General features: G+C 36.6%; 3 protein-coding genes, 2 long non-coding RNA genes and 1 other non-coding gene across 6 annotated transcripts in view; 4 read left to right on the forward strand and 2 right to left on the reverse strand.

Moving 5' to 3' along the window:
• Positions 1-9591: 9591 nt before the first annotated feature.
• Positions 9592-11359, forward strand: LOC149686137 (uncharacterized). Its single transcript, XM_089870889.1, has 4 exons — positions 9592-9626; positions 9679-9784; positions 10768-11060; positions 11134-11359. Exons 1-4 carry the CDS (start codon positions 9592-9594, stop codon positions 11357-11359), a joined length of 660 nt encoding a protein of 219 aa, XP_089727015.1.
• Positions 11360-21581: 10222 nt separating this feature from the next.
• On the forward strand, positions 21582-21654 carry TRNAT-UGU (transfer RNA threonine (anticodon UGU)). Its single transcript has one exon. It is a non-coding gene; the product is annotated as a tRNA-Thr (tRNA).
• A 10751-nt stretch (positions 21655-32405) lies between these two features.
• LOC149686139 (uncharacterized) lies at positions 32406-33219 on the reverse strand. The gene is made up of 3 exons (XR_016384117.1): positions 33129-33219; positions 32768-32958; positions 32406-32424 (listed from the first exon to the last, which is right to left on the reverse strand). It is a non-coding gene; the product is annotated as an uncharacterized LOC149686139 (long non-coding RNA).
• A 56-nt stretch (positions 33220-33275) lies between these two features.
• On the reverse strand, positions 33276-33692 carry LOC149686140 (transcription factor Adf-1-like). The gene is made up of 2 exons (XM_089871082.1): positions 33518-33692; positions 33276-33454 (listed from the first exon to the last, which is right to left on the reverse strand). Exons 1-2 carry the CDS (start codon positions 33690-33692, stop codon positions 33276-33278), a joined length of 354 nt encoding a protein of 117 aa, XP_089727208.1.
• A 21788-nt stretch (positions 33693-55480) lies between these two features.
• LOC149686141 (uncharacterized) lies at positions 55481-70418 on the forward strand. Its single transcript, XM_089871083.1, has 11 exons — positions 55481-55615; positions 57404-57553; positions 57657-57664; positions 58320-58526; positions 58578-58693; positions 64815-64891; positions 65122-65241; positions 68063-68201; positions 69294-69422; positions 69601-69690; positions 69836-70418. The coding sequence occupies exons 1-11, from the start codon at positions 55481-55483 to the stop codon at positions 70261-70263; spliced, it is 1599 nt and encodes a 532-aa protein (XP_089727209.1). The 3' UTR covers positions 70264-70418.
• A 1014-nt stretch (positions 70419-71432) lies between these two features.
• LOC149686142 (uncharacterized) overlaps positions 71433-72089 on the forward strand; it is a 719-nt gene continuing 62 nt past the window's right edge. Inside the window, exons 1-3 of the long non-coding RNA XR_016384118.1 lie at positions 71433-71516; positions 71585-71598; positions 71716-72089. The exon at positions 71716-72089 is cut by the window's right edge and continues 62 nt beyond it. This is a non-coding gene — a long non-coding RNA (uncharacterized LOC149686142). The remainder of the gene's footprint in view (positions 71517-71584; positions 71599-71715) is intronic.

Genomic DNA, 72089 nt, shown 5'->3' on the forward strand with positions numbered 1-72089 from the left:
CGTCCCAATCAATTAAAATTGGAGGTGAAGATATTACAGCTTTTTTCCGGTTTTCTTATTAACCATAGTCGGGAGTTTCTTCTTCTTTCCCAATAACTCCGTTTGGCTTCTAGTTATAATCGGTTCTTGACCGGTATTTATGTTCACTTTACCCGAGACGTTATATTTCCGTGATTTTTACCTCTCCGAGTGACGTATGTCACGGAGAGGTTCTGTAACGATCGTGTGTGTGTCTGTTGTTACACCCACGTGACCGCGTTCGCAGTTTCCAAATCGGAGCAAACGTGTTCGCCATTTCCGAACTGCTTTCACAGTTACGGAAATGGCAACTCTACTTGAGTTCTCACACCACCATCTTCTGGTTTTGTCCATCCCACACGGACACCAGTCTGTACTTACTGGCTTCTAATCACCACCATCTTTTTTTCTTCGTCCATCCCACATGGACACCAGTCTGTATCTACTGGCTTCTAATCACCACCATCTTTTTGTCTTCGTCCATCCCACATGGACACCAGTCTGTATATACTGGCTTCTAATCACCACCATTTTTTTGTCTTCGTCCATCCCACATGGACACCAGTCTGGTCTTCGTCGATTCCACTTGGACACCAGTTTGTACATACTGGCTTCTAATCACCACCATCTTCTGGTCTTTGTCCATCCCACTTGGACACCAGTCTGTACTAACTGGCTTCTAAACACCACCATCTAAACATAGACCCACCAATCTGTCTCATTGGCTTCTAACTCCATCGTAATCGTTTGGTTTAAGACATCCGCGGCGATCAGCTAGGGTTACGAGAAACGTCTAGCCTCCCTAGGATGGGTTGTCCACCAAAGGTTTTCGCAATTGCGGTTGTTCTTGCTTTAAAGTGTAGTTCGACACCCTTATATACTACTTATTTGAGTAAGGCGAAGCAACCGGCGTATGCTTCATTTCAAACGCCAATATTAGTCAAGTCTCTCAACAATGTTTAATTGTTCTTTATCAAAACGATGTAACGCTCAATAAGGCAAACAACTGACGAAGAAAATATTTAATATTAATTATATTTATTTTAATATTTAAGATAATCTTGTCTTTTGTTAAAATAATTTTATACGAAATTTGGTTATACGCGCGTGCAACTTGCGTGATCGACTGGGCTGTGAATAAATTAGCCGTCACTCCCACGCAAGGGCCAAAGGGTGACGGAGTAACTCGTGGTGGATCACCGAGAACTTTCCCTTCGACCGGGAATCGACACTTAAAAGCTTTGGACAATACATACTATGCCGCTGCATGATGCCAAATTCAGTAGTGCGGAATTTAGAGTACGCCATGTTTGACCCTTAGCCCGGTGCACCACTTTGATTCTAAGGTCAGTTAGGTCATGTGTTTCTTATTATCTCGGCCCTTAATCACTTTTCCTGGCCCACTCGATCCACAATGGGCACCAGCAGCTTCCGTTAGAGTGGATCGAGTGGGCCATTATCGCAGAGTCAGTTACTCAGTTTCATTGTTCATGCCTCGCTGCTATGAGTACCGCGTGTTTAACGGTTTTCCGTTTAAAGAATAAATTACATTTAGAACGCGATTAATTGTGATTAAAAATAAATCAGTTTTATTTCAGTAGTGTTTCTTAAAACTAATCAAATTGAAATTACATTAGTTTGGATATATTTGACCAGATTCATTTGAAATTTGGTCTACGCCTTTGCTTAAATCAAATATGGCGTTTCCCTTTCCCGATTGTAAAGGTAAGGCATTGTTCACTGGGTTTCGTGCTTCAAAGATAATTTATTCATTTTAGAATTACAGTTAAATACATTTTAGCGTGAATTTATATTTTTGTTTTTATTAATTGCTAAGTTGATTTTACTTTGAATGAAGCCACGTTGAGTAGCGGCAAATATTTCTCTGCTACAAACGCTGTGGCAGACTATAGTTATGATGTTCGCTATTTATTTGCGTAAAACAAATATCTTCCATTTAGGATTATTGTAATAAGAACACATTCTTGTTAAAAATTATATTTCATTTTTGAGCATGAATACTGCTCATTTAATCTGAAGCAGACTTTACTAGATGAAAATCTAAAATTCCAAATATTTCGTGTGAGCTTCATGTTATGTTCTTGAAACACATTAGTTTTGAATTCTAAGAGTGTCAGATATGCTAGTGCAATAAATAGAAAAAAGTAGTCGAGGCTTCGCAAATGGCGGCAACTGTTGCAATCGAAATTCCGCTAAAGTAGACGATGAAGGCCCGTAACAGAAAGTCCACTGACAAGGGCGAAAAATCTTGTATCTGTGATGACTCAGGCAGCATATAGGCTGCAGTTTTCTTAGTGTACATCCGTTCGTTAGGTGTAGCTTGTCGCGTCTCCACAAATCGCAAACACCTGTACAAATATAAGGCGTTAGCTGCTATTATAAATGATAATCATAAAATATTTGAGGTTTTTAGTATCTTACAAATAGTTAATTTGGTCGAGAATGCTTCTTGGCAGTCTCTTGTTGAACTTGTAGTGTATAGAGAGAGTTTCGTAATTTTTATTCCCAATGTAATACTTAGTATCATATTTCTTGAGTGCAAATCGGAATAAATACAAAATGTATGGTGAAATGTCCCTCTCGTAAAAAAATGCACCCGCACCACTGGCAAAGTAGTCATAGGGGAAAGATTTTAAATTATTAATTTTGTTCAAGTTTTGACTATCAGATCGGACACGCTTCTGAAGACAAGAGTACTCCCCATTTTCAGTTTTCTGTAAAAAATAATGTTCACAAACGTAACATTACCAACGTATTTTATTCTCTACACTAAATTTGAACGCCTTAGTTTTTCGTGTTTTTTTACTTGGGTCAATATAATTCGATGATAAAACTTAAACGTGAAACGGAAAATAACTATCCTCGTTAATAATCAAAATGTTTACTATCGTCCTATGATATATTAAGAACCAACGTCTCTCTTATTTCGAGCGCGTCGTTTTCATTCCCTATACTATTACAGTTGCAAATTGACAGCTATTTCTGTCATATTATTACTCCGTGTGTTATTATGTAATAAATTTCGGTGTATGTCAACATAATTGGTGTAAATCCAGGATGCCCTAGGAGATCCTCAATACTGTCGACGTGTTGATCCTTGGAAATTAGTAGTTCGCCGCACAATAATCCCGAATAACATTTGACGAAAAACATTGCGCCAAGTAACCAGCCCAACAAGAGAATTCTCGCCGCAGTTCCATCAACAGAATCATCTGAATGTGAATTCAAATTAGAAAACATGTTTACGCTAGGGGAAAAATATGAGTGCTTAAACATTTTCCAATCTGGAAATTCTTGTGCTCAAAGTAAACAAATGGAAATGAACTTATCAGTTTCGAGAAGACCCGATACGTATTTCCAAACATTTTCAGAGATGAGGTGGAGTAGAGACTGCGTCCTAGTTGATATGATATATTTGAGAAAGGACATTGCTAGCGTCATTTCGTCAACCAGATTGTTCCGTTGAAGCCTTTTATCGACAGACGACTTTAAGCTTGATTTCCTTTATCTTTGACACTCGTTAAGATACAATAGGACACAGTTTGCAAAGCCGGTGACACGTGATAACTCTTCATTACGGATGTGATTGGAATATAGGTTAAAGAAGCCGCGTCTGTAATCTATTCAAAGAAAATTACTGTGAAGTATCCTATATTTTATCTCGGGTTTGAATTTCAATCTGCAACGTTCAGTATTCATACCCCAAGTTGTATGGCTCTCTGCCATAAATGGAGTTCGTGTCTAAAAATGTTTCATTAAGTTGAGTCAGGTCGTTACGTGCCTTGTCAGTTTCCACCCATTTCAGCCTGTGTAAATGATAAACCATTACGAGGATTCATTATTCATTAGGATTGTCACCGAATCATCTTTCCCGCGAATCGTGTGTTTCTCATTTTGAAGACAGAATATAATGGAAAGTAATTTACAAAGCTTAGATTATGGGAAATTGTTGAAACGCTGTTTACTTCTGATAAATAACGACTTTCAACTTATCTCTAAAAGTATACAAAAACTTAAATATAAAACTTGACGTACGTTACGTTTCGCAAGTTACATAGAGTGTAATGAAATCGGAATGTGGTCAATATCGGATGCTGAACAGAGATATCTCTTTTCGTCATTAAAGTCGCGGAGAAATTGTCAGGCTGAGCCAAAACAAATAAAAAAAATTATTGAAAAAGCGTTAATTGACCCCTTGGTCAAAGAATAATCCATGATTTTATCTTTCTAGAGCTTGACGCATTACCCAGGAATTCCTTGTCTTTTTCCCTAACTCCCTAAAATATTTGGTCCATATTTCGTTAATCTCTCTGATTATAAACGCCCATTAGTTTTTCCCTGAAATATTTTAAAATCAGATATATTATTATAAAAAAACGTCTTGGTTTGGACCAAGGCCGAAAAAACAAACGATATGTGTGAGGTTTATCAATTGGCTGAAGTTTCAGATATTGCATTTTTTTTAGTTATTTTTATCCATTTAATCCTTAATCAATATTAAATTCAATCAACTGATTTTACTGTTAATCGATCTATTCCCTCTAAATTAACTGAAAAAATTACATATCTACGCTTTTTCAAGAACAATTACATTTTCCGAAAACATTTTATCATGAAATTAATTATTTTGAAGGGAGTACGTGTTTAGAGCTCAGTATTGAATATTTAAAACACTCTGTCTAAAAAGACCAAGCGAACTTTGACATAATTCGAAAGGAAAATGTAAATATTTAATAGTGGATGCCAAACCAGGGTGTTGCACGAATTCATACATTTAATTTCGTTTATCGAAATGCTACATTTCTAATGTCGCGACTATGAAACAAAGGTTGCACTGCAATTTCCCTCTTCGCACTCTAGACTTTCTTGGGGGGGGGGGGGTTAAGTTAAGTGTGACCTTCTTCGTTTAACTGGTAATGAATGGAAATGATTATAACAAGCCATTGGTACTGAAACGTATTTCTTTTTATGTAATCTTTACCTATACCTTTGGTTATATTTATACCGATATCATATTTTTCCAGTGCTACAACCTACCTACTAACAAAAACCACACAGGATAAACGATGTTGCTTTGTCTTAAGTATACGGCATTCGTTTATTAACTAGTCTGAACAAAATAAATTTCAATTATCATATTTTTTTTAACATCAGTCTTCTTAGCAACTTACCGATCTAAGTTTTTTTTGATGCAAACTTGAAAATTTGTCAAGCCAGCAACAATTAAAACTATGTCCGTCAAGGTGCTTACACGAAATCCCTTCAAAATAATTAATTTCATGATAAAATGTTTTCGGAAAATGTAATTGTTCTTGAAAAAGCGTAGATATGTAATTTTTTCAATTAATTTAGAGGGAATAGATCGATTAACAGTAAAATCAGTTGATTGAATTTAATATTGATTAAGGATTAAATGGATAAAAATAACTAAAAAAAATGCAATATCTGAAACTTCAGCCAATTGATAAACCTCACACATATCGTTTGTTTTTTCGGCCTTGGTCCAAACCAAGACGTTTTTTATAATATCTGTTACTTCAGTCTTAATGTAATAAAATTTTGAATAATTATTTTTGCTTTACCGTCATACATTTGGGGTTGATCTATTTCTAATTGCTTAAAGAAGTACTTAAGTATCGTTAATTATATTTAACTTATATCCAATAACATTGATTTCGATAAGCATATAATGTTGCACTTTATTTATGAAAGAAGCTTAAAAACGACGGTATTTGAAATATGGAAGAAAAATACAGTGGTGTCGAGAGCAGACCAACAGCTTCCTTTATGTACAACCCCCAATACTGCCAACGGGTGATGTCATACTAAATTATACAGGGTGTAAATAAATGTTTAGAATTCATGTTTAATTGTATGCAAGTGACAACGAGTGACAAGGTACAAAAAGAATACTGGAGAATGCAACAAAATATTTTAAAGCACTGTCCTACGATTAGTCTTAGAACGCGGGCCTCAAATTGCAACCTCTTAACTGTTCGGTAAACACCTCAACGTAAATATTCGACGTTTCTACCATTGTGGTCTAGGCACTATTCCAGACGAATGTCCATGTCTTGCAAAACATTTGCAAGCAGTAAAGTCATGACGCATGGTAAGACTAATGGTATTGCCGTCTTAGGAAATCCTCGTCCGTTAAGGCTTGATTTAGGGGGGTATGATAATGCCGGTAGTGATGCCCTTGTAAACTGGCACAAACAGTAGACTGGCTTAGTGCAACTTCTTGTTCCACCGCTCTACTATTAGCATGAATTGGCTTCAAAACGTGCTACGATGTCAAAATCTCTATCCTCATTACAGACTATACAGTCTCTTCTACGTTCACGATCTTGCACTACCGAAATCACGAAGGTGCTCGCCAATGTCGGAAAAGGTGCTTCGCACCGGATGTTGTCGGTGTGGAAACCGTTCGGCATAAAGCACTGTCTTTAGTTGAACGTTACTGCGACCTTCACCCAAAATAAACATGCTGTCCAATTTGTCCTGGTTGGAATAGGTTGGCATTTTGCTAGGAAACGAGACTAACTACTGTAATTCTACTACTTAGCTCCTACACTGAAGACCCTGTATATCAAAAGGGACCGGAAGTACCTCAAAGTTGAGTTTTCAAAGATTGCCAGATTGAGCAGGTCATGGGATTTAAAGTGATGAAGAACGCTTTAACGTTCAACAAGTGACACCGCGGTATGTTTTTGGTGCTCCAATGTCCTCACCCGATAGGTCCAAACAATTACCATCCTGGTTTTTCGGCTCAGCGTTGCGGTATTGCCGGTTCCATTAGAAATACAAGGTCTGTAGTGTTACAATTGTAACAATACTCCTGTTAAAAAGGCACACATACTGTACCCCCTCCCCCCCTCCAAAAAAAAACTTTTAAATTTCGCGCCTTTCAATAACTCTCTTTTCAATATGGGAAAAATGATTTTAAATGACAATTTTTTAAGTGTAAGAATTAAACAGGAAAATGGAGGCTTAGTGAAAGATAAGTGTAGTTTTAATTATAATTTGTTAGTTTAATTATTAGGTATCCATGAATTTACCAAAAACATTCGTGTTTTGGGTTAATTTCACATTAATTATACTTGATTAAGTTTAATTTAACGGTTTATCTAGTGTGGATTTAGTTTATAATACAAGTTTCAATGAAATATTAACTTTAATTGCAATTACTCTAAAATATGTGTGCGCTTTTGATGTATTTTAATGATGAATTAAATTAATTCAAAAGTGAAATAGGAAACATCTGTGGCTGTGCGAAAAACTTGTGTTGTTTTAATCTTAATTTGAGCGCAGTTCGGGAGAGTCGATTAAGCTTAAAAGTATAATTTATTGGAATTTTTTACCCTAATTGGAACGTTTTGTGCAGTTTAACATTTTTGCCACAGTCATTATTTTACCCTCAACTTTTGAATTTCGCGCCAATTAATGTACTTTAAACATAGTTGAAATTAACTGAAGTGTGAAATAGAAAACATTGGGATTTATCAACGGCTTGGGTAGTTTTAATCTTAATTAAACAGTTTATTTAAAAGTTATTTGAGCTTTTAATCCAAAAAATTAATATTTTTGGTTTAATTTCACGTTAATTGTATTTAATTGATTTAAAATTAGCGTAGGATTGTGTTTCGGCAGTGTACATTTAGGTTATAAATGACTTTTAATATATACTTAACCTTAATTGCAATTTTTAGTGGGTTTTAAATCTTATTTTACCTTAAACTTTCGAATTTCGCGCCTATTAATGTAGTTTAAAGATAATTTAAATTAACTAAGTGTGAGATAGAAAACATGGGGCTATACTAACAGCTTGTGCAGTTTTAATCATAATTAAAATGTATGACGGTATAGCAAACATAATTATTCAAAATTTAAATACATTAAGACTGAAGTAACAGATATTATAAAAAAACGTCTTGGTTTGGACCAAGGCCGAAAAAAAAAAGATATGTGTGAGGTTTATCAATTGGCTGAAGTTTCAGATATTGCATTTTTTTTTAGTTATTTTTATCCATTTAATGCTTAATCAATATTAAATTCAATCAACTGATTTTACTGTTATTCGATCTATTCCCTCTAAATTAATTGAAAAAATTACATATCTACGCTTTTTCAAGAACAATTACATTTTCCGAAAACATTTTATCATGAAATTAATTATTTTGAAGGGATTTCGTGTAAGCACCTTGACGGACATAGTTTTAATTGTTGCTGGCTTGACAAATTTTCAAGTTTGCATCAAAAAAAAAAACTTAAATCGGTAAGTTGCTAAGAAGACTGATGTTAAAAAAAAATATGATAATTGAAATTTATTTTGTTCAGACTAGTTAATAAACGAATGCCGTATACTTAAGACAAAGCAACACCGTTTATCCTGTGTGGTTTTTGTTAGTAGGTAGGTTGTAGCACTGGAAAAATATGATATCGGTATAAATATAACCAAAGGTATAGGTAAAGATTACATAAAAAGAAATACGTTTCAGTACCAATGGCTTGTTATATTCATTTCCATTCATTACCAGTCAAACGAAGAAGGTCACACTTAACTTAACCCCCCCCCCAAGAAAGTCTAAAGTGCGAAGAGGGAAATTGCAGTGCAACCTTTGTTTCATAGTCGCGACATTAGAAATGTAGCATTTCGATAAACGAAATTAAATGTATGAATTCGTGCAACACCCTGGTTTAGCATCCACTATTAAATATTTACATTTTCCTTTCGAATTATGTCAAAGTTCGCTTGGTCTTTTTAGACAGAGTGTTTCAAATATTCAATACTGAGCTCTAAACACGTACTCCCTTCAAAATAATTAATTTCATGATAAAATGTTTTCGGAAAATGTAATTGTTCTTGAAAAAGCGTAGATATGTAATTTTTTCAGTTAATTTAGAGGGAATAGATCGATTAACAGTAAAATCAGTTGATTGAATTTAATATTGATTAAGGATTAAATGGATAAAAATAACTAAAAAAAATGCAATATCTGAAACTTCAGCCAATTGATAAACCTCACACATATCGTTTGTTTTTTCCGCCTTGGTCCAAACCATGACGTTTTTTTATAATAATATATCTGAATTTAAAATATTTCAGGGAAAAACTAATGGGCGTTTATAATCAGAGAGATTAACGAAATATGGACCAAATATTTTTAGGGAGTTAGGGAAAAAGACAAGGAATTCCTGGGTAATGCGTCAAGCTCTAGAAAGATAAAATCATGGATTATTCTTTGACCAAGGGGTCAATTAACGCTTTTTCAATAATTTTTTTTATTTGTTTTGGCTCAGCCTGACAATTTCTCCGCGACTTTAATGACGAAAAGAGATATCTCTGTTCAGCATCCGATATTGACCACATTCCGGTTTCATTACACTCTATGTAACTTGCGAAACGTAACGTACGTCAAGTTTTATATTTAAGTTTTTGTATACTTTTAGAGATAAGTTGAAAGTCGTTATTTATCAGAAGTAAACAGCGTTTCAACAATTTCCCATAATCTAAGCTTTGTAAATTACTTTCCATTATATTCTGTCTTCAAAATGAGAAACACACGATTCGCGGGAAAGATGATTCGGTGACCATCCTAATGAATAATGAATCCTCGTAATGGTTTATCATTTACACAGGCTGAAATGGGTGGAAACTGACAAGGCACGTAACGACCTGACTCAACTTAATGAAACATTTTTTAGACACGAACTCCATTTATGGCAGAGAGCCATACAACTTGGGGTATGAATACTGAACGTTGCAGATTGAAATTCAAACCCGAGATAAAATATAGGATACTTCACAGTAATTTTCTTTGAATAGATTACAGACGCGGCTTCTTAAACCTATATTCCAATCACATCCGTAATGAAGAGTTATCACGTGTCACCGGCTTTGCAAACTGTGTCCTATTGTATCTTAACGTGTGTCAAAGATAAAGGAAATCAAGCTTAAAGTCGTCTGTCGATAAAAGGCTTCAACGGAACAATCTGGTTGACGAAATGACGCTAGCAACGTCCTTTCTCAAATATATCAAATCAACTAGGACAAAGTCTCTACTCCACCTCATCTCTGAAAATGTTTGGAAATACGTATCGGGTCTTCTCGAAACTGATAAGTTCATTTCCATTTGTTTACTTTGAGCACAAGAATTTCCAGATTGGAAAATGTTTTAGCACTCATATTTTTCCCCTAGCGTAAACATGTTTTCTAATTTGAATTCAGATTCAGATGATTCTGTTGATGGAACTGCGGCGAGAATTCTCTTGTTGGGCTGGTTACTTGGCGCAATGTTTTTCGTCAAATGTTATTCGGGATTATTGTGCGGCGACTAATTTCCAAGGATCAACACGTCGACAGTATTGAGGATCTCCTAGGGCATCCTGGATTAACACCAATTATGTTGACATACACCGAAATTTATTACATAATAACACACCGAGTAATAATATGACAGAAATAGCTGTCAATTTGCAACTGTAATAGTATAGGGAATGAAAACGACGCGCTCGAAATAAGAGAGACGTTGGTCCTTAATATATCATAGGACGATAGTAAACATTTTGATTATTAACGAGGATAGTTATTTTCCGTTTCACGTTTAAGTTTTATCATCGAATTATATTGACCCAAGTAAAAAAACACGAAAAACTAAGGCGTTCAAATTTAGTGTAGAGAATAAAATACGTTGGTAATGTTACGTTTGTGAACATTATTTTTTACAGAAAACTGAAAATGGGGAGTACTCTCGTCTTCAGAAGCGTGTCCGATCTGATAGTCGATACTTGAACAAAATTAATAATTTAAAATCTTTCCCCTATGACTACTTTGCCAGTGGTGCGGGTGCATTTTTTTACGAGAGGGACATTTCACCATACATTTTGTATTTATTCCGATTTGCACTCAAGAAATATGATACTAAGTATTACATTGGGAATAAAAATTACGAAACTCTCTCTATACACTACAAGTTCAACAAGAGACTGCCAAGAAGCATTCTCGACCAAATTGACTATTTGTAAGATACTAAAAACCTCAAATATTTCATGATTATCATTTATAATAACAGCTAACGCCTTGTATTTGTACAGGTGTTTGCGATTTGTGGAGACGCGACAAGCTACACCTAACGAACGGATGTACACTAAGAAAACTGCAGCCTATATGCTGCCTGAGTCATCACAGATACAAGATTTTTCGCCCTTGTCAGTGGACTTTCTGTTACGGGCCTTCATCGTCTACTTTAGCGGCATTTCGATTGCAACAGTGTCCGCCATTTGCGAAGCGTCGACCACTTTTTTCTATTTATTGCACTAGCATATCTGACACTCTTAGAATTCAAAATTAATGTGTTTCAAGAACATAACATGAAGCTCACACGAAATATTTGGAATTTTAGATTTTCATCTAGTAAAGTCTGCTTCAGATTAAATGAGCAGTATTCATGCTCAAAAATGAAATATAATTTTTAACAAGAATGTGTTCTTATTACAATAATCCTAAATGGAAGATATTTGTTTTACGCAAATAAATAGCGAACATCATAACTATAGTCTGCCACAGCGTTTGTAGCTGAGAAATATTTGCCGCTACTCAACGTGGCTTCATTCAAAGTAAAATCAACTTAGCAATTAATAAAAACAAAAATATAAATTCACGCTAAAATGTATTTAACTGTAATTCTAAAATGAATAAATTATCTTTGAAGCACGAAACCCAGTGAACAATGCCTTACCTTTACAAACGGGAAAGGGAAACGCCATATTTGATTTAAGCAAAAGCGTAGACCAAATTTCAAATGAATCTGGTCAAATATATCAAAAGTAATGTAATTTCAATTTGATTAGTTTTAAGAAACACTACTGAAATAAAACTGATTTATTTTTAATCACAATTAATCGCGTTCTAAATGTAATTTATTCTTTAAACGGAAAACCGTTAAACACGCGGTACTCATAGCAGCGAGGCATGAACAATGAAACTGAGTAACTGACTCTGCGATAATGGCCCACTCGATCCACTCTAACGGAAGCTGCTGGTGCCCATTGTGGATCGAGTGGGCCAGGAAAAGTGATTAAGGGCCGAGATAAGAAGAAACACATGACCTAACTGACCTTAGAATCAAAGTGGTGCACCGGGCTAAGGGTCAAACATGGCGTACTCTAAATTCCGCACTACTGAATTTGGCATCATGCAGCGGCATAGTATGTATTGTCCAAAGCTTTTAAGTGTCGATTCCCGGTCGAAGGGAAAGTTCTCGGTGATCCACCACGAGTTACTCCGTCACCCTTTGGCCCTTGCGTGGGAGTGACGGCTAATTTATTCACAGCCCAGTCGATCACGCAAGTTGCACGCGCGTATAACCAAATTTCGTATAAAATTATTTTAACAAAAGACAAGATTATCTTAAATATTAAAATAAATATAATTAATATTAAATATTTTCTTCGTCAGTTGTTTGCCTTATTGAGCGTTACATCGTTTTGATAAATAACAATTAAACATTGTTGAGAGACTTGACTAATATTGGCGTTTGAAATGAAGCATACGCCGGTTGCTTTTCCTTACTCAAATAAGTAGTATATAAGGGTGTCGAACTACACTTTAAAGCAAGAACAACCGCAATTGCGAAAACCTTTGGTGGACAACCCATCCTAGGGAGGCTAGACGTTTCTCGTAACCCTAGCTGATCGCCGCGAATGTCTTAAACCAAACGATTACGATGGAGTTAGAAGCCAATGAGACAGATTGGAGGGTCTATGTTTAGATGGTGGTGTTTAGAAGCCAGTTTGTACAGACTGGTGTCCAAGTGGGATGGACAAAGACCAGAAGATGGTGGTGATTAGAAGCCAGTATGTACAAACTGGTGTCCAAGTGGAATCGACGAAGACCAGACTGGTGTCCATGTGGGATGGACGAAGACAAAAAAATGGTGGTGATTAGAAGCCAGTATATACAGACTGGTGTCCATGTGGGATGGACGAAGACAAAAAGATGGTGGTGATTAGAAGCCAGTAGATACAGACTGGTGTCCATGTGGGATGGACGAAGAAAAAAAGATGGTGGTGATTAGAAGCCAGTAAGTACAGACTGGTGTCCGTGTGGGATGGACAAAACCAGAAGATGGTGGTGTGAGAACTCAAGTAGAGTTGCCATTTCCGTAACTGTGAAAGCAGTTCGGAAATGGCGAACACGTTTGCTCCGATTTGGAGACTGCGAACGCGGTCACGTGGGTGTAACAACAGACACACACGATCGTTACAGAACCTCTCCGTTACATACGTCACTCGGAGAGGTAAAAATCACGGAAATATAACGTCTCGGGTAAAGTGAACATAAATACCGGTCAAGAACCGATTATAACTAGAAGCCAAACGGAGTTATTGGGAAAGAAGAAGAAACCCCCGACTATGGTTAATAAGAAAACCGGAAAAAAGCTGTAATATCTTCACCTCCAATTTTAATTGATTGGGACGATGAAGATTTTTAAAAATAAAATGTTGTAAAAAAATAGAGACTTTTTGCTTGTTTAATATTTAATTTACTTTGGAACTTCAGGTAATTATTTCTACAATTACATTTCGCTGCTCTGACTCTCAAAAAAGTCTTTAAAAATTAGAGACCTGGACCGTTCATGCTCTAGAATGAAGGTTTCCAGCTTCCTCACCTAGTGAAGAAATAAAGGAAACATGGAACACTGATGTAATTAAGCAAGAGAGAGAGAGAGAGAGAGAGAGAGAGAGAGAGAGAGAGAGAGAGAGAGAGAGAGAGAGAGAGAGAAAAAAAACATACCTGTACCATGCTTTTTTCCCCTCCTATTTTTCTAAGGAGCCGGTCCATATTGGGGTAGTATGACACAGAGACATCGATGGATGAAATCTCTAGTCTAAGATCGAATCGGATGACGAAGCCGATATGGATGGAACGCACCAAAACCTTAAACAAATGAATAAAAACGTCGTCGTGATATTTAACTTTTAATATAAAAATTAATCAATTCGTTAAATAAATTCTTACCTACAAATCTCGGAAGGTGAATGTCGGGAAGTCACCTCCCCCACCCACGACAATACCTATAATCCTTATTGATGTATTTTAGTTCGATGGAAAGCGGTAACTTTTTTATCACTAGTTAATCCCACCTTGAACTAGTTTCGTATGTGGTCAAATAGGATATTTAATGACGTGTATTAAAATGAAAAAAGTTCGTTTCGACAATATACCCGTAATATATTATATGAACGTGAAAATAGAATAAACTATTTCTTATACGATGTCGTAAGATTTAAGCAGATTATTTCCACCATGAATTCGAAGTTGGGTACGATTTTTTTTTAAAAAAATAGTTTGATCGTACTCGAGCCAAGAAAAGAGAGTCTTGGAAATAGGAACTAAAATCACATAAGAGGAAAGGTTGAGGTTAGATGCTTTTCATTTTACCGAATATTCTGTTATATTTATATAGTGTTAATGATTTGCTTCCAATTACAGCCCGGATCTTTGCAACATGGACTCATCCGATCCTTCGTTACACGACAACAAACGTGGGTTTGGGACGACAACCAGCAAGTTATAACAGACAATAAAGAAATTGCCAAGGAGTTTCGTGACTTATTGGTATCACTAGGCGAACAAGGCAATCAGTGCAAATACCCCTCAGATATCAACAAAATTAGTACTGAAAACTGGGCGTACATGGGAAACGTACTACCTTTTACAACCTTAAGCCTATCTGAGGCAGATGTCCATCAAGCGATCAAAAAACTCCCACCTAAAAAGTCTGCAGGTATTGACGAGATTCCAGGATACATAATCAAGGGATGCTCCGAGGTCTTTGCACCAGTTTTACAACACATCTTTAACTTATCACTATGTAGCGGGATTCCCTGATATGTGGAAAACATCAGTCATCATACCTATATTTAAGAAAGGAAATAAAACGAAGATTAATAGTTACAGACCAATCTCACTAATATCGGTTTTCTCCAAAGTCTTCTAAATTACAGTTCACAAATATATTAGCAACTGGTTCAAGCCTTTACTCGCACCAGATCAGCATGGTTTCACTAATAAGAGGTCAACAATAACCAACTTGGTATCATTCTTAAATTACGTGGCGCCAAGAATTGAGAATAAAAAGCTAGTCGACACAATTTTTATGGACTTAAGTAAAGCCTTCGACCGAATGAAACATGACATCCTAGAAATCAAATTAACTAAGTACGGCATGGACGGAAACCTCCTTAACTGGATTAAGAGTTACCTGGAACAAAGAAAAAATATTATCAAAATAAACAACACACTTACAAACATTACGTTCGACTCCACAAGAGGTGTCCCTCAAGGATCTGCACTCGGTCCGCTTCTCTTCGTAATCTATATTAACGATCTCTTACAACCAAAAATAGATGCAATACCCCAAGGAAACATCAAAGCGTATGCGGATGACAATAAATTATATAATGAAGTTAACTCGGTAGAAAATTGCATCTCTATGAACAACGAATTACAACGGATATCCGACTGGGGAAGACGTAACGGCATGCCTCTCAATGCTAAGAAAACTTACGATGTTTCATTTCACCGTACAACCAATCCGATAAACTACAGCTACGTCATTGATGGAGATAAAGTGCAGAGAGTGGACCATATTACGGACCTAGGATTAACCTGGGACTAAAAATGTATCTATTAAATCACATTGATAAGACAGTCTCAGATTGTCTTCGCAGATTATATGGCATACTCAGAATATCACGAAACCTGAGAAGTTCCAAAGTGTTCTATCATCTATATCAGTCAATTGTAAGGTCAAAGTTAGAATATGTAATGCTTATTTGGGGTGGCGCAGCAAGTTATGGTCAAGAAAAGATGGAAAGAATCCAAAGAAAATTTATTCAGCTGTACCGCACTTACTTCTTGCCCTACATCCCAAACGACTATAGTACCATCCTCAAAAAGAGACTAAAACTAGTAACATTAAATGAACGCCTAAAAACCAATGAGATATTATTTATCCACGGAAAAATTCACAACACAATTGACGCCAATGAACTTGTAGAAAACCTTGATTTTAAGATAAATTCGACCAGATCCAAAGACACATTTAGAACTAAGATTAAACCTAAGTTAAATGCCATTGATAGGGCCCAAAAAACGTGCAATGACATTAGTGAGTTTATAGATATTTTTGATAAAAAGAAACAAAGATTAAAACTAAACTTAAAAGAATATTTTCTATCTAAATAGTACTCGCATCTAAACCAATGTTTACTTAACATCTTTTCTCTCGCTGTGTCATTTATTGTCATTTACCACCTTTTTTTCCAGTATTTTATTATCTATTTTTATTATTTTACTTTATTGTACATAAATTAAAATTATATAGTTTACCCTTAATATAAGACCATACTCTGTAATACTATGAAAAGTGCTATAAGCATGTTGCATTATAGAGTTAATAAAAGGTATTTGAATTGAATTGAATAGAATAGAATAGAATAGAAGTTTAATGTGTATAAAAAGAATCACGGGGGATTCACGGGTTTATACACAGGGAAGGGGTATATACATATATTAGAAACTATTTACAGCAAGTTAAGGAAACAATTAAAAAAATGCCAGGTTTCTATAATAAATGGAATATTCACAAAATTAACAGAATGATGAACTATTACCAGTAAATTGAGAAAACATAAATATTAACAATTCAGAGCGAAATACACAAAATCTAAGAGAAAAACCGTGAAAATTTTAAGAAAGGGAATCAAAATACAGCAAGTTGAAATAATATTTAAAGATTAAACAAATCAAATTTAAGTTCACAAAATTTAATAGAAAAAATATCAAAATGTTCAGTAAATTTGTTACACGTGGCTTGCATTCTAATTAAGGGCTTTAAGGTAATTTTCGATAAATAGAAGGTGGAGCGGTTTCGCGAAGTCTGATGGACTTGAAAGTTCAATTTTTCTAGAAGGGCGGGGAAAGTTACAAAGTGGTGGATAAGTTTATATACAAATTTAATTTCATTAAGATTTAAAAGACAGCGCAATGTAGGAAGAGCGAGAATTTCAAGTAGGGTTATGTAATCATAATGAGCTTTGGGTATAAAATACGTATGACAATATTCTACGAATTTTCTCTGAATGCGTTCTATTCTGTCAAAGAGGTGAGCGCTAACGCCACCCCAAGCAACCCATCCATATACGGCACGCGAACGTACAAGGCTTAGGTATAAAAGTCGCAAATGTACCAGAGAGCCAAGTTTCCGGGTAAGTTTTAGGGCTACACCGAGGGTGCGCCTACATCTATTTACAACTCCATGGACATGGTCAGTAAAAAGGAGATGAGAATCAAAGATAACACCAAGATCTTTGGTCTTATCTTTGATAGGTATGACAGAATTATCAATAACGTAACAAGTGGGTATTGCTCTACTTATGCGTCGAGTGTAGGTAACATGAACTGATTTTAATGGATTGATCGGTATATTATTATGATCACACCATTGGGCCACAGCGTCGATATCCCTTTGCAAAAGCAATCTATCATGGTCTGAATCGACTTTTTTAAAAATTTTGTTATCATCTGCAAATTGAAGCAGGTTGGAGTGGATAACTTTGAACTGAAGATCATACAAATATATATTAAAAAGTAGAGGCCCCAGGGACGAACCCTGTGGGACTCCACAATTTACGGGATATGATACCGAAGTCATAGAACCATTGCACTTGATAAAATTCGTACGACTGTGTAAATAATTACAGATCCAATCCAAAAGTACACCGCTTATGCCATAAGTAAATAACTTATCCCGTAAAAATCTATGAGGAACTCTGTCAAACGCTTTGGCAAGGTCTAGGTAAATCACGTCGACTTGACCGCGAGTCTCAACCACAGGGGCGACGAGGTTCATGAAAGCAGCGTGATTTGTGTCCACGCATTTGCTAGGGACAAAACCATGCTGGCAATCATTTGGGAACATGGTAAACCAACGCTGGACGTGTGTATGCATCACCTTATCAAAAACCTTAGCTAGAGCACACAATAATGAGATCGGGCGGTAATTCTTGGAGTCACAAGCGGCACCAGATTTAAATACGGGTACCACAACAGCCTGCTTCCAAAGGGAAGGGAAAATGCCAGTTGAAAGTGATAAATTAAAAACATGTTCCAACAGAGGTAGGAGGATATCCCCGCAACCCTTGATGACAAAAGGGGGAACACCATCGACCCCTGTTGAGAACTTAGCTGGAAGTTTAATGATTGCCTGGTGTATGTCAGCGAGTGATATGGTCTGATTAGAGTAAGGGCGTGTAACTAAGTGAGAGGCATCAAATGTGTAAGTGTCGGCAGGGTTCGTATTATCAACAGCAATTGCTGAAAAATGGGTCCTGAAAAGTTCCGCAAGCGTGTGAGGATCAGAGACCAATTCCTTACCCCGTTTTAAAGCAAGGGAATTGGTCCTATCCCGAAGGTTTCCCTTGACAAATCTCCAAAATTTCTTTGGATGCGAATGAGCATCCTGGCACGTCGACTTGAGCATAACGGCACGATCACGAGCGAGAAGTCGTCGAGCAGTAGCACGAAGTCTACGAAATTCAATACCATCAGTGATCGCACCAGTACGCTTCATTTTTCTAAAGAAGTACCGTTTTCTCCTGAGATTCAGTCGAAGATCAGAAGAGTACCAAGGGGGATATTGCGATTTGCCGTGCTTAAGTTTTTTAGGGATTGCCAGATTCATGGTGTCAACGAGACGATTGGTAATAGTATCGACACAATAATCAACATTTGTGGAAGTAAGAACGTCTGTCCAATCATAATCGCGAAGGGTGGTATAAAGGAGATGGTAGTCCCCTTTAGCGTAAGCGAAGGCAGAGCCCCGAGGTGGAGACTCAGGGCCAAGGTCAACGGTAAGTGTAAGAGAGAAAGGCGGGTGAAACTTATCAATCTTAACAAATGGGTCATCGAGGGGTTCAACTAGTAATCCATTAATATTAGTTAGGCACAGATCTAAGAGATTAACTGTGCTAGAAGGAATGTTAACTTGGGTCAAATTAAGAGTAAAGCATAAATCAATAATTGTTGCAGCTTTAGATCTAATGAGGGAAGAGCAGCCCTGACTGCTACATAGCGTCCAATCGACGCCCGGTAAATTAAAGTCGCCAAAAAAGATAAAATTGGTCTCGGAAGAGTCAATGTCCGTTAATAATCGGTTAGTGTACTGTTTATACTCTAGGTCGGATAGGCTGGGGGGAAAATATGTTGTACCAAGAAGTAACGAACGACGGGAAGCTAGTTGAATTTCGACAAAGACGCTTTCGGAAGTGGACTCAAGATCATGCCTCCGATGGCAAACAATAAAACTCTTTACAGCAATCAGGGAACCCCCACCCCAAACATTATGATAGTGAGGGTCAAGACGATCAGCGCGGTAAACAGTGTAATGGGACGGAAAATAATCACAAGAAAAACGTTAATTGTTCAACCACGTTTCCGTTATACAGATAATGTCCAAGTCCAGGGTAGCAATGTTATGTAAAAATGTCGCAGATTTAGTACGGAGTCCGCGAACATTTTGGTAAGCGATAGTTATTTCAGACATAGAGATTAGTCAGAAGGGTGTGCAGAAGTAGTACCAAGTTTAGAGCTATGTTTGTGAGTATCCCGGGGAACACCATTGAAATCAGTTAGTATACAATGTAATGGCCAGATAGAGGGATCCGAGAGTTTTTCAAACTCAGTGGCATCAGTACAAGTCACGTAAAACGAAAAAGGGTCAGCGTCAGGGTTCTTGGGCTTAAGGCGAATACAATGCGCTGTCAATATTCCAACTTCATCAGCCAGCGTCTCTACTAACTCCTGAGAGAGTAAATCTTTGTCAAGTCGACTGACAAATAATGCATTAGGGGCACGGCCACGGCCCCCCAACGGTCGAGCAACAGCTTTCAGCTTGGTTGTTGTAGCAGATCCAGTCTGCACGGGCTTGGCGGGTTTTCTAGCTGGTACAGAAGGCGCCAATCGGCCATTGCGGGGCAGATGAGCGGCAGAGGTAACTGAGGTGTTGCCTGGAAAACGTCCCGGGGGGACAGCAAACGGGAGGAATGAAGATTGAGGATGGGAGGCAGCGTTGGCAAATGACAGTGGAGCACTCCTCTCCGATTTCTCACGCTCCAAGGTAGCGACTTTGGTTTCAAGAGCATCAATACGAGCCAAAAGAGTTGCATTGAAACTTTCAGCGGCATCCAGTTTGGCAAGGATACGATCCAAGACAGAGTTGGGGTCCCGAGTAAGGCTATCGGCCATCAAGAAATGGTTCAATGCATCATGAATCGCATTTAACGGAACAGGCGTGGAGGGATCACACTCCGCGCCAACTAAGTGACTTTCGGCACTAACACTGTTGTTGCCGACGGAACCACGAGAGGCCCGATTGTTTGATTTACAAGCGGCGCAAGTCAAACTTTTCTCCTTGAGACATTTCTGATGTGCACGTTTGCCACAACCAGCAGAGCAGACAACAACCGATTGTTTTCCGAAAAAAACAGCCGAGCAAACAATGCAAGTATCCTTAGAACCAGCCACAATGGCTAAGCAACAAAGAGGTCAAAAATCTAGATTTTGTTAGTCAGGTCTCAAATACAGTTATAGGAATAAACCCAGTCATGAGTCCGGCGGAACAAACGACACGAGCTAAGGAATAAGGCAAACCGCGGCCAGTAGAACCAAACTAAAAACTTTGAAAACGCGAAAAATAGTGTAAATAACAGGAAATTAAGTTCAAATACCGTGAACGGAAGACTTTAGAACGCGATCGGTGCAAAAAACCGGATACGGAACGGTGAAAGAACCGAAAAGCGAATTATAGATTATAAATATAATTATTATACAATATAAATATAATTATTATACAATATAAATATAATTATTATACAATATAAATATAATTATTATACACTATAAATATAATTATTATACAATATAAATATAATTATTATACAATATAAATATAATTATTATACAATATAAATATAATTATTATACAATATAAATATAATTATTATACAATATAAATATAATTATTATACAATATAAATATAACTATTATACAATATAAATATAATTATTATACAATATAAATATAATTATTATACAATATAAATATAATTGTTATACATTATAAATATTATACATTATAAATATTATTATTCAATTCAATTCAAGTTTAGTAACTCTGTACAAAAACATCCAATTAGGACTTTTCATAGAAATACAGAGTGTTAAATTAAAATTCAATTTGGGCTATACTTAAATATTATATAAGATTTTAAAAATACAATGGTTAAAACAGTTCTCCATATATTTAAATACATCGTCGAATAAAATTTAAGGTTTTAGAGCATTTCTTAAGTTCCTTCTGGAAGAAACTTTTTTTTGGAATTAAATATGTCTGGGGCGTTAATGCAAACAATAGGGTAAAACTGCGAAGGAGTTAATTTAGTAAAATTACTGAAATTTTCAGCATAAACCTCGCTTCGGAACCGTGGCTTAGTGGTTAAAGCGCCTGTCTTGTAAACAGGAGATCATGAGTTCGATTCTCGTCGGAGCCTCGTTGTTATGATACTTGAACTAATTGAAACCATGCTGACAATCGTTTGGGAACTGATTAAGCCACTGTTAAAAATGTCTATGCATAACCATATCAAATATTTTAGCAAATACACAGAGAAGTGAAATGGGTCTGTAGTTACCCGGATCGCAGGACGCACCCGATTTAAAAACCGGAGCAACAACGGCTTTTTTCCAAATAGGGGGGAAGGTACTGGTCTGAAGTGACAAATTAAAAATGTTATCTAACAACGGAAGTAGGACGGACTCGCAGCCCTTAAGGATAAAAGCTGGGATACCATCCGCTCCCGTCGAGAATTTGTTCGGAAGCTTGGTAATGGCATTATGGATATCCTGCCGTGTAATAACCAGAGTGTGGAAAGGCGAAGTAGCAATACTTGAACAATTAAAGTGATACGGCTCACTTGATTGAGTATTATCTACAGAGACACGGGAAAAGTGCTCTGAGAACTTCGATGCTAGACGTTCAGGGTCAGAAACCATGGCGGTACCAAGTTTGAGAGTAATGGTTTTGGAATCTTCTCGAATGTTACCATTGACAAGGCTCCAGAACTTTTTCGGGTGAGAAACCGCGTCATTGCAAACTCCTGCAATATGAGCATTCCTGTCGCGATATAGCAATTGCTTCACAAGCGCACGTAGGCGGTTAAATTCAATGGCATCAGCTAGGGTGTTTGTACGCTTTTTCTTTCGATAGAAGTACCGCTTACGTATTATAGCCCTGCGGAGAGCCTGAGAAAATCAAAAAGGAAATCCAGGAGAACCGCGGCACGTCTTACGAGGAATAGCTAACTCCATAGCCACCCGAACTCGATCAGTGAGCAAAGCAACACAATAATTAACGTCCTGCGAGTCGAGCAACGCAGCCCAGTCAACATCCCTTAATGTAGAGTATAGTAGTTCGTAGTCTCCTTGAGCGTAAATATAGCTGGGGTCAGGTGGTGGAGGTAGCGTGCAAGTTGTGTCGGGGAGGGTTATAAATAGTGGGGAATTATAGGAATCAATAGAAACCAACGGGTCATCAAGCCCGCCAATTTCTATAAAATTTATATTGGTGAGACATAGATCTAGTAAATTGCCGGTTGTAGTAGGTTGGATAACTTGATTAAGATTATAACAAAGTTCAAAAACAGGTTTGGCCTCGGATCGAGTAGGTGAATTGCAGCCAAGAGTGTTGCAATTTAGCCAGTCGATCCCAGGCAGATTAAAATCACCAAGAAGAACAATGTCAGCGGTAGTGCCATCCAAGCCCCGCAATAATCGATCCGTGTATAGCGTGTAGTCAACATCAGAGAGGGTTGGTCGAAAGTAAGCAGTGCCTAATATTAATGACCCAGAGGACGAAGTTCGAATTTCAATAATAACATTCTCCGAGGTGCCCTCAAGATCATGACGCCTACAGCAATTAATTGATCGACGCACGGCAATCAACGCGCCACCACCACAGACATTGTTAAAATGAGGATCTAAGCGATCCTCGCGAAAGACATTGTAATAATTAGGAAAATAGTCATTTGTAAAGTGCGAGTCGTTAAACCAGGTTTCGGTTAAACATATAATGTCATAATCTGTCGAAGTAACGTTTGTAAAAAATTCCACAGATTTTGTACGCAAACCACGAACGTTCTGGTAGGCTATGCTTAGTTCTTTCATGTTGATGGGGTCGCGTTAGCACTGGTGAGCTCACTACTATGTTTGTTGGTGTCACGTGGGAAGCCATTGAATTCGGTAATAATGCAGTTAACAGGCCAGTTGGAAGGATCAGATAGGGCAGTAAACTGGGTAGCATAATCACAGGACACGTAAAACGATGAGTGGTCAGCAGTAGGATTCTTAGGTTTTAGTCGAATGCAGATTGGCGAAGTGATGCCTAATTCGGCAATCAGTATCTCACTAAGGTCCTTCGATAAAAGTGTTTCCTCCAATAGACTAACGAATATAGCCGTAAGGAAAGAGTTTCTGGGACCAGATGGTCGAGAAACGGCTTTCAGTTTGGAATTAACCGAAGATCCCAATTGAGCAGGTTAAGTAATCTTGCGTGGATTAGGAGGCTTAGCAAGAGGCACGCCACTCAGACCGAGCCGAGGAAAATGAGGATTAGCGTGCACCAACGCTGGTAAGTGAGGGAGTAACGTGCTGGAGTACAGGGAGGAATCACGAGACGCAGACTGACCGTTGGTCACAATAGAGGGAGTGGCAGCATCAGACTGGCGACGATTCTGCAATTGTTCGGTGAGCTCTTGGTTTTGTTTCTCCAATACTTCCACGCGTTCTGTAAGATCAGAGGTCAGAGTTCGGAGCGACGTTATTTCCGACTGAAGAGAATGAACCAGCTTCTCAGTGGACTGAGCTTGTTCTAGTATGCAATTTAAAATAGAATTCCGATTGCGAGTAAGGCACAGAATCGGTGTGGCTGGAAGTTGAAGGTGATTTAGCATCAACACCAACAGAGCTTCGTACTCTACGAGAGGGACTGCGAGATGGTCTAGAAGATTTTGATGGACCCTTACAAACTTGGCAGGTAAATGATTGATCATTGGAACATTTCCTGTGTACTCTCCTTCTACAGCCACCAGTGCACCACAGGACCTGCTGCTGACCAAAGAAATTGGCATCACAACAGCAACACTGATCCTTAGAACCCGCCATGGCGATTGCCAAAAAACCACCAGCGCAAAATACTTCCGAGTTAGTTAAGTCTCAAACACAGTTATAGTAATAAGCACCGTCATGGGTACCGCGGAGTAAAAAGTAAGAGTTTTTCCAAAACGTATGGCAAACCGTTGCCAGTAGATAGGTACAACAAACAGCGAAAACGCGAAAAATAGAAAAAATAACTGAAAATTAAGTTTAATTACCGTTAACGGAAGTCTTTAGAAGGCGTTAGGTGCTAAAAACCAGACGAAGAACGATAAAGGAACTGAACAAGTTGGGAAACCAAAATAAACCTCTCCGAGTCGAGACGAATTTACTTTACAAACACAGGTCCACCATGGACGAACTAATACTGAAGGACGGATGGCAGATGGAGAAAGTTGAAAAATACTTGTTGATTCGCCTTCTAGCGGCAGATAGTAGCAAACCGGATAGTGGGGGAATCAACGTTCTAACGAGGGAAGCAGCTAACGTCTTATTTTGTCTAGATGGCGCTAGCGTTTTCCGGGATTTGACTTCGCATTTTCATAACCCCCTCCATTTTGGAGCTGTAAGCTTTACATTGGTTGTTTTGTCGCTTGGTAATGGGCTGCCATTGGTTTTTCAGTATTACTTTGTCCATGGGTCCACCAGCCAATGAGAAAACCGGAAATACGTAGCTCAAATTGGCGGGATATCGCGAAGACCATTTGTAAAGGATTAATCGTTTAACATTTCCCTGTGTATTCTCATAAGTCTAATGAGGACCTAATATCTATCACTTAAGTGTGTATTTAACTTTCGGCTCACTCTGAACCGTTAACACCTCTTGTAAGAGGACACGAAACAAGTTCAATTCTAGGGTATCTTGTTTCATAGGCTCAATCGCTTCAACACTTACAGAGAGACGAAGTATTGAAATCCTTATTATGTAGTGAAATCAAAAGTTGCGTTTACACTATATATAAATGTAGTAAAGCTGAATTAAAAAGTAAACATAAAATTTGAAATGTTAATATCAAAAGATGTTCTTGGAATATTGAGATGAAACAGAGCTTTATAGCTACACAACTACTAAAAGAATCGTAATGCCGAAAATTATTTAAAATTTTTCCATTTAATATTCTGCAAAAAGGAAATGTTATCGTTTTGTAAGAGATCTTATTCTAGGAGAGCGATAGCTCTCTTAGATAAGACTTCATACCGACTTTAATGTATAAGGATGGTTTTTTGATTGGTTATAACTTTTTTTGTATCGTATTAACTGCTTTGAAAAAATTCCACAGAACTACAATTCGGGCCCTCAATATATGGTTAAAATTTCAAAAAGATCCACTCATTAGTTTATTTTATAAAAAATAAAGTTGCTAAGGGTGGTTTTCATTTCCATAAAATTAATCAGCCCTTTTTGTGAAAAAGTTAAATTTTCCTATAGAAATAACATGGAGTTTTTTTCAAATTTTGCCATTTTGTGGCCACCCTTTTGAAATGAAATATTCGTTTGTTACGTTTGGGAACGGTTTTATATCAAAATTTAAACCTTTTTCTAGGACCATTTTAAGGTTTTTGAGAAAAATTAATTTTAAAGGAATAGCGACCTGATTTAAAAATTATCTCAAATCTAAAGAAAACGTTACTTTTTTGAGAGTTTAAACTCTTCTGATTCCAAAAATATGCTTGATAAATATTTAAATATGAGGGAAAACATAGAAAAAACACTTTGAAAACTTGAAATTTGGGGGCAAAAGCAAATTTTCGGAGAAGATTTTTCGCGGGTTTTTCTCCTTGCTACGTCACTCACGGCATCTCGCGGAAAAGCCAAGCGCGAGCGCCCGTTACTCCTGAGTCTACTAATGCCGCGTGAATCTGAATAAAATAGGCTTAACGCGGCGCTGAGACACTAACAGGCGTCACGTGAGCGACATCTAGAGTAAAAATTTCTCCTTACTACGTCATCAAACGAAACAAAATTTTAACTAGGCCTTTTCCAAACCCAATACTTTGATTGCAATTTTATAAATTGCTACGAAACCAAATAAAAAAGTAAACATATCATAATAAACTAGATTTTTCAAGGATTTTTTTCGCATTTTAAGTTTGTGGTTGACGAAAATTATGGCACTAACACTTTAAGTATGTTTAATTTTAAATTTTAAAAACTACCCCAATCTGCGATATTTTAGCATGGATAATAGTCATTTTATGATGTTAGCACGGTTAAGGCTATTTGGTCCAATTTTCGTAGTGGTAAAAAAACAAGAGAACCTAAGCTTGTGTTAGCTAACAAGTTAAGTTGGATAAGTACCCCACACGTGTATATAAAGTTAACAAGATTACCTACGACTGGTAATTAAGCAAGAAAAACATGGAGTTTGAGCTCTTGTAGGTGCTTTGCCCGGGTGCTTGTAGGTGCTTGTGGGTGCTTGTGGATACTTGTGGTAACATGTAGGTACTTGTGGGTGCTTGTAGGTACTTGTGGGTACTTGTAGGTACTTGTGGGTACTTGTAGGTACTTGTGGGTACTTGTAGGTACTTGTGGGTACTTGTAGGTACTTGTGGGTGCTTGTAGGTACTTGTGGGTGCTTGTAGGTACTTGTGGGTACTTGTGGGTGCTTGTAGGTGCTTGTGGGTACTTGTGGGTGCTTGTAGGTACTTGTAGGTACTTGTGGGTACTTGTAGGTACTTGTGGGTACTTGTAGGTACTTGTGGGTGCTTGTGGGTACTTGTAGGTACTTGTGGGTGCTTGTAGGTACTTGTGGGTACTTGTGGGTACTTGTGGGTGCTTGTAGGTGCTTGTGGGTACTTGTGGGTGCTTGTAGGTACTTGTAGGTACTTGTGGGTACTTGTAGGTACTTGTGGTAACATGTAGGTACTTGTGGTAACATGTAGGTACTTGTGGTAACATGTAGGTACTTTTGGTAACATTTAGGTACTTGTGGGTGCTTGTGGGTACTTGTAGGTACTTGTGGGTACTTGTAGGTACTTGTGGGTACTTGTAGGTACTTGTGGGTGCTTGTGGTTACTTGTGGGTACTTGTGGTTACTTGTGGGTACTTGTAGGTACTTGTAGGTACTTGTGGGTACTTGTAGGTACTTGTAGGTACTTGTAGGTACTTGTGGGTACTTGTGGGTGCTTGTAGGTACTTGTGGGTACTTGTGGGTACTTGTGGGTGCTTGTAGGTACTTGTGGGTACTTGTAGGTACTTGTGGGTACTTATAGCTACTTGTGGGTACTTGTCGGTACTTGTGGGTACTTGTGGGTGCTTGTAGGTACTTGTAGGTACTTGTGGGTACTTGTAGGTACTTGTGGGTACTTGTGGGTACTTGTAGGTACTTGTAGGTACTTGTGGGTACTTGTAGGTACTTGTGGGTACTTGTAGGTACTTGTGGGTACTTGTAGGTACTTTTGGGTAGTTGTGATTACTTGTAGGTACTTGTGGGTGCTTGTGGGTGCTTGTAGGTACTTGTGGTAACATGTAGGTACTTGTGGTAACATGTAGGTACTTGTGGGTGCTTGTGGGTACTTGTAGGTACTTTTGGGTACGTGTGGGTACTTGTGATTACTTGTAGGTACTTGTGGGTAGTTGTGGGTACTTGTGATTAAATGTGGGTACTTGTAGGTTCTTGTAGGTACTTGTGGGTACTTGTAGGTACTTGTGGTAACATGTAGGTACTTGTGGTAACATGTAGGTACTTGTGGTAACATGTAGGTACTTTTGGTAACATGTAGGTACTTGTGGTAACATGTAGGTACTTTTGGTAACATTTAGGTACTTGTGGGTGCTTGTGGGTACTTGTAGGTACTTGTAGGTACTTGTAGGTACTTGTGGGTGCTTGTGGTTACTTGTAGGTACTTGTGGGTACTTGTGGGTACTTGTAGGTACTTGTGGGTGCTTGTAGGTACTTGTGGGTACTTGTAGGTACTTGTGGGTGCTTGTAGGTACTTGTGGGTACTTGTAGGTACTTGTAGGTACTTATAGCTACTTGTGGGTACTTGTAGGTACTTGTGGGTACTTGTGGGTGCTTGTGGGCGCTTGTGGGTGCTTGTAGGTGCTTGTGGGTGCTTGTAGGGACTTCTAGGTGCTTGTAGGTACTTGTGGGTGCTTGTAGGTACTTGTGGGTGCTTGTATGTACTTGTAGGTACTTTGCCTCCTCCATAGGATTAACATTACACTAAGTTTTGGAAGCTCGAAACTCTGTTTATATTAGATTTACGGGCATATCCTTTGATTATGTAATAGTCCTATTTGCCCCTTTCCTCCTTCGTAAACATTTGCTCCATAGGATACTCCATATACACCTACGGCACCATAGTCCTCCCAGCATCCTCAGCGGTTAGGTAGGGTCGTACTGGACGAAATTGTAAAGGGCGCTCCCTCTATCTTCAAAATAGAAGCTAGTTCTCATACAAATAAAATGGCGCTACGCGGCAGCACTTAGCAATCGCCTACCAAGGGTAGGGGCGTGCGCGAGGTACATTGGGAGAGATACGGTTCTGCAGGTCGCCCATCATCATTTCCAATCCATCTCAACTCCCTTTTCCCTGTCCCAACCCCAGCGATATCCAACCACTAGCAAAGCCCACTCGATCGCGCTCTCTTTTCCCCGGCTACATATTTTGAAGGTGGCACTTTTTAGGCGTATTAACATTCTTGGATCATCTTTGTGAACTTTTAGGGTAGCCCTGGCTATATTTTGTTTAAGGTTTTAAGCTTAATATCAAAAAGTTTATGCTACAAAAAAAAGTTTGAAATTGACAATCTCGGATCGTCTTTGTGAAATTTTAAGGATATCCGAATTTCATATTATGACAATTTTCAGCTAAATGTTAAACGGACATAAATCAGCATTTTTAAAAATTTTTAAAAATTGTCAATTTGGTCCTATTTCTGGAATTTTTAGGGGGGCGCCTCGCGTTTCAATAAATGATTGTAAAAAATTGTATTATGTTAATTACAATAAGAATACAAACTTTTAATGATATACTTTTTTTGAAGTATCATTATAAATAAATGTCTGATTGAGCTAAAGTTATGGTCCCCTTTATACATGTTTCTGCTAAGTGCAGATTTTGAAAATGTAAAACAGTTTCTTAACATTCTTAATTAAAATGAAGACTGAAGGAACAGATATTAATCAAAAATGTCTTGATTAGAATCAAGACCTAAAAAGTATCGATAAGACTGAGGTTATCACTTGTCTGAAGGATCAGATATTAATTTTTCTTTTTAATTGAAACTTAAATGCATGCTTAAGAAAAAACAACGTTCCATTACCGTTTTCCGTTGAAATAAATTATTTTACTGCTAATCAATTTCAAAAATTTACTTATCTCGGCTTTTCGACCACAATTCCATTCCCCGAAAACATTTTATCATTACATTAATTAGTTTTGGGAGATAACGTGTCAAAATAACCTATACAACAATAAAAAACTGTAATAGCGGTCTGTTTAGCCATGAAAACAACCTTTTAAAAGTTACAAGTACTATATAACCCTTTCGAGACTAACAGGACCTGAGCAAACTATAGCTTAACCTGCTACTAGTACGACCAGGGAGAATTTATGTAAACTGGAGTTGAAATTTCATCATGTGCGACCTGCGGCCCTGAAACTCTCCCATAGTCCCAGTGTGTGCAGAACATAATTTTTTCGCTGTTATCTGCCAAAAATCAATCTTTCTAGGTAGTGTCGCCTCCTCACTTGAATTTTTCATGATATATTAAGGTTTGAACGAACAAAATTCTAGATTACTATTTTCACTAACATGTCCCTCTGCTAACTTGAAGCAAACTTTCCTCTCTTTTTGCTGCTGATTACCGGTGCCATTCCCTTTACTTTCTATTAGTTATAACTAATGAGTTTATTTATTTCAAACAAAAATATTAAAAAATGGATTATTTTTCCTTTTGTGCTACTTTGAATTTACAAATGTATATAACGTTGTGCCGTGCCATGTCAAATAGTCTCTAAAAATTGTCAGAAACTAGAGAGAGAAATTGGGCAGTAACACTGATCATGCCCTGAACTATGAGAAAGAACAAACGACGGTTGACTAAAGTACACTTGATATTACATCATTTTGCAAAAACCGCGAGTAAAAATCTTACTGTCCCTATTGAATTTGGCGCCATTGGTTTTAGAATAATTAAAATGTTCCACTGCGAAGCGTGCCGGTCTCGAATGGGGATGTAACGTCTTTAGGAACCTTATAAAACGCTAAACCATACACGTACTCTCCCAAAAGTAATTAATGTAATGATAAAATGTTTTCGGGGAATGGAATTGTGGTCGAAAAGCCGAGATAAGTAAATTTTTGAAATTGATTAGCAGTAAAATAATTTATTTCAACGGAAAACGGTAATGGAACGTTGTTTTTTCTTAAGCATGCATTTAAGTTTCAATTAAAAAGAAAAATTAATATCTGATCCTTCAGACAAGTGATAACCTCAGTCTTATCGATACTTTTTAGGTCTTGATTCTAATCAAGACATTTTTGATTAATCATCCTACTCGCTTTATATTAACTTTGATATGCGTGTAGTGTTTCGAATCAGATGCAATCTTCATTACTCGATCTATATAAACTCTCACTTGTGTCACTTCAAAGAAATAAGTTTATCTTAAATAATTAATTAAATATAAATGATATTAATTATTTTAATCGCCAGTAAATAACTTTAAAAATAGTTAAATCGTTTAAAATAAAGTTGTTCCTATTATCTTTCGAAACTTTTGTAACACTCGGTACTAATTAATTAAATTAAGGGTGGATTTTCCCGAGGGCCATAAAGTGAAATAAAGACAACTTACTTTGAATATCCAAAAAATAGAAGAATTTCTTCTAAGATTTTTATTTCAATATAATAACGGGATAGACCCAACTCGACCGTACTCTTTACAGTTAGTTTAACAACCAAAAAAAGAACAACCGCTCTAACTGAGAGCTGATTACTGACTGACTCTTCAGCTATCACAGAGATTGTTTGGAAGAGGAGGAGTATGTAACATGGAGGCATGACACCCTGCCAGATCCAAGGAGTAGAAGCTCCTGGAATCTGGCAGCCATGTTACATCCCCCCTCTTTAGGAACTCATTTTAATCATAATAATTGAAAGAAAATAGGGTTACCCCGAGGAACCCGTAACCTTTTAGCAGGGGTGAAATTTTTTTTTTTTGGTTTTTTTTTCTTCTTCTTTACTCTGGAGCTAAGTCCTCTTTGTTACTGTCCGTCGCTTTCTTATTGGCCAGACGGGCCACTCTCCGAGCTTCTCTCCGGGCTACAGCAGCTTTACTTCTTTTGCTAGGGCAGTCAGCCACAACATGATGGCCTAATTTTCGGCAACGCCAGCAGATGGAAGTAGTCCAAATTACTGGGTGTTTGGCGTTAGCAACCTTTGACGCAATTAAGAGTTTTGGTGGGTGTTTGGGAGTCCACCCCATTGATCCGAAGCGTTCCCAGCAAAGTTTATCTTCAAGATCATCATCATCGGGATTCTCCAGGGGAATCCATTGTCGTGGTGACGGTTCCGGTTTTACAGGGGTTTCCTCCCTTAGTGATGGTTTTTGACTGCCTTTTTTCTTCCTCGTGTGGAGGAGGAAGGGGAAGGAATGGGGTCAATGACCAAGGGTCGTTCGCTTCTTGGTTTAAGGAAGGATGAGTTATGGGGTAAAACCCTAGGGATGGATTCTGGACCGCCTGTGGAGCTGTAGTTTGTTCCACTTCTTCTTCTGAATCTGCAAGCACCTGTTCCAATTCTTCTGAATCTGCAAGCACCTGTTCCAATTCTTCTGAATCTGCAAGCACCTGTTCCAATTCTTCTGAATCTGCAAGCACCTGTTCCAATTCTTCTGAATCTGCAAGCACCAGAAGCTCGTCGTCATTTTCTTTAAAAGGGCACGAAATGGCAGTATGTCCCTTTGGATAACATAGCGAGCAGGAGTCGGTAGAATTAGTATATTTATTAGGCATGTAGCAATCATTTGCTACATGTCTTTGAATCAATTTAAATTCACAACGAGACTTGTATTTGGGCCCCACACGTCGCAACAGAACAGCCAAATACTTGGAAAACTTTTCTTCATCATCTTCCCCTGAGACACTTTGTTTCAATAACCTAGAATATAATTTAGTTTCAATCACCTGAAAACTCAGTCCCATATATTGATAGATATCATTGTTATTTTGGCAACCAATTAGCTTTGTGGTTTCCATTAGTGTGTATTTAAAGCAAGTCTCGGCTGTGGTTTAGTTTAAACGAATGACACTAGATGCTCCCATAATCGAGGGGTGGAGTTGACTGGCTCTCTAAGCTTAGCAGAGGCTTGTTTTAGCTCAGCACTCATGGACGAATTCTGATTGGCTTTTGCCTTTGGCAAGGTAAAATTTGTGCGTAGAAGACCAGCTAGAACGTTAGGGGTGCCACAGGAGCCGACATTTGCTTTAAAAACAAAACTCACTGTTCAACAGCTGATATCTCTTTGTCCAATTCATTTGGTTGTTCTGCAGTTTTTCTCTTTTTGGATTTGGTGTGGGTAGTTATATTAGAGGACGTTGGTTTGTCACTCGTACTTGGTTGCTCACACCCTTCATCATCATCCATTACTTCCACTTCATTATCAGGCAATTCTCGTCCAAGATTAGAGAGAATCTATCAATCTAAGAAAAACCATCTACATTCAGCCACCACTGAAGATATTAAGCTAACTAGACAGGTTTTAATAAAGAAAGTTTAAGCCAGGAATGGGGGTTTAAACTGGGTTTTAACTCTTCTTAAAGTTTTCTTTCCCATAAATTTTAAATTTTTATGTAAATGTAAACCTGAAACGCGAGTAAATCTTCCTCCACAGCCTTTTCATTTGAAGATTCATCAACTTTTGTTGCTTCTGGTTCTGGCTCCACGTTTGATGTTGTGCTGAAATTAAAACTAGTGTTATTCCACATTCTTAGCTATTTCATTTAATATATTTACTTTCTCTTAGTGACTGTATCTTTTAAAAAGAGCATTTGTTTAAAAAATGGCCATTTCACTAGTGAAATATCACCTTCTTCTAGATATTCTTGGCCAGATTTCTTCACTGATATAGCATGAAAGTTTACCCGAAATTGGTCTTTTAAATACTTCCAACTAGACTTTGCGTCTTTCTCTATCAAAGACAATTCGGTTAGAAAATTAGCTGGACATTAAATATAATGAATCATTTATTTACTATTTATGCCGGTTTGGGAGCTAACGTCATTCCATGCAGCTTCAATGCTATCCCTTTCTTTGTGGGAGGAAAGAAATCTGTTCCATATAACAGGGTTATTTCTCACGCATTCAATTAATTTTTCTTTTCTCTCAGTTTCTTTGTTCTGTTCTTCCCGTTTTTGTTGTTTAGCCATTTCTCTCATCGATTTCATATTTAAAACTTTGGCAATAGTAAACACTGCTATTTGACTTTTCGTATTCGATACTGATACTCGTTTGAAATAAGGCTTAGCGAATTTCGCTCCAATTCAGAAATCTACCGCTCTTATTGGTTGTTGCTATGACGTGATAGGTGCGAGAAAAAAAAGCTTGCGAGAAAATCAAACAAGTTTGATCCGAGCTTAAAACGAAAATCAGCGTCATCTATCGGCGGAAAGCGAACTAAAGTAATCTTCTCGCGCATTTGTGAACGCCCGCGCGAGAAATCATTTCAAAAATCAGCTTCAGCCATCAGCTTTCAGCTTCGGCTTTTGCATTTTCTCGCGTCTTTGTGAACGCGCCTTAACTCTCAAGTTGCATTTTTAACTTTACTTGCGCTCTATATATTTGCTTTGCTTGACGCAATTTTTTCCTCTTAACTGCTTCAGTTGAAACCATTTTGAATATTCGTTAAGAAATATAACACAGTAGTGTATTTTTGAAACATATCTTAATTCCACACAGCAATTTTCAACTTGTATTTGCAAAGAACCCAAAATAGGTATTGCGCAAAGAACCCAAATTAGGTAGGTATTGCACAAAGAACGCCTTTGATCCGCAAAGAAATCCAATAAAGCGTTGCACAAAGAACGCTTTGGAACCAAAAAGAAATCCAATATAGTGTTGCACAAAGAACGCTTTGAAACCACAAAGCTATCCAATAAAGCGTTGCACAAAGAACGCTTTGAAACCACAAAGCTATCCAATAAAGCGTTGCACAAAGAACGTTTTGGAACCACAAAGAAATCCAATATAGCGTTGCACAAAGAACGCTTTGAAACCACAAAGCTATCCGATAAAGCGTTGCACAAAGAACACTTTGGAACCACAAAGAAGTACAATTATATACACTCTTAAATAAAATCAACATACAGTGAAATGTAATAAAAAGTTGTAGGCTTAACGTGAAGGGAAAAATGAATAAAAATTAAACAAGGGAAAAAATGGAAATAATTTGATACAGACGTTGTAAAGTAATGGAACTAATAAAAGTTATTAACCCTTAAAAGATGAATTAGAAATTGTAAGTCTTAGTAAGTAGTAGCAGAGGAAATTGTGCTTGAGAATACGTACCAAAACAGCAAAAGGCGCCCGAAAACGTTAGTCTTAACATAAAAATAGGCTTAGTTAAAAAGGCAAAGTTGTCACTTGTGTACAGGGCCGAAAATAAGCACAGGAACATTTATAGGCAGGGCCAGAAATAAGCACAGTACACTGGACATTGTTCAATAAAATTTTAAAATGTCCCATAATATTTTTAAAAATTAAGGGGGGTCTCTGGACATTTTGACCAATAAATTTTCCAAAATATTGATAGCTTGACAATGAAAACGCGACACTATTTTTGCACAATCTAGTGGACAATTTCCCGACCTAGTTGTAGAGATAGTTTACAGGCTAGGAGGATTCATACCATTTGCAAAAGGAGGCATGGCTTTAGACTCACCTAGTGAGTCAGCCCTTCTTGTGTAACACGTGAAGCCTGGCCTCCCTGTGTAAATGGTATGGATCCTCCTAGGATGTAAACTATGTATTGTTGGTTACAGGTTTTCTTTTTTTTTTGTATGTATACATCCTTCAGAAACAGGGCGGCTCCTTTATGTAGCTCAGCATTTACATAAATATTTAAATTTTTATTATTATTATTATTTCTCTCTTTATTTTACACTGTCAGTGCATAGCCCACTCGATCACGCGCTCCACGACGGTGGAGTGCGTGATCGAGTGGGCTATAGTCAGGGTGCCAACTTTCAAATTTAAAGAAACGAAAGTGAGTTCTATGCCAAAATTTATTAAGAATTATTTTGTTTTTAATTTGTTTTTAAACTAAGTCATACAATTAACAACTTAAAGGTTTATTTATATGAACTATTTTGAAAATTGATAGGGAGCACTTTTTGTGGTTAAATTGTGATTTTTTTTTTAATTCCTTGTTAACCGACCAAGGCTTAGAAAAAAATGGACAGTTGGAAAATTACCGGCAACGTCTACGTTACCAACAATGGTGTTCGAGGCGGTCGCGGCGGTCGTGGTGGTCGAGGCGGTCGTAATAAACGTGGGGGGAGGCGTCCGCGAGTGTGCTACTTATGCAAAAAGGAAGGACACTTCATAAAAGATTGCCCTGCCAAAAAAGGTACGGGATCCTTTTTTTAGAAGGTGTTAGTGTGACCAATGACCATGGATAAAGAATGCGCGTGAGAAAATTTGTTTTCACGCTATAGCATAGGCAACTCCATATCTCGAACGACAGCTTATTCTGTATGTACTCTGTTACAACACCGTGTTAAATATATCTTTTCTTTTTATATTTAATTCACTTTTAATAAATTCAAGACTATTTTTAAATTTTACCGAACTCTTTTTAATAAACTTTTAATCTTATTACATTTTGATTATTACCTTTTGCTCTCATTTTAGAGCCTAACATTTTAACATTTTATTTTCCCTCTCTATTTTTGGGGACCAATTTGAACGTCTGCCTATCCTTTCAAGGCAAAATTTTCGTCTGAATTCGGTGCGCTCTTCGCGCCCTTTTCTTTTGCCCCCTATTTTGGGGGTTATTTTTCTAGGTAAAAAGGGGACCCTTTTTTCTTTTCAAAGATGGTCCTATCTTCCCCCTTTTTCCTCATATTGGTATCTTTCAACCAGATCTACATGAATGCAAGTTTTCTTTACATGAATTTTAGAATTTATATGAAAATATATACAAACAATTATACAAACATTAACAAGTATTTCAAAGTTTTTTACACACCGGTTGTCAGGACTCGTAAAGCTAGGCCTCTATGTAACCTAGCTTTGTGCGTGCTGACAAGAGACGAGGAAAATAGGGATCTTCAGGATTTGAAAAATTCGCGAATTTTTTAACTCCAGTGTACGGACGTCTAGGCCTAAGGCAATTTCACACGTATTTCAAACTAAGGCCTAGAGGTCCGTGCACTCAGCTAAGAAATTCCAGCATATTTTAAATCCTGACGATACTGAAGTTTTTCGTCTCTTGACAGCATGTACAAAGCTACGTTACATAGAGACCTAGTTTTGAGCGTGCTGATAACCGATGCTGTAACAGAGTACATACGGTATACATAGTTTACAGGCGTGGAGGATTCATACCATTTGCACAAGGAGACCTGGCAACTTAGAGTGTAAAATAGCAGACGATTTTACACTCTAAGTCGCTTGGTCTGCTTGTGTTAGTGGTAGGAATCCTCCACGCCTGTAAACTATGTATAAGCTGTCGTCCGAGGCATGGAGTTAATTATTTGCTCTATATGTTTTGTTTAAGTATTATAACAAGTTAGAGTTAGTTAGTAGTTACTTGTAAACACCCGGCCTTTTTCTATCCAAAATTTAGTCCCCAAACTATATTTAGTTTTCACAAATGGAGGATTCACACCATTTACGCCAGGAGGCCTGGCTACTTGGAAGACAAAAACCATTTTCGCCTTTTTTCCTCCAGCTCGTGGCCTTCTGTTGTAAATGGTATGAATCCTCCACGTGTGTAATAATTGTTAAACCAAATGAATGGCTTAGCAAAAAAGCAGATAGTCTAAATTCATTAAAGATAGTAAATAGCCTATTTATATTATTGGAAAAGAAAAAAAGGAGGAGAAAATGCCTGAGGGCATGGAAGTGGGTGAGGGGGCGGAACCAAAGCCCCCCCCAAGATGTCGTCATCGACGATAAGAAGGATGCCCCAGTGGCGGATTAATTTTTATTTTGTAAGTAAGATAAAAATTAAAGTTATTACAAAAATGTGATGACTTATATTATACCGGGGCACAGGAAAAATCTTAACAGTTTTTAATGTGTTAGACATGAATATCATATAACATGGTAAAATTTAGGAACTAATATAATAATAAATAATTAAGCATAAGGAACTAACATTGGCGCCCTATAAATATGAGCATAGTATACATAGTTTATACGCAAGGAGGATTCATACCATTTGCATAAGGAGACCAGCCAACTTAGAGTGTAAAATAACAGACGATTTTACACTCTAAGTGGCTTGGTCTCCTTGTGTTAATGGTAGAAATCCTCCATGCTTGTAAGCTATGTATTGCTCCAGAATAGACAAAAGTTCGGCTAGGGCTATGAGTTAATTCTCAAAGTTTCCAAGTTAATTTGGTGGGTTTTGTTATCATGCTAATGAAGAGACCTATTGCTTGAAACGCGCGAAAATTCAAATTTAAAGTAGCCTTATAATGTATTTGTTACTTGCTTTTCTGCCCCTATTGTATAGTTAAATTAATTTCCTGTGTTCCAATAACATTCTTATAAGAGTATAATTTTGTAATTTTGTTTCATATAGCATCATCAATTTTTTTTAGATTTTTTTAAAGTAAATTTTCTTTTTCTTTTTGATGTAAGTAACATAAATATTTTATTTGTAAAAATCATTATTTTCTTTTTTAAAAATCATAATTTCATTTCCTACAAATAATAAATATTTCCTTTTTAAAAATCATACATTTCATTCCCTAAAAATAATAAATATTTCATTTTTAAAAATCATACTTTCATTTTTAAAAATCATACTTTCATTTTGTAAAAATCATTTATTTCATTCCCTGAAAATAATAAATAATACATTTTGCGAAAATCATTAAAATCCATAAATAACTTTTTATTTATCATTTAAATCTTGTCTATCTGCATTTTGTTTCGTATAGCATCATCAATTTTTTTTTTAGATTTTTTTAAAGTAAATTTTCTTTTTCTTTTTTATGTAAGTAACATAAATATTTTATTTGTAAAAATCATTATTTTCTTTTTTAAAAATCATAATTTCATTTCCTACAAATAATAAATATTTCCTTTTTAAAAATCATACATTTCATTCCCTAAAAATAATAAATATTTCATTTTTAAAAATCATACTTTCATTTTGTAAAAATCATTTATTTCATTCCCTGAAAATAATAAATAATACATTTTGCGAAAATCATTAAAATCCATAAATAACTTTTTATTTATCATTTAAATCTTGTCTATCTGCATTCCAATTTTTAATTCATACAAAGAGGGGGGGCTAGCAATCACTAAGCAATTTTATTTACTAATTCCACATTAATTAATTATAATCATGATGTTCTTAAATGTAATATGTTTCTAATGATTAATTAAAATGCAAACTCACACTATCTTTCACTTTCAACACCTCAATTTGCGTAGAAATGTCATATTTGTGATATCGTTAAGTATGCTTAATAACGTTTTGTGCTGTGACGGGACTAGGAAATCCATCATGAACGTCATACCTAATTTCCAAGATTTAATGTGTTTTTTAGTACTGTTAATATTCTATTTAAAATAAAATTAATATATTTGCTTCGATACCGGGTGGTGGCACTGAGTTCATCAAACTTGCAACAAACCCTTGTGAGTAGAACTCTACGACTGATGAAGTCAGCTGACTTAATGTTTATTGCTTCTATGCGACTTAGCTGTGGTACATATTTGACATAAACCAAAATTAATACCATTTAATTAAGCAAAATAGTGTTATAAGCGTCTTTTAAAAAAAGGAACCTCAAACAAACAATGCTATGTTTGTATATCAAAAAGTTGGAAAGCATGTAAGAAGTCCAATAAACCGCAATGGTTTTCCCCTTAAAAGTTAATACAGCCCTTTGAATTGAAATAATTCGAAATGAGATCAATTAAATATGTGTCTTTGATAATTAGCTCTGATAATTTCGGACACCGTATGTTTGGAACAATTTTTGGTAAGGTCAGGTAACGTACATTTGCGTCAAAGAAATATTTTTTCCCAATAATTTGAAACATTTTGGGTTCTTTCAGAAGGCTTAGTAGCAGAACCACTTAACAGTGTTTAACATATTTAACGTAATCCAAAATTAATATCATTTAATTAAACATCGTGTTATAAACGACTTTAAAAAAACTCAGCCTCAAATTACAAGAGCTACGTTGGTTTGTTGAAATTAAAAAAAATGTTTTGAGATCCAATGAACAGAAATGGTTTTTGCCTTTAATGCAGAATTTGAATTTAAATAATGCAAATGTAAAATGTTATTAAATGGAAGAATCTATACAGTTCTGTTTGTCATAATTTTCCTTGAAAAGTTATCGGCTACGTTTAGTCAGCGACTCGGAGGTTTCATCATTAAGGTGAAAAATTTACCTCTACATCTTAATAATGTATCCCAGTTATCACAGATAACAATGTAGTAATTGATTGATCTCCCAGTAAGATTAATAATTAATTTGTTTATAATTATAAATTATTTGCACCTACCGACAGTATTCGTAATGTCTGGCTTTTATCCCAATAACCGAAGTTGATGTTGCCTATAACATCAACGACAACATAACGCTATTTTGACCGAGGCTTAGCAAAAATTGCTAAATATATTAAAATATTCTAATGATTTTAAAGATTAATATAATTGTAGTAAATTTCAATCACGTTTCTGTTACGAAAATAATAAAAATCAGACCTAATTAGCCTCCATTTTAATTCCAATTAAAAACATTTTGGTTTTAACCGGGTGTGCCTCGAACGCCATGTTTTTACCTCTCCGAGTGACGTATGTCACGGAGAGGTTCTAATTTCGACGTGTCTGTCTGTCTGTCTGTTGTTATTGACTTACACCCCAGGGGACCGCGTTCGCAGTTTTCAAATCGGAGCAAACGTTTTCCCAAATTCCGGACCGCATTTACAGTTCCCGGAAATTTGAAAAATTGTATTCCACTTACCATAGCTATTATCCATTACCTGTCTAACACCACCATCCTCTGGCCATTTGTCCATCTCATATGGACACCAGTCTTTACCCACTGGCTTCTATAGTCCACCATCATTTTGGCTCTTTTTCCATGCCCCACGGACACCAGTCTGTACACACTGGCTTCTAAACACCACCATTTTCTGGTCTTTGTCCATCCCACTTGGACACCAGTCTGTACACACTGGCTTCTACACACCACCATCTTCTGGTCTTTGTCCATCCCACATGGAATACCAGTCTGTAAACACTGGCTTCTAATCTCCACCATCTTCTAGTCTTTGTCCATCCCACATGGACACCAGTCTGTTCACACTGGTTTCTACACACCACCATCCTCTGGTCATTGTTTTTGTCCATCCCACATGGACACCAGTCTGCACACCTGGCTTCTACTCCATCATCATCCTTAAGGTTAAGACATACGCGGCGATCGGCCAGGGTTACGAAAAACGTCCGGCCTCCCTAAGGTGGGGCTTCCACCAAAGGTTCACGCAATTGCGGTGTTCTTATCCATAGCTGCGATTCGAAACCCTTATATACATACTACCTATTTTAGTAAGGGGAAGCAACCGGCGTATGCTTCATTTCAAACGCCAATATTAGTCAATTCTCTCAAGAATGTTTAATTGTTCTTTTTTAAAACTATGTAACGTTCAATAAGGCGAATAACTAACGAAGAAAATATTAAATATTAATTATATTTATTTTAATATTTAAGATAATCTTGTTTCTCAATTCAAAATTAATACGGAAAGAGTTAAAAAGCCGTCTATGTTATTGTCTGTGTGTCCGTTCGTTATTACACTAGTGCCGCAGTGCGCTGCGTTAGAAGTTCGTTTTGTTTTGATGTGTAAAGAAATCCTACAGAACCTTAATATTCCCTTTATCCTTAATATAAAGTGAATATGATGAAATATTTTTCGTAATTATGATGCATTTAGTGCTTTTGTAGCTTTAAAGCTCTGTTTCATTTTGATATTCCAAAGATTTTTTTAATATTATTATTTGAAATGGCTGTTTATGTAGTACTTAAGCTATACTACATCTGTATATAGAATAATCCTTGGTTTAGTAATTTCATGAAGAAAGCTAAGATCCAGACTCCGGCGGGTGTATCTAGTATTACTTGCAATAAGCTTAGTGAAATATAGAGTAAATAATTGAGGCCTGAGGTGAAGTAAACTTGGGGTTTTGATTTTCGTGTCTGAAATGAAGAGACATCAACGGTTCAGAGTGAGCCGAAAGTTAAATACACTCTTAAATAATCAGGTTAAGATTTTATAATAGAAGAAAAGATCATGGTGGCAATTAGATTAGTAGGGCTAAGCTACAGAGTTTTTATTCTCTTTATGGTGCGCATTGACTATCAGTGCGTCTAGCTACAATTTAGCTTTGGTATTATTTAACGTTAGCACTCATGTTGGCAAACTAAGAATATTGTTGAGGTGAGACGAGACGATAGTGTTTACACTGCTAACCAGTTGTGAATGTAGCTATCAGAATATAGGATAAACAGCTGAAGCGTAGACTTCATTTCCTGTTCTTTTTGCCATTAACTGATTTCCATGTGTCCAAGATTTATCCTTATTGGATGTAAAATGTCGTCTGCTTTACTGTATATTCGCTATGCTTGGAATACTTCTTCAATATTTCGTAAATTTTTACTTCAAAAAAGAGAAATAATTCCATATCTAGGTAAATAACTTTGTAGTTATTTGACTCGGAGAGGTAATATTTTGGTTTTCCCAACTTGTTCTTCCTTAAGTCCCTCTAACGGGAACGGCGTTAATCTCGAGTTCACGACAAAAACGCTGTATAGTCCCACATAATAAATTAGGCGTAAATTGCGTGTCTCTAACAGTGAAAAAGCGCCGTAACTCCAATATCCAAAACGACGTAAATCAGGGCATGTAATTAAAATTATGAGAAACAATACTTAATCGAAATTTTTCTTAATGAAAAAAAAATAGGCGTCAATTATGATAATGGGGCTTTCATTTAAGACCGTTTTCAAAGCTATCAAATGTATAGTTATTTTTGTAAGGGTATGGACAAAATGGGTAAGTTAGGAAAATTTCCCATGTTATTTCTATGGAGATTTTCCAGTTTTTCGTCAAAATCTGTGATTAATTTTATGGAAATGTAAACCACCCTTAGCAACTTTCTCCTTTAAAGAATTAACTATTAGATGGATCTCTTTGAAATTTTAACCACAAAATTAGGGTTCGCATTTTAGTTCACTGTAAAAATTTCTAAGCAGCAAACACAATACGAAAAAAGTTACGGCCAATCAAAAAACCATCCTTATACATTAGAGGCAGTATGAAGTCTTATCTAAGAGAGCGACCGCTCTCCTAGAATACAAAATTGTACTGCATACAGTGCCTAGCCTTTCTTTTATCCCTTTAAGAATGTTTCAGGACTGAAACCGCCCGCCTCTATCTCACCAGAGAGATTTGGGGTTGCTGAAGTAAAATTCGTTCCCCCCTCAATGCCTGTCTATACGAAACGTAAAAATCTCCTTTATTCCATTGGATGATTTTTTCACGTGACCCAATTAGTATTCGTCAGTCTCGACCGTTTTTTGGCTGCACCGCGCGGCAGAAATTTCAAAGTTTTCTCTCTTGTCTCTTCGGATCTTAGCGCTATACGAGTTCTGACGTCACAGTAGCCTGCCGAAGAAGCCCAGTTGTAACCCATATTTGTGTACTTAGAGGCATTATAAAATTATGTTGGTATTAGTTCTGGTTGTCGTAAGAGGTCATCAATATCATCGACGTATTTAAAATTGTCAATTAGCATTTCGCTCTTGAGTGCGGATGAGTAGAATTTTAAGAATGCGAACGAGAAGAAAAGCCAGCCACATCGTAAAAATACAGAGCGTTTGTCGAAGTTATTTCAATCTGTTTTGATAATTTAAACTTTTCGTTACGTGTTGGAGGGAGGGGCTCTATACTGGGTGGCCTATGAGTCGGTCGGGCTAACCCATTTTCAAAATCCCTGTAAACCGGTTTCTCACGTAAGTGTGAACAGAGCTTAGAGGCTCGTGACCTGTGTGGACTCGGATATTGATCTTTGCCAATTTTTCTTCCTTTGCGAAACAATAAATATTGTATTTGTACTTTCCGAAGCCAAATATTAACCACGTAATAAGATAGAGTTTGTTTCCTAAACGGGAAGGTACATTATCTACGAATATGACACGCAATTTGAAACAAGAGCTGCCACTTACTGTTTTATAAAACGGTTCAAAAGAGGAAAGTCATATTCCTTGTTTTCAACTAGTTGCTACCATAAGTCTATTATGTAAGGTCCCTATAAGTATAAGTCCCCAATTAGATCCTATACTACCGGCGGCATTGTACTCGTATTAACATTTTGAAAATTTGACGGCTACGATAAAAGCGCCATCTATAATTCCTAGGCTGTTTGCTTATACCGGAAGTTAGGATAGGACTTTCAACTTTTTCACCAATTGGGGAATGGCGGGCGGCGGGTACCGTTTTCATTGCTGTTATATGGTAAAATCATGTCACATACTTTAAATATAACGGCGGAGACAAATAAAAGCGGTCATTGTCATCTTTACGTGGAGAATTAAGTTAAGTTACAAGATGAAAACAAGCTACACTTTCAATTAACTGCAGACTGAAGTAATGGATCTGGCAGTTTTTCTTGATAAGACTTTAAATGGCAAGGCTTAACCTCAGTTTGAACATCTTTAACGGTGTTAAGAAGATAATCTAATAGTAAGACTAGATACTTTTCGTTCAAATTGTTTTCTACCAACCTTACATTACATTCTACCTAACTCTTTAGGTGTTAATTATACGCACTAGTTCGTTTAAATACTACTTTAGTTTAGGCTAATACCTCGCAGCTCCATTCCTGGCCGCCGCCATTTTTAAACCTGCCGACTATTCCTTCTTTAAGACTAAGACACGCGCAATACGAAATTCGATGACGTCAGATCCGCTTTGTGGTAGCTCCAGAGTCCGACGAAGTTTCCTTGCCCGTTTCCTTCATGAAGGGCATTGTTTTTTAAGGTTTCAATGCGAATGGGTCTCTCTCTCTCTCTCTCTCTCTCTCTCTCTCGCACTTTCCATCCACGGTACGTCAAAGGTCATCAACATCGATCGCCTAAAACCAGCCTTCCTGCACTACGACGTTACAGACGACGCACCTCCCCCTCCGCCACCGGACCCTCCCGTAACTCACCCTCCGGATACCCCGCCAGCCGTGGCGCCTCCTCCACAGATGACGCGTTCCGGTCGGCGCGTGCGTTTTAATCCGAAATATTTGTGATTCGCCGTCTCGCTAAACACTGGTAGGGGAGTACTGTAGCGACCGCAAGATGTCGCCAGTGTCTCTACAAATGAATAGAACATTCGCGTTCTCCGCTCCTAAAAACCGTGTAGAAAAAACTCTCTCTCGCCCGGACTCTCGACTGGTAAGCACGGAATTTAAACGCTCCGCGTACCAGAGTTTTTACGTAAGCCTAGGACCGCCGCGTGGCCCTAGAAATCTTTTGTTACCTTAAGATAATCATTAATAATTAATAACATGAATGTTCAATAAATAATTAAATAGTTTTCTTTAATGATAATGATCCTGCCTCCATTGATTCTCGACCCAACGATAAAATAACATAACTTGAGGGATCTTACGATTCCCTTCAGTTCCTTCCCTGACTAGTGATTTTATATTGGGACAATATTTCCTTGAAGAAAATAGGGTCAAATTAGATTTCGAATCTTCACAATGTCTAGTGGGTAACCTAAGGATCCCTTTTTCAATTTCATCTGAAAAGGATGCAATAGGAAAGGAGATTGTTAATAGTATTAGGGACGCGGTTTCCACAGCCCCCCTTTCTGATGAACAACGTCATCAACTAGAATCCCTATTGTTAAAATTCCCTGAATTATTTTGGAATAAAGTAGGAAGAACAGGACTAGTCTCCCACGAGATTCATACGGGAAATAGTCCGCCCATAAAATCTCAGCCTTATCGTGTTAATGATCATAAGAAGAAAATAATTGAACAACATGTTAGGGAAATGTTGGATGACGAGATCATTAGACCCTCCGTATCTCCTCGGGCTTCGACCGTAGTTTTAGTTGATCAAACGAAACGGGGTAAACCCTATAGGTTTTGTATTGATTATAGAAAACTAAATCAGGTTACCATTAAGGACCCTTATCCTTTGCCTAAAATAGAGGACATGCTAGCTAGAGTGGGAAAACCAAAATTCATTACAACCCTTGACCTTAAGTCGGGGTATTGGCAGTAGAAATGCACCCTAAAAGCAGACCTAAAACTGCCTTTGTGACTCATATTTGAAAGTACGAGTTTAATGTACTCCCTTTTGGGCTCTGTAACGCCCCTAGCTCTTTCCAGCGATTAATTGATGAAAATTTTAGAGACGCCGACTATTTCCAATTAATTGACAATTTAGACGACGTAATCTCTCTTAGTGAGGATTGGGATCAGCACTTGACTTGTTTAGAATACGTTCTAAATAGATTAAAGGAAGCGGGTCTCAACCTTCAGTTGAAGAAGTGTCGTTTCGCTCAGAAAGAAGCTACTATTTTGGTCACATAGTTAACGAACAAGGAGTGCATATTGACCCTTCCAAAATTGAAGCCATTGAGAAATTCCCTCCACCTAAAAATATAAAGGAAGTTCAGAGATTTTTAGGGATGGCAGGATGGCACAATTAGATTCATTAATCATTATACCAAGATAGTAGCCCCCATTAATAAAATTAAAAGATAAGATCAGAAATTCATCTGGGGAATCGAACAGCAACAGGCGTTCGAAAAGATCAAGGAAGAAATTTGTAAGGCTCGTCCTTTAGATTCCTTTAGAAGGGATTCCCCGTGCATTTTAACTACAGATGCTAGTGATGCAGGGTTAGGTGCCCTCTTTCCCAAATTCAAGGTAATGTAGAAGTTCCTATAGCTTATGCTAGTACAGAACTAAAAGACGCAGAAACGAGGTACTCCACTAGCGAGAAGGAATGGTTAGCCATTTGTTGGGCAGTTTAGAAATTTAGGCCCTTTCTAGAAGGTCGGAAATTCACTGTCCTTAGTGACCATCAGGCTTTACAGTGGTTATTTAATATCAGGGAACCAAATTCCCGTCTAGTTAAATGGGCTATGTACCTTCAAACTTTTGGTTTTACCTTTAAACCTAAGAAAGGAGTAGAGAATGTAGTAGCTGACACTTTATCGAGAGCTCCGATAAACGTCTTAAGAACAAACTTTAGTTCCTCTACTTCAAATTCTATTAGTATACAGGATCCAACTAGTAGTAGTACAAGTTCAAAATCTATAGGTAGTAGTTCATCAACGTCCTTATATTCTGTATTTACATTGGAAGATACAAGAAAATCTCAAAGGGAGGACACTTTTGCTTCCCCTATAATCAATTCCTTGCAAGGACCTAACCCAATTAGGCATAAACTGTTCGAACTAAAAAATAACCTTCTTTATAGAAGACCTTACAGGACTTACCCTGAAATGATTTATTTACCTTCCCGCTTAAGGCTAGAAGCCATGCGGCTATTACATGACCACCCTTTATCAGCTCACAGGGTCAAAGATAAGACCCTAAGAAAAGTGACATTTAGATATTGTTGGCCAACCATAGTTAGTGATGTCCAGGACTATGTTAAAGGATGTACCTTATGCCAGCAATTTAAGGCTAGGAACAGGAAAAAGCCAAGGCTAATGCAACCCTCTGAGATAACAAGTCCTTGGGACCAAATTAGTGTCGATATTATGGGACTTTTTCCCCTAAGTAGACGCCATTATAAATACCTTATAGTCTTTGTCGATTACATGACGAAATTCGTGGAGATGATACCACTTAAGACTATTAAAGCTAAGACTTGTGTCCAAGCTTTTAAGTCTATTATTTCTAAGTGAGGAGCTCCTAAAGATATTCTTAGTGATAGAGGGGTACAATTTATCTCGAAACTTTGGCTGCAGACGTGCAGAGCTTTTAGAATTAATCCAGTTTTAATTTACCACCCCCTACATTCCTAAGGGAAATCCCACCGAACGAGTAAATAGAGTAATAGGCGAACTCATATCCTTTTATGTAGGGAATCATCATGATAGATGGGATGAATCCCTAGACCTTCAATTTGCTATAAATTCTGCACCCCATGAAACTACGGGTAGATCTACTTTCTTTTTAAATTTAGGGCGGAAGCCACGTCTCCCTTGGGATTTAGAAATTGAAGAACCCATCCAGGACACTGATGACCCTGGTCGTACTAGGGCTTTAAAAGTTCTTAAGGAACAATTAGAATTCAGTAATGAATTATCTAAATTAGCTAAGGCTCAAAAAAATACTATGACCTCCGATGACCCTCTAGAATTTGAGGTAGGAACATTAGTATGGATGGAAACACATCCTTTGTCAAGTACGACAGGTCAGATTATGAGAAAACTCAAATCACCTTCTTTTGGGTTTTCGGAGGAGATTTTGGCTCCTGAACAGATTTCTAAATCGCAATCCCAATAGCTGCGTGCGTCTGAAAGTTCGTCGACCACGTTGTCGGAGTCCATGAAAACTCCTCGATTAAATAGGGCTACCTTACCCGATGTTTATTTAGAACCTTTTCGATTGGGATAGCGACGAGAGGTGTGCAAAAGGGCAACGGTTAGGCCAGGAGGCAATGAATTCGATATTTTTTATCGCCCTCCAGACAATAAAAGATTAAGGTCACCTTATGAGGTCCAGGTTTACCTCCAGAACAATAACATAAAAAACCTAACCAGGGAAAATTTTTCCATTTCCCGAGAGCCAATCTCTGTTTTCCCATGGGAGTTTGTCTCCCAAGCTAATAAGAAAATTTATTAATAATATATCAATATAGATGGCGAGGAAATCTGATGCGGCTCCGTGGTATTTCGAATTGCCTAAGGAAATTCGACAAAAAGAGTGTAGGACATCAAAACCGACAAGCTGACTGGAAAATCTATTGAAATACTGGAGAAGTATTGACCAACTGACAAACAAGTTCAAGGACGGTGAAGAAAAAGGGGAGATTTCGGACATAAAGCATGCGATTGCTATATGCCAAATCATTTTATAAATTCTAAAAATTCGTGCCCTCTATGTTATACCAGGAGCATTCAGCAAACAATTGTCATTTTGCGGATGAAGAATCGCAAGTTATAGAAGTAAGGAAGAAATGAAAGAATTGCTCGATCCTAGTGGAACTGTCCTTTTGAGTTGCCTTCTTCTCCTTCCTGTCAAGAAGAAACTTTCGGGTTCAACCCAATACCAGAAGTGATCTCTCAAACTGGCACAGCCTTTGACCCTTTTTCATTAACACCATACCTGCCTCCAGCTACTCCCCAACCGAGAGTTCCTGAACCCATAACGGCCTGCAGAAAACTTAGGGCGCTAGCTCTTGCTAATCCTGATCCAATTCAAATAAATGAGTCTCCTACTCCTCTCCCACTTCCTTCTTCTCACCAATTGCAACCTTTACCGAAAACCCTTGATATGGATGAAGAAAATTGGGAACGTTTTGGTTCAATGGGTGGGGTTCCTAGAAGGATCTTCCCGAAAATGTTAGTCCCATCTACAATCCCTGACGCAAAGCACCCATTAATTTGGAACACGGTAATTTGTTGGAGATGCCGTAAAAGTGGAGAACATGTAGTGTCGGACTGTCCCGGAAAAAGGAGTAAGGCAGCTGAGCAACGTAGGGAAGCCCGAAGGCTAGCCCGTTTGGAGGACAAACGCAAGAAAGAAGAGAGCAAGAAATAGAAAAAAAAACCCCTGCTAAATTATTCAGGGTTCCTCGGGGTAACCCTTTTTTTTCATTTTGTTATTCTAAGGGAGAGGTAGCTCCCTTAGATAAGGCCTGATGACGGCTCTAATGTATAAGGAAGGTTTTTGGATTGGTTTTAACTTTTTTCGTATTAAGTTTATTGTTTTGAAATTTTTCTACTGAATTAAAATCCGGGCCCTTAATATGTGGTAAAAATGTCAAGATGATCCATTCAATAGTTTATTTTATAAAGCATAAAGTTGCTAAGGGTGGTTTTCTTTTCCATAAAATTAATCACAGATTTTCGCGAAAAACTAGAGAATCTCCATAGAAATAACATGGGAAATTTTCCAAACTTACCCATTTTGTAACTACTCTTACAAAAATAACTATACGTTTGATAGATTTGAAAACGGTCTTAAATGAAAGCCCCATTTTTAAAGTGGGCGCCAATTTTTGTTTCATTAAGAAAAACAAAGTTTAAATATTGTTTTTAAAAGTTTTAAGTACCTTCTCCGAATTACGTGGTTTACCTTTAAACTGTGGAACTTAAGACTTTTTTACTTGGGTTAAGTAATCAAGAAAGTCATTCTAGGACTTACGTCGTTTTACTGCGGATTATCAAATTGGTAGGGCAATTAGCTAGCTTAATTGTCATTATAACTTTTGCGCGTCCAACTAATTTAGTTGCGAAGTACAGATTTAACTTAATTAAACAAAATAAGCAATTAAAGATAATTACCAATTATAGGTAAATAAATTTTTACACGAGTCTAAACTATAACATCTGTTTGTGTACAAGTCTACGGAATCTGTTTAAGCGCAGACCTACAGAATATTTTTGTGCAAAGGGGTATAAAATTTCTTTGTGCAGAGGCCTATGCAATCTTTTTGTGCACAGGTCAGTGGAATATTTTTATTTCCAGGTCTATGGAATCTTTTCATGCACAGGCCTATGGATTATTGTTTTACACAGGTCTACGGAATGTTTTTGTGCAAATCTGCATGGAATCCTTTTGAGTATAGGAGTATGGAATCTTCTGTGCACAGGTCTATGAAATTTTTTGTTCATGGGTCTATGGTATATTTATGTGCACAAGTTTGAAGAATCTTTATGTGCACACAAGTTTGAAGAATCTTTATGTGCACACAAGTTTGAAGAATCTTTATGTGCACACAAGTTTGAAGAATCTTTATGTGCACACAAGTTTGAAGAATCTTTATGTGCACACAAGTCTGAAGAATCTTTATGTGCACACAAGTCTGAAGAATCTTTATGTGCATACAAGTCTGAAGAATCATTATGTGCACACAATTCTTAAGAATCATTATGTGCACACAAGTCTGAAGAATCATTATTTGCACACAAGTCTGAAGAATCTTTATGTGCCCAAGTGAAAGATCTTTATTTGCACAGGTCTACGACTTCTGTTTTGTGCACAGGTCTTTGTAATCTGATTTGCTCATTTCTATGACATCTCTTTTTGCGCAAGTCAATAACATTTGTTTACGCACAAGTCTAAAACATCGGTTTTTACACAAGTCTAAATCATCTGTTTGTGAACAAGTCTATAACACCTGTTTGTGAGCAATTCGATAACACCTGCTTGTGAACAAGTCTATAACACCTGTGTTTGAACAAGTCTATGACACCTGTGTGTGAACAAGTCTATAACATCTCTTTGTGCACAAGTCTATAACATCTGTTTATTCACAAGTCTATGACATCTGTTTGTGCACAAGTCTATAACAACTGTTTATTCACACGTCTATGACATCTGTTTGTGCACAAGTCTATAACAACTGTTTATTCACAAGTCTATGACATCTGTTTGTGCACACGCGAGAGACTTCTGTCTGAGCAAGGGTCTACGGAATATTTTTGAGCACGGGTCTACGGATTATTTTTGTGCAAATGGGTATGGAATCTTTTTTGAGCATAAGGGTTTGAAATCTGTTTGAGCATAGGGGTATTGAAAATGTTTGTGCATAACTCTATGGAATCTGATGTGCACATATCTATAACATCTCTTTTTGCGCGAGTCAACGACATTTCTTTGTGCACAAGCCTGTGATTTCTATTTGTACGAAATATTTTATGCGTAGGTGTACGGAATATATTTATGCACAATTGTACGGAATATTTTTGTGCACAGGTATACGAACTGTTTTTGTTCACAGGTGTACGGAATATTATGGTGAAAATGGATTTGGAATATTTTTGTTCACAGGTGTACGGAATATTATGGTGAAAATGGATTTGGAATATTTTTGTTCACAGGTGTACGGAATATTATGGTGAAAATGGATTTGGAATATTTTTGTTTACAGGTGTACGGAATATTATGATGAAAATGGATTTGGAATATTTTTGTTCACAGGTGTACGGAATATTATGGTGAAAATGGATTTGGAATATTTTTGTGCACAGGTGTACGGAATATTTTTGTGAAAATGGATACCAAATATTTTTGTGCACAGGTGTACGGAATATTTTTCTGATAATGGATACCAAATATTTTTGTGCACAGGTGTACTGAATATTTTTGTGCAAAGGTGTACGTTATATTTTTGTACACAGGTGTACGTGATATTTTTGTGCAAAGGTGTACGTGATATTTTTGTACACAGGTGTACGTGATATTTTTGTGCACAGGTGAACGTGATATTTTTGTGCAAATGGGTAAGGAAATTTTTGAGCATAGGGTTATGGAATGTTTTTGTGCAGAGGTCAATGGAATATTTTTGTTTACAGGTATATGGAATGTTTTTGTGCAGAAGTCCGTGAAATATTTTTTGTGTACAGGTATATGACTCATGTTTGTGCACAAATCTATAGAATGTTTTGTACACCGGTCTAGGACATATGATTCTGCACAAGTCTATGGCATCAGTTTGTGCCAAAGTCTAAGGGATGTGTTTTTGCACAAATATTTGACATCTATTTTTGCAAAAATATTTAACATCTATTTTTGCACAAGTCTATGGTATTTGTGTGTGTACAGGTCTACAAAATATGTTTGTGCACTAGTCTGAAGAATCTTTATGTGCACGGAAGTCTACGGAATCTCTTGTGCAAATGTCGATGACATCTCTTTTTGAGCAAGTCTATGAAATCAGTTTTTACACAAGCATATGACATCTGTTTGTGCACAAGTCTATAACATCGGATTGTGCAAAACCGTGTGACTTCTGTTTGTGTATAAGTCTGTGGAATCTATTTGTGCACGAGTCTACGTAATATATTTGTGCGCAAATATATGGAATCTGTTTGTGCACGGGTCTACGGAAAATGTTTGTGCAAATGGGTGTGGAATATTTTTGAGCATATAGGGGTATGGAATGTTTCTGAACAGGTCCAAGGCATGTTTTTGTGCACAGGTCTATGGAATATTTTTGTACACAGGTCTATGTCACATGTTTATACAAAAGCCAATTGAATATTTTGTGCATAGGTCAATGGAATCTTTTTGTGCACAGTTTTATGAAATATTTTTGTGCGCAGGTCTAGGAAATATTTCTGTGCAAATGGTTATGGAATAGTTTTGTGCTATGGGTATGAAATCTTTATGTACACAGGTCTAAGGAATCTTTATGTTCACAAGCCTATATAATGTTTTGTGCACAGTTCCATGAAATTTTTATGCACATCTCCATGAGATCTTTTGTGCACAGGTCTATGAAAACTTTATGTGCACAAGTCTATAGAATGTTTTTGTGCACAGGTCTATGACTTCTGATTGTGCACAAAACTATGGAATCTGGTTTGAACATGTCTATGACATCTGTTGTGCACAAGCCTGTGACTTCCACTTGTGTACAAGTCTACGGAATTTGTTTGTGCACATGGCTACGGAATCTGTGCACAGATCTCCGGAATCGGTTTGTACACAGGCCTACGGCATCTGTTTGTGCACAGGTTTACGGAATCTGTTTCTTTACAGGTCTACGGCATCTGTTTGTGCACAGGCCTACGGCATATTTTTTGAGTACAGGTCTAGGGAATCTTTTTGTGCACAGGCCTACGGCATATTTTTTGAGTACAGGTCTAGGGAATCTTTTTGTGCACAGGCCTACGGCATATTTTTTGAGTACAGGTCTAGGGAATCTTTTTGTGCACAGGCCTACGGCATATTTTTTGAGTACAGGTCTAGGGAATCTTTTTGTGCACAGTTTTATGGAATCTCTTTGGGCACAGGTCTATGGAATATTTTTGTACACAGGTCTATTGAATCGTTTTGTGCAAATGGGTATGGAATCGTTTTGTGCAAATGGGTATGGAATTGTTTGGTGCAAATGGGTATGGAATCTTCTTGTAAACAGGTCTATGGAATCTTTATGTAAACAGGTCTATGACTTCTGTTTGTAAACAAGTCTAAGACTTCTGTTTGTAAACAAGTCTAAGACTTCTGTTTTTGTACCAGTCCATGGAATCTGATGTGCACATATCCATGGAATCTGATGTGCACATATCCATGGAATCTGATGTGCACATATCCATGACATATCTTTTTGCGCAAGTCTATGATGTATTTTTTGCGCAAGTCTATGACATCTGTTTGTGCACAACCCTGTGACTTCCGTTTGTGTACAAGTCTCCGGAATCTGTTTGTGCACAGGTCTACGGAATATTTTTTGCACAGGTCTTCGGAATATTTTTGTGCTTAGTTCTACGGAATATTTTTGTGCACAGGCCTACTGAATCGGTTTGTTCAGAGGCCTAAGTAATCTGTTTTTGCAAAGGACACTGCATCTGTTTGTGCACAGGTCTAAAGAGCATTTTTCTGGAAATGGATACGGTATATTTTTGTGCAAATGGATACGGGATATTTTTGTGCAAATGGATACGGGATATTTTTGTGCAAGTGGGCATGCAGTATTTTTGTGCACTGGTGTACGAGATATTCTTGAGCATATTTTTGAGCATAGGGGTATGGAATGTTTTTGTGCAGAGAGGAGCTAGTATATGATTCACCATGAATGAATCATATACTAGCTCCCTATAAGTTACTCAGCCACACTGGCCTAATGTATCCAGCGTTTTCTTTCCGCCAAAAAAGTGTTACCTATATGCGACCTACAGTGAGAGAAAATAACACTTCTCCCGGCGCTTACGTATTTCCGGTAAAAAACCGAAGAAGGAGATCAACCAATGAAACTTTGAACTGAAAGGTAGTTAGTATAAGCATACGACGTTTTGGAAATGTTGTGATTGTTTGCGGACGGTTCCGACTTCAGAGTCGTTTTTATCTTTGAAATTATTTTGATGGATTAGGGTTGGCGCAATAGGAAGTTTTATTTTTTTCGCATTAAAATGGCAGAATTTTGGATATTTTTTGACAAAGGCCAAATGAGAGAATATAGACCACCGTATACGGACAAGATTGTCCGTATACGGTGGTACTTAGTGTAGCTGGGAGGAGGGGGTTGTTTCTCCCCCCCTTTTCTATCTATCTCTTGCCTCTCGCTCTAGATGGTACCGTGCCAGACGGAGGAAATATGGTTGGGGGGGGGTTGACGACACTTATCACGTGATGTTGTTGGCGGGAAATTCGAATTTATAGAGGATTTTTGGTATATCGTATCGGTATGATGTCACGTGACTTGGTGACGGCGCTCAGTGTCCATAGTGGTATTATTTTGGTGTATCTATCTTTAGGATATTGTATACATTTAGTGGATGATTTATTGGTAATTCTATAGATTCAGTAGACCTTTTCTACATCATCCTGTAATGCTATTCTCTGTATGATTTTGAGGTCTCCATGTATGTTTATGTTTCTCTTATATTAAAGAACCAGTTTCAATTGAGATAAGGTCTACGTAGTTTATTGAAAAGGATACAAATTAAGCTACGATGATGTTCTAGGTGTACTCCTTTTTTGTATTGGTTAACGATAGTACATTTTAGTATCAAAAAAGAAGAAATACGGCAGTTTTTACACAACTTGGTAGCTGGTAATTAGTTAAAATGAACAAATATTACTAAAAAAACTCAGAACATAAGGATTACAGTAGTTTTAATACGATTTGGTAGTTGATGAGTAGTTAAAATGCTGATCCAAACAAAAGTATACTCGAATATAGCTTGACTGTTTCGTATATTTTCTATTAAGCACACATTTTAAGTGACATTTTAACCAAAAAAGAATTACATATACCGTAACACATGATTTGTTTCAAACCTTGTCAACAACCTTTCTCTCCGGAGTTCGGAAGTGAAATGACTCTCTATAGTTTACAAAATTCCCTTTTGGACACCCAACAGATATATATATTATATGACATTAAGGGGGAGGATGAGGTAGAACTTGATTCATAACAAAAGAATTTATCCCCATCTGTTTCTATTTATACGTAAACACGTTCAAACGTGTCTAAAGGGCTTTGGGGAGGGGGGCGTGGCAGTGCCACTAGATTCCTTGCATTGCTATCAATGTAATTTATTTTTCATTAATTGGACCACCCACCATGTTTTATTAAAGGGTGGGGGGGGGCTTAAACCTTTATCCCCATCTAGTTTTTATTTATACGTAAACATGTCCAGGCGTGTCTTAATGGCTTTTGGGAGAGGGGGTCGAACCATTTGTATTGAATCAATGGAATTTATATTTAGAGTGATTTATAACTCACACAAATGTGTTATGTCCAAGTTTATGTCATTGAGAGGGTCGGCGACACATCCTACAAGGGGGTTCAAGCATTTAATTGATTACAGGTGGTTGCCCCGAAGGCATTATTAGGACAAGTCTCAACAAGTTTAAGATGTTTCCGTTGCGTCAACAGAAAGGCAATATATCATTAAACCGAAACATTAACCTAAACGTACTATATTTATCAAAATTATCGGCAACGTAATCAAAAATTCGTGGAAAACGTAAAACGGTATTGAAAGAAGCATCATTCACAACGCATTTCGTGTTAGAAGTAAAAAACAATCGAAACGTTTTTGATTAACTACGGTACAATTGACCGACACGAAAACGATAATTTAAAATTCCTAAAATCCCATAGGAATACATGGCGAAATGAGTAATCCACCGAAACGAAAACAGTCATGTACATTGCATTTTAGCAACACGAAACGAGTCATTTGAAAAACAGTTCAAATGATTAAAAACGTTTCGATAAATTTTAGCTCAATTTATCAAAATTACTCTATGTTTCACCAAAAACACTTTTGATTTAGCAAAATTCCACCAATTTTTTTCTATTTAAATAAAAATTTGTTACCTCTTGATCCCCCCCCTCTTCGCAGAAACTAGTATAGCAACCTTTTACTTTAACAAAGACTAAGCTAATTAACCAAAATATTTCTAGGGAAACGTCAATCAATTCGAGCACGAGTATTGTATATGTTTTCAATACCGAATCATTTACATAGTTTCACACTAGAATTTCACTGCTATTTACACTGTTCTAGGGAAAAACACAGATTTTAACTAACACCTTTAGAAAAGACATACATCCCTATATACTAAAACAGAATATAGAACCAGCGAAAAGTTCAAAGTACAACACAGAGTGTCATTTAGCTAATGCCAGTGCATGAATCGTGGATTTCTAGCAATAGAAGGAAATATTGTACGCAACATTTTTCTAACATATAAAAATGCTTATTTGGGTTTCCTAAATTCCCCAAAGAATTGCATACAAAATTTCAAAAAGTACTGACTTCAGTTAATCCAACTCACTTTGTTTCTTTAGTTGCCTTAAAATGACGAAACGAGTCAATTGAAAAACAGTTCACATGACTAAAAACGTTGCGATGATTTTCGCAATATTTATCAAAATGATTCGATGAAAAGCATATTTTCATTTATTTCAGAATCGTTAATTTCAATACATAACTAGATGGTGTTGCAGACTTAAGGAATTTAATTTTCTATACCTCAAAACGAGCTTTACTCTTATAGCTTGTGGGTCTTGTTTACGAAAATTCTTAGGCGATGAATGCTATCAAAGCCACCTAGCATCTTCAAGCAATAAAAAGTCCCTATGTGAGCGTCTTTTTCACTGTAAAGACTGTTTAAATATTATTGATTTTTCCCGAAGAACTGAGAGGCATACGTGTGGTGAGATATTTTGTCAGGTCTGCAAGAAATATCAACCTAGCAATCACTTATGTTATATCCAGGTTATCAAAGATAAACCTCTGAAAGTGCCATCCGTTAAAAAGCCTAGACCTAATCAGCCTAACCTTATGTATATTTTCTTTGACGTAGAATGCATACAAACGAAGGTATGTCAGGAAAAGTTAGGAGCCTATGAACACCAGTCAGCATAACCGTGTGTGAGTTTTGTATAGATGAAACATCCCTAAATTTTAATTGTATTATGTGTAGCCAGTTTGGTAGGCGTAAACAACAATTTTCAGGCGGTAATCCTATATCTTTATTTTTAGATTATTTAATGCAATTGCATGCCGTTAAGAACGTCATCATATTGTCACATTTTGGAAGTAATTATGATAATCAATTACTAATTCGAGAAATCATTAATCGAGATGAAAAATTCGTTCCATCTTTGAAAATTAACGGAACTCGAATTTTAGAAATGAAATTGTTTAACTTGTTATTTCTGGATTCTTATAATTTCATCCCTGTAGCTTTAGCAAAGTTTCCCGCTACTTTTGGTATATCAGACGTAGTCAAAGGGTATTTTCCACATTTTTTATTCAATGTAATAGAACACAATTTTGATGTAGATAGACAGGATGAAACCAACTATGTTATAGAAACTAATCTCCCCCCTATCGAAGCTTATGGTTGTCAATATTTTACAAGGAAAAATTTAGATGCCTTCTTAAAATGGCATAGCTCCGAAGATAGTAAAGGTAAAGGTTTCGACTTCTTGAAGGAACTAAATTATTATTGTGAGAGCGATACGGTTTTACTATTCATAGGTTGTTTAACTTTTCGTACACTACTCTTTAAAGTAACGGGTGTAGATCCATTTAATTGCGGCGCAATTACTCTTCCTGGCGTTTGCTCTTACGTATTTCGCAGGAATTATCTTAAACCTGATACTATAGGCATCATACCCGCTAATTATTATAGACTTAGCGAAAATCAGTCCATGGGGGCTATAGAATGGTTGGAGTGCACCGCGCACAAACGAAAAATATCTATCCAATCATCCTTTAGAGGTAAAGAAACCAGAATACAAAAACTCAAAGTAGACGGATTTTGTGAAATCAACCAGGAAATATTCGAGTACTGGGGGTGTTTCTATCATGGGTGTAAAATACACTTTCCCTTAAACAGAAACAAGGCTTTGCATGGAGATCCTGCACAGACTTTGAATTCCAGATATTTTAGAAGCATGAACGTGCTAGCCACATTAGAATCCCTCAATTATATAGTGAATGTCAAATGGGAGTGTGACTGGCAGAAGGAAAAATTAAATAAACCAGAAATAATAGAGTTTTTAAAATGTAATGATATTAAGCCTAAAATAGTAAAAAGATTAGACCCCCGTGATGCTTTCTTCGGAGGAAGATGTTGCGCAACAAAACTATATCATAAAACAACAGGATCGGAGCGTATTCATTACGTCGATTTCACAAGTCTATACCCATTCATTAATAAAACCACCAAGATACCTATAGGACATCCTGAAATCATATTAGATAACTTTCCAGACATATTTTCGTTTGATGGTCTTCTTAAGTGTGACATATTACCGGCCCAAAACCTAATTCATCCAGTTTTGCCTGCTCGTATTAACGGGAAATTAACATTTCCGCTATGTTACACATGTTGTAAAACCCAATTTCAAGGTGATTGCGAACATACTACAGAACAAAGAGAATTGCGAGGCACATGGGTAGTCGACGAGTTACGTCATGCAGTAGAGAATGGCTACAAAATCACACGAATGTACGAGGCTTGGTCATACAAAGTGACACAGTACGATCCCAAAACAAAACAGGGAGGACTGTTTAAAGATTACGTTAATACCTTTTTAGAGTATAAAACCCAAGCTAGTGGCTTCCCTGCAGATTGCCAGACTCAAGAAGACAAAGAGGAATATATCAAAAACTTCAAAGACGAAGAGGGTGTAGAACTGGATATCACTAAAGTAGAGAAAAATGAAGGTCTCAGATGCCTTAGCAAACTTATGCTCAACTCTTTTTGGGGTAAATTAGGCCAAAAAACAAGACACATCTCTACCGAATTAATCAAAGATGCCCACAAATTATACGGCTTAATATTAAATCCAGACTTGGAGGTTAAAAGTTTATTAACAATTAACGAAAGCACAGTACTTGTAAAATACGAACACATTCTAGAAAACGAGATTGTGCACAAACACACAAACGTAGTTATCGCTTGTTACACAACAGCTATGGCCCGATTACATTTACTAAAACATCTTGAAAAGGTCGGTGACCTTTGCTTTTATTATGACACTGACAGTTTAGTGTACCTTTCACCAGACGGCGCTCATTTGCTACCCACAGGTGATTATTTGGGGCAACTAAAAAATGAATTAGAATCCTATGGACCGGATGCCTATATTTGTGAATGGGGGTGTGCTGGACCAAAGAACTATTCTATGGACATTCTAGACCCTAAAACCGGCGCTAAAACTAACGTTATCAAAGTTAAAGGATTTTATTTAAACGCATCTACAGAAAATTATATAAATTTCGAAACAATGAAGAAACTACTGGGGGTAAACAATGAAGGTGAACCTCTAATGAACTCGGTTCAAGTCCCTATTGGCCCTCAAATCAGACGTCTACAAGATCACACTCTGATCACGATCAACCAGACCAAAACATATCAGATCGTAGTGGATAAAGTTAGAATTCTACCTGAATATAAAACTGCCCCCTACGGTTATATTAAATAGAATCTTTGACCTTTTCGACATAAGTTACTTGTATATATTTTAGATACCAAGTATCAGTATTTTAATTAGTATCTCAAGTATTATTTATAGTAATATTAACGTATTTCAACTATTAACATGTAACAATATTTTAACGAATACGCAGCGTTTTTGGTCATATTTTTTTTCATTTAGTAAGCTTTTTTTAATTAATATATATTAACACTTTAGTATAAAAATTAGTATTGAATTGTTTTGTATAAGTATAATATTTTTTGATGATAATTATAGCAACGTTTTTTTTAGTAATATTTCGATATTTTTATCCGTAATCGTATATCAATATTTTAGCTTGTATAGAAAAATATATTTTTTCGTCGATCCCGTGAACATTTTAGTTTAATAACTAGCCTAATATTTGTACTAAAATCGTACAATAACCATTGTAGACTTTAAATCATATTAAAAGTAGTAACGCTATATTTTCTATGAAGGTATAAGGATATATATGCGCTTAATATTCTCGCATGCAGTAATATTGTTCTATTTTCTAAGATGGTAAATGTTAATGTGATTAATCATCCTGTACTACCTTTTTTTTGAAGTAGTACTAATTTTGCATTTTTTTGAATTTGTTTGTTATCAAAATCAGTGTAATTCTTGCTTTTTGATGATGTTTTTCAGTAATGATTGCGCATTTTAACTGTATATCAATATTTTAGCGCGTATGAAAAAAATATAATTTTTAGTCAATCCTATATGTTTGTTTAGTTTAATAACTAGTATTGTGCTTATTTGCCATGTATTCTATGTAATTCGTATTTTCTGATGTTTTATTAGTAATATTTTGTATTTTAGTAAATTTGTTTGTTATCAAAACTAGCGTAAATCGCAGTTTCTGACTTTTTAGCAGTACTTCTTCATTTTAACTACTTATCAAATACCAAATTGTGTAAAAACTGTCGTAATTCCTCTTTTATGATATTAAAATGTACTATTGTTCTAACGCTGTATTTCTTTTTCTATCTATAACACCCTCTTGTAGTACCGCGTCGCAACTTAATTTGTAACTGTTATTGGCAATGTAAACCATATCTCGCTTAAAACTAGTTCTTTAGTATAACATAAGCATACATGGAGAGACCTCAAAATCATACAAAGAACAACATTACTAGAAGGGCGAGTGAGAAAGAGTGTACTCAACCCATAGAATTACCATTAAATCATACCATAAATGTACACACTATCCTAAAGATACACCAAATAATAACAATACAAAGCATACATCCTTACTGTAGAACTTAGTCGTTGCTTAATTTTCAATAAACTACGTTAACCTAATCTAGTTCTTTAGTATGACATAAGCATACATGGAGAGACCTTAATAATTATAACATTACGGGACGGGTGCGTGTAGAAAGGGCCTACTGAACCTATAGAATTACCATTAAATCATATCCTAAATGTATACAAGATCCTAAACATACACCAAATAATAACATTATGGACACTGAATGTCGTCACCATCGATAAGTCGCGCGACGTCATACCACTATACAAAAAAATCCCCTATAAATTCAAATTTCGCGCCATCACCTTAATAATCAACTAAATCTCCCGCCACAACTAGGGGGCGTTACAATTCAAATTTTCCGCCAACAATATCACGTGACGTCATCAATTCCCCCTTGCAATCCCCCCCGGCACGACTAGAGAGAAGAACGAAAAGGGGGGTGAAATGACCCCCCTCCCAGTTACACTAAGTACCACCGTATACGGACAATCTTGTCCGTATACGGTGGTCTATATTCTCTCAAATGATAGAAACTCATTTAAATTCAGACTTCAGAGCGTTGCCTACAGAATAAAAATTTTTATTCCGTAGGCAACATTCAGAGGCAGGAATTATTTATGGTGAGAGAACCAAACTTCATCAAAAAATAAGAGCTAAACAACAACTTATCAGTCATCTCGAAAACCTTACCAAACTTTTTAATAATGCGTCTAAAGAACTAATAGAAAAACTTAAAGAAAGGCCCACCCCATTTTTAACGAAGCCTGTTGTGAAACCAAAATTATTTTTGAATGTGACGCAAAGAAGTCAAACCTCCAAAACCGTTAATAACATTTGGAACTATCGTCACTTTCAAGTTCTCGATATATTAATTTCAAAGCCCTAAGAGAGGGCGCCGTCTACTATCACTTTCACCCGCCTCCCCTCCTCTCGACTACTATTCGGAAGAAAATGCTGGATACATTAGGCCAGTGTGACTGAGTAACTTATAGGGAGCTAGTATATGATTCACTCATGTTTATATAGATAAACTTAAACTTAAAACACCATCGGAATATCTGAATCACAGAAGCGTTAGCCTGTATTGTAAATCCACGGTGGCTGATTGCTAGTAGCTAGTGGAAATCGGCATTACTTTCTGTTAAATTTCTGTTTTGAGTGATATATAACCAAACCAAAAGTGAGAGCGCGCCAAATATCTACAATTTCAAAAAATAGGAAAATATAGGAAAATTATCGAAATTATAGGAACTAATAGGAAGACATCCGAAAATAGGAAAAATTATAAAATTTGGGAAATGTGGTCACCCAGCACAGGTCTATGGAATATGTTTGTGCACAGGTGTATAGATTGTTTTTGTACACAGGTCTACGTAATAATTTTTTAGCCTAAGTCTTCGGAATCTATTTGTATTATTGCATCCACTGTGCTTTGCACGTGAAAATGACGGGAAGGCAATTTGAGTTGGATTAGGCGTTGAAGCAATCAAGATTAATACTTCTATAATAGATGGTTAAGGCCTTGTTAGTTCAAACGCGGTAACTAATAAACGAGCAACACCACAAGACTAAAATGGAGCGCCTGTTTTTCAGTATAAGTTTTAAAATACTAGTTTCTAAACAGTTTTAATTCATATTAAGACTGAAGTAACAGTTATTAATAAAAAATGTCTTTGTGCAAAAAGACGCGAAAAAGTAAGAGATAAGTGTAGAATATTAATTGTATGAAGTAACAGATATTCAAATTTCCATTTTTGAAGACTTGATTATAAAACATCAATTATTTGAAAAAAATTCTTATCTTAGTTTTTTTCACAAAAATTTCAGAGAAACTACCTTGATACTACTGTTTATTTTCTAGAAACATTTGCGATATCTGAAAAATAGAGCTAAAAGAATTTATTTTTATATTTTAAAATTGAAAATATTGCGAACCGAAAATTACATTCGCCCTTTGACTGTGATGTAGTTTTCAGAGTCAAAAGGATATGTAGCTTGATCGTGATCTTTTGAGAAAGATACAACACGTCATTGTTTGAAAACTCGAAAACTTTAAAATTAACGAACACGTTTTGTTAAGTTTTCATGCTTTTTTTATTTTATCTGCTATGAACGATTTTCTGTTCATTTTATTCTCCTTATAGGTCCGAATACTCAAACTATCTCTAAATTTTAAAAAGAAAATAAAATGCATACGTTTTCTATTTTTAAAATGATGCACATGTTTAAGGATAAAATATATTACTTAAGGAATTTTGGTGAAAAAACTAAGATAAGAAATCTTTTCAAATAATTGATGTTTTATAATCACGTCTTCAAAAATGAAAATTTGAATATCTGTTACTTCAAACAATTAGTTTTCTAAACTTATCTCTTACTTTTTCGCATCTTTGTGCACAAAGACATTTTTTATTAATAGTACATCTGAACCACAACTTGAAATTGGCTTACATACTGAAATATCTGCTTCAAACAGAGCAAGTACGTCTTTTTTTATTTGACCACGTGTTTATTATAGTGGAGTTGCATTGGCGATGATAATTTTCTGAGAGCCCCTGTTTTTGGTTTACGTGGTGTGAATGGTTTTCCCCTTCTTGGCAGTATGATTTTCTGCCACTGTCTTTCTCATGAGAAATAAGACTCTCCTTCTAGCTGTTGTTTTTATAATTTTGCGACAAGCTAAGCTTGAAAACTCCTCATAAAACTGATGTCTCTGCCATAGAAAAAGTGATTGCATCGGCCGCACTATGGGGAGGCTTTATTTTGTAACCTTCGTGGAGCTATAAGCTTCTGTTTTAGCCTAGTGATAGTTAGAATTTCATTGGTTTATCGCATTAGTGCAAATATATTCTAGAGTTATAATTTTCCATACGGGACTCGGGGTTTTGCGCCTTTTGATATTTGGTCCAGACTGACGGACAACTTTATCATTGGCTATTGATGCCATTTACCTCACTAAATAAAATATATTTTGTAATTTTTTCTGCCTTGACTACTCGGTAGTTTAAATACAAGACGTCCAAATTGATCACGTAACGCCCTGCCTTCCTGTTAAGAAAATGTCTGTGACACTTGCAACATTGCCAGATTTTAATTTTTTACACTTGAGTTTTAATTTTTAAATTACAATAGGTTCAAATTTCACTCTATTTAAGCCTATTTCACAGGAAAGTAGTTTAGGTTTCCTAAATAGGGAGACAGATGACGCCACTTACTAATGATAAAGTTAGCAAAATCAAGGGCAAAGTACAAATTTAAGAAAAACTCAAGACTTGCATACATATTTGATTTATTACACTTTATAAATAGATTAATTTCGGTACTATGAGGGGCAGCTCTGATTAAACTTTTTGCTCTTATTCCTCTTCAGCTACTCAACATTGTGATGAGAGTCAAAGTGTTAGTGTAACAACTGTGCCATCCATTACCCAAACATCTACGTTTTTGGTAAGCCTTGATCTATTAATAGAAACAGTAACAGTATTTATTGTCTCAAAATGCTTCATTTTCATATTTCTGTGTTTGTGAACAAATCAAATTAAAAACTAGCGTGGTAAACCCTGAAAATATAAATCCTGTAATTTCAAAATTATATTTCTAGCCTAGTTATGGAAGACCAAGAGCTAGTGGATATCTTATTTGACCATAGTTTCTTATTCATTTGTGTTTATATGCAGATGGAAGATTTGCTGGTTTATAAAACAGAACTGATCCAAAAACGGGCGATCCTTCCTTGTTCCAATCAATATCAAGTCTTCGTTGTTGGTGGCTTTGACTTTAATTTAAAGTGTATCAATGTAAGTTTGTTTTATACCTTAAAAGGAGGCTGAAGTGGAAAATCAAGTGATTTTTTTATTGATTCTTTTGTAAATTATAAGACCAGTCTGCATAGTGAAATACTTCCGAATGATTTTAAAATTCAAATTAGGTTCAGATATTTAAGGATAATTTTAAACTAAGACTGCCGTCCAATCTCGTAACGCCCTGCCTTTTTACAAACAAAATTATCGTGGCACGTTCCGTGTCGAATGAAATTTATAACGAGATTTGATCAAATTAGGTGCGAGACATGGAGCGTGCCACGACAGTTTTGTTTATAAAAAGGCAGGGCGTTACGTGATTGGTCGGATGTCCTTGTTTAAAACTATCTTTAAAATCTGAATCTATTTCAATTTTAAAATCATTTGGTGTTATTTCCTGAATGTTTCACTATGCAGACTGGTCTTATAATTAGTTGAAGAATCAATAAAAATTACTTGATTTTCTACTTCACCCTCCCTTTAACAATCTCAAAATCCATAGCACTTCCCTTATATTTAAAGTTATTTGACAATAGAGCCTTGCGGATGGTTTAAGTTTTTGTTCCCCCAGGTTGGATGATCAAATTGACAAAAGAAATATACGTGCAAACCAGGAAATGTCAGAGAAATAAATTGTTGACTGAGAAGTCGGGAAATTTAATGTTTAATTCAGGGGAATTTTGTAAGGCTTGAGAAAGTTTGCTCTTAAGGGGTTGCTTCTAGCAGTTCTATATAATCCTGTAGTTTGACAAATCTGGTCCTATGATCTATCTTATTTTTCCTATTAATACGTCACATGAAAGAGTTGGCGCCTTAAATATATGAAAGTCACCTGAATTTAATAGTAGAACATTGAATTTGATGTTATTGCCCCTGAAATCGTTAAGGAAAATAAGTCAAAAAACAGAGTTCTATGAAACCTGGAAAATGTTTTGGGGTGAAGTAATAATTGGAAACTTTTTTAAGGGAGGAGGAAAGGGATAGTACATTTTTATTTGATTCTAGTATTAAAAATAATTTGTGTGTGCGTAGTAAAAATCGAAAATGATTTTGCAACTTAAAAAAATGGAAAAACTGATCTCTTTTTTTGAGCATGACGTCACACAAAAGTGAAGCCAAACCACGGCGCCTTTTCTACAGGGAAAAACTTAATACAAGTTTAATGTAAAATAAATTATTTTGGATCGCTCACACGCAAGTGATTTCTTCACTCGCGAGGAAGCACGCTTTTATTTGCCTCAAGTCTTTCGATTTTCAAGTCGCTCTATTTTGATGTAATTGCGGAAAATAGACAGTTTTTGCATATTTTAAAAAATAATTCATTTTTATGCACACACTTATTATTTTAGTAGTCGAATCTATGAAAAATAAATTGATTGAAGTCTAGCTTTTAGTTGATTTTCTACTAAATATAAGACCTCACTGCACAATGCAGCGTCAAGGATATAGATAAGAAATATTTTAAATTAAAAATATCCGTATTTTGTCGATTTAATTCAATACTCGACCTCCGACCAATCGAGTCATGTCCAGTTTTCCAGCAAAAAAATTTTAAATGTCACGCTTTGTCGACCGCCACGATTATTACATTGTTATCTGGAAGGCAGGGTCCTTGATTTATCAATGAAGTCTGAATTAAGCTTTATCCCGATCACCTGCCCATAACGGTGACTTTGAGATTTACTGTAATCGACGAGCCAACCAGGTGTCGCTAAATAGACAGTATTTTCTGTGGTCAAAGAATAAACAGTCTTTAAACTTAATTCCACCGTAATTACAAAATTAAATTTATGAAATCGAACTAGTTGGTACTATAACCGTGTTTCTAAAGGATATCCAACACTTTTGTAAAGCTGAAAACAACTTTTAAGATGTCTTTAGAGCATCTAAAGTACCGTTGCTCGCTAAGCCTTGGTGTGCTCAAAATTCAAATTCTGAAAATCGGACGCAAAGCTTGGGGAAAGTGTTGATCATTGTCAAGAAACCTGTTTGAAACACTATCTAGTGCCATTTCATAAACTAAATCTAATAATTACGTTGAAATTCATGAGTGTTGAAGCGAGCTAATGGTTGACCTCAGAAAATAATGAGTCGAGGCGATTTTTAGCGACACCTGGTTGGCTCGTCGATTACAGTAGTTCTCAAAGTCGCCGTTACGGGTAGGTGGCGCTGATCTAATTGCCTATTTTGATTTTTAAAATTGATAGTACATGTTTCCTAAATGTTTCACTGTGCGGAAAGGTCTTATAATTACTAGAAAAAGCAATTCAAAATCACTTGACTCTCCTCTCTTCAATGGGAGGTAATGTTAGTTATTACACTACCAACGAGATATACATCTCGAGATATATCTCGTTGGTAGTGGTAACTATTAGAAATTGGTTTGAAGGGAGAATTAAAATAAAGGTATCTTTTGTTTGATTATTAAAATGAAAATATACTTCTTTGCAAGTGATTATACAATAGAGTTTATTTGGAGCATCATTTAAGCTCTCGTTCTCCAAGAGTTTGATGTAGCCAATAAGGAGATTGAGGCGAGACGTCGTTTTTTTGGTAAAGTAGTTTTAGGTACTCCGACTCGGATTATATCCCGCGCGAAGGCTCATATTGTTTTGTATTGAAGGCTTTTATTTTAAAACATTTGTATCTCTAGATGCTGTGCCACTGTTGGTGGTATTAATGCACACATCAATTTTTTTATTTCACTGTTCACTTCATAAGGATAGAATAATATTTACTCATTTCTAATTTGAAACTATCAGAAGAATGTAATAATTGATTGGGTTTTTTTGAATTCAAAGATTTTGTATACTTTTAGGTAAATCAAACATTCTTCATCATTATGATTCCCAAAATTTTCACTGACTGTTCAAAGATATTATGCACATGTTCGTTTAAAGTAGATGAACTTGATTTGGTAACCCTAACGTCTCAAAAAACAATCAATACGTATGAAGGTATTTAGCAAAATCTGTAATATTTGCATCATGAATTTATAATCGTAAAACTTTTATGAATTCCTCGTATAAATTACAAGGGTACGTGCTTAGATTTTTTTTTAGAATTTTCGTCTCAAGTTCAGTACTACCTTCATGTGGAATCTGCTCACCCACTAATTTCCAAATTTTTGGATGACCGGGGAGTTTCGATTTAGAAATTGGTCGAAGAAGGTAATTTTTATGTGTGGCTGTAATATTTTGGTTTGCAATTAGAGGGAGGGTGGAGTAGAAAATCAAGTGATTTTTTATTGATTATTCTGCAAATTATAAGACCAGTCTGCATAGTGAAACATTCAGGAAATAACACCTAATGATTTTAAAATTCAAATAGGTACAGGTTTTAAAGATAATTTTAAACAAGGACATCCGACTAATCACGTAACGCCCTGCCTTTTTACAAACAAAATTCTCGTGGCACGCTCCGTGTCTCGCGCCACGATTGTCACGTCGCGCGCCTAATTTGATCACGTCCCGCACAGAAACTCCCTAGACCCGCTACAAACTTCAAATGAATGTTTGTCCAACTTATTACCCAATTACAAAAATAAAATTCTAAATAATAAGGTTATCTGCTTAAAAGAGATTATATCTCGTTAGGTGGGGTGGCGCAGCGGTTAGCGCTTTCGCCTCGCAGCAAGAGGATCCCAGGTTCGATCCCGGACTGTGGCACCGGGTGAAAATCTGGGAACAAATCCTTATGCGTAGAGTTTGCAAGTTCTCTCCCCGCTTGTTATAAGGAGTTTTCCTCCGCGGTCTAACCCGGTTTCTCCTTTCCATCAAATCTTGCAGTCTGCAGAGGTTAACGGTAATAGTTAGTATAGGGCGCTGTAGGTTAGCTGTGGCATAGGGGCTAGCCACCACGCCTCTATGCTTTGTAAATGGACCCACCTGTAAATAAGCCACAGTCTTAGTGAGGAAATCCTTTCGTAGACAAAGCTTAGATTATTATTCTTATTATTATTGCATTTTAAGCAATTGAGGAGTATTTTAATATTGTATTGCAGTGTAGCAGCATTGGCTAGGAAACACAAATTCATTTTACCCACATAGATTTGCGAAACAACGATACCAAAGAGAGTATAGGGGAGGAGTGGAAAGAGGGGAAAATCTTGTTCCTCTTTTCCTACCGCGCATCTTCAATGCGCAGTACCGAGGCATTTTCGTTTGAGGCATTAAACGGTATCGTAGGTGGCGCGACTGAGCCGGAAACTCCCTCGTACCAGTAGTATAATTTAGGGGCAACATTGTAATTTAGCCTTGTGGAGCGGGGGAGCTTCTACTCCTCCCCTATACTCTCTTTGCTAATACAGACGGCACTTTTAACTACAAAGGGGGAGTAGTTGCATTACTGGAGTAGCTATACAAAATTACAATTTGGGCCTCTACCGAAGCAGGATTTTTTATGACTTCAATTTATTGACGGTTTTTCAAATTTGTGCTTTAAAGGGTAATGAAAGGAGCCCAAAGTGCTCTACTTTTTACAGTCTAACTTACACAAATTGACGTAGTATGAGATTTCAATAATAAATTCATTATTCTCCTTTATCCATTGTAACCAGCTACCATTTTTGTTTTATTTTTTTTTTCAATAGAACTTGAATTGGATTCAAACCATGTTCTTGAGGTACCATTTTGTCACGGGATTTGCATTGTAGCCGACAAGGACAGTTTTGGCACTGTTGTTCTGAAGAATGGAAAGTTAACGTGCTTGAACTGTCGTTTTGGGTCAACAACATGCAAACATACAACTACGTTGCGGTGCATTTCAGAATCTAATGAAATTTGCACGACTATGGTGGATCAAGAGGTGTATGCTGTACTACAACCAGCAATGGCATATTCTCGTAAACCAGTCAGCACCTTGAAAATTCCATATGAGATGTCGGATCAACACAAATCCCTTTGCAAGGAAGGGTTCAAGTTAATTGAAGACAACTTCGTTCCAACTGCTCCAGCACATTGCTACATAAACGCTAAGTTTCAACGTAGTATTGTTTTATTGGTAGGGACTATTTCTTAGACATTTAGTTTGGGAAGTTCTATAAAATATATTGCGCATCCACAAATTTCAGGGCGGAAGGCGCAGATGCCCGAAAGCCCGTCGAGACAAGCACATTTTTTACTTGCCTTTCTCGCAGTGCTGAGCTATATAGATTTTCCAGCGTTGCTAGACTATCAAAAACACACGGCAAAACTTTTAGCCTTTTAGCCTTTTAACCATTAAAAAAAACTTGGAAAAATGAGAAAAATAATTTAGAAGAAATTTTTTCTCTATTTACTTGGCACAGCAGAAGCTAACAACTTAAAGTGTGGCGTTATTCACTGAGGAACCTGTGCCGAGTGAATGGTGAAAACAAATGTTCGTTTATATCATCTTTTTTTTTCAAATTATTGTGAGATCTGGCTTACGAGAAAAAAGAAAATTTTGCAGTGTGTAAAAACTATAGTCTGGTTATGCTAAAACCTCTGTCAGACGCCCAAAATTACCTTTCTATTTATCTACTTTAAGGGGAGTATAAGACTCAAGGCTTTGTTTTTGCATTGCCCTCACAACAAACTACCTACCGTCAGAAGTGCACAGATAAATATAAGAGGGTTGTTAGATGGAGCCTAACAAGCACAATCTATTTCCTGTTACCCCCTTTAATCCCTACCACCAATTAGCGGATGATTACTTACATACTACAGGGAACAGGCGTTAATAGGCACAAAAAATAATATTTCCGAGTTCATTGCAAAAAATTAACAATTGCCGTGCTGCATTCCCGAAATACATGACGTCCACAAATTGGCCAATCTCTTTCCCAATAGGCTGCCTAGTAAAGATGGTAAGGGGTAGGATAATTTCATACACAAGTTAGACGGTGTCTACAGCAAAGGCTACGGAAGGCCACAGCTTAAACCGTTCTCATATTTATCGGTTTGCTTCTGCTACTTTTCAAGGGCGGGTACTGTAAAATTTACTAACCTACCTAAGCCATACAAAAACCGTACCTTTTATTACCTAATTTTTTTCAGCCACAACTTGCATTAGGGAAGATTTGCCTTTTTTTGCGGACTAAAATCCCGACGATTTCAGGTAAAGTAAAAAAGATAATCATTCTTCCTAACGTTATTTATATATATTTAAATTTTGTTAGTTCCTTTGGTAACATGCGGGTATGGAGCACTCATAAAATATGATGGAAGAGAAGATTCCATCTTAAATATGGGTGCATATTGTGTTTGTCATTTTGTCTATCGCCGTTTTCTCAGAGAATTTCATTTTGGACGGTACTTTCAATTGTTGTAATTAGTTTAAAATTGTGTCAAAAATTTGAGAAGTAGTTTTTTTCCACCAGAAACTCACTTTACAGTTCATATATGATCTACACAGCCTTATTAGAAAGTGGATATACTGATGCGAAAAAAGAATTATCCTACCAAAAATATAGATCTGGATGGGATCATTTTCTATCTTTGTTGGATATAGATTTTGATGCTGGGTTTTCATGCGACTACTGTCTTTCAAATCCAGAAATTATACTTTGCGATCGAACGACAGTGTCATTTCGACGGAAATTCTTGGATTGGGAGGCTTTTCTACAGGAAGAAGTGAAAACGAAACCAAAGCCAGTTCGTGGAAGATAAGTATCTAAAAGAAATATGCATGAAGTTATTAACATTGAATTTTGTTCTTATGAGAATGAAATTGCAATAAAATCTTTATTTCATCGATTTAGATTGATAAAATAATTCAAAAGTAATTAACAAATTAAAACGTTTTCCATTTGTTTTATTCAAAATTTCAAAGTTTTGAAAGTCTATGTATGTACATCTTTATGCACCTAAAACCAGTTACTAACC

The sequence above is a fragment of the Phalangium opilio genome, unplaced genomic scaffold, assembly GCF_054372755.1.
Source record: "Phalangium opilio isolate 3A_F unplaced genomic scaffold, DU_Popi_V2 ptg000032l_1, whole genome shotgun sequence".
Lineage (NCBI taxonomy): Eukaryota > Metazoa > Arthropoda > Arachnida > Opiliones > Phalangiidae > Phalangium > Phalangium opilio.

Coding starts and splice junctions, on each gene's coding strand:
- LOC149686137 (XM_089870889.1), top strand. CDS start 9,592: ATGAGAAACACACGATTCGCGGGAAAGATGATTCG. Junction 9,785..10,767: donor AGAGAGCCATACAACTTGGG/GTATGAATACTG, acceptor TATTTTTTACAG/AAAACTGAAAATGGGGAGTA. Junction 11,061..11,133: donor CTCGACCAAATTGACTATTT/GTAAGATACTAA, acceptor GTATTTGTACAG/GTGTTTGCGATTTGTGGAGA.
- LOC149686140 (XM_089871082.1), bottom strand. CDS start 33,692: ATGGCTAAACAACAAAAACGGGAAGAACAGAACAAAGAAACTGAGAGA. Junction 33,455..33,517: donor CTCCCAAACCGGCATAAATA/GTAAATAAATGA, acceptor TGTCTTTGATAG/AGAAAGACGCAAAGTCTAGT.
- LOC149686141 (XM_089871083.1), top strand. CDS start 55,481: ATGATTTGTTTCAAACCTTGTCAACAACCTTTCTCTCCGGAGTTCGGA. Junction 58,527..58,577: donor ATCAACCAGGAAATATTCGA/GTACTGGGGGTG, acceptor TCCCTTAAACAG/AAACAAGGCTTTGCATGGAG. Junction 68,202..69,293: donor AACAATCAATACGTATGAAG/GTATTTAGCAAA, acceptor TTACCCACATAG/ATTTGCGAAACAACGATACC.